This window comes from Panicum virgatum, chromosome 3K (assembly GCF_016808335.1).
Source record: "Panicum virgatum strain AP13 chromosome 3K, P.virgatum_v5, whole genome shotgun sequence".
In the NCBI taxonomy this organism is placed as follows: Eukaryota; Viridiplantae; Streptophyta; class Magnoliopsida; order Poales; family Poaceae; genus Panicum; species Panicum virgatum.
The window spans coordinates 23024091-23092354 of NC_053138.1; the positions used below are offsets into that span (position 1 = coordinate 23024091).

The window sequence follows — 68264 nt, forward strand, 5'->3', positions numbered from 1 at the left end:
CACCCTATCATCCACCCTCTTGATTAGAGAGATCAGGGGCGGAGACAAGGGCGGCGGGCAGGGGCCATGGTCCCCCCTAACGTTGGTGTAACTACACATAAAATTCCCTAATCTCATTGCTAATGTTGCTAATTAATAAGGTGTGACCCCTCCTGATTATCGGTATTAGTAAATTGGCCCCCTTTATGTTTCAATCCTGACTCCGCCCCTGAGAGAGATTAGCTATAACATAATCCTCCTTTGCGTTGGAGACCTTGGCCCTAACCTGGAGCAGGAGGAAGAGGAAGGAGAAAACAGAAAAGGACTCAAGAGACTCAACTCCCACGGGCAGGTGAGAGGGGACTTAAATACCCCAGCCGCGCCCAGACCGGTCAGACCGGTCGGAGCTGCAGAACCCTGTACACGATCTCATCTGATGGCTGAGGTTCTTTCTTCGAAACAAAGTCTTCTCCGCAATGCCGCCACGTCGATGAAGATCCTATCCGCGGTTTTGGAGGGTCCGCGAAACCCGGGTAGGTGGCCGGTTTTGAGAAAACCGTCAAAACTCCACGCGCGAGAAGATTCCCGCCTCCACGCCGTGGCCCTAAACGCCGTTCCCGCCTCGGCCTTCTGACGGCCCTAGACGCCGCCCGACGTTTGTCACCTCCTCGCCCGCAGCGAGGCACTAGACGTCGTCGACGCCCGTTCCTCTGCCAGTCCCGAAACCGACGCCCGTGCCTCCACGACTTGGTGTCTTCAACCGCCGTCCGCCAGCTTGGTTTTGTGGCGCAAACCAAGAAACCCGCCATCCGTCGCTGCTTGCGCCCTCGATCCAGGAGTGGACGCCACAGCTGCCGCCCGGCCTGAGCTCCTCCAAAGCAACTCTCCGTCGACACTCGACGCCCGTGTACCTGCCATCAAAGACCAAGCACACGATCACACCACATGGTTGACAATTCACTCATCACAGCCAGGAGTGAGTACTGCTCATTCCTCACTTTCAAAAGTATGTATATATATAAAACCACCTTCAAACCACTCTAAGAGTTAAATTTATCTGGTTTCAATATTTTGATGGCCTATATTATCCGGTTTTATTGTTGAAGCTTGAAAATCGAACTTTTATGATAGTTCGAGAATATAAATCGGACTAATACTTGTATATTTCAATCCAACAAAGATGGTCTTTTTGCGCTTGGAAAGTTGAAAACATTGGTACGATCGAGCACTTGAACTCTTGAAGGACACGAGAATGGCACTGGCCGGATCAGATTACACCGTCCCAGTAATCCTCTAGAGACCTGTAAAAGCTTGTAGGATCGGGTGCGTCACAACTCACAAACTAAAAGAAACTGTCAAGCAGATTCGGAATAGGATCTGAATAAGGTGGTACCTAGTAGGACTTACAGACAAGATGGATTGCGTTCGAGTGGCAAGCTCGTGGAGCTTGTTTTGCTGCCAAACCGTGAAGACGTGTTAGTAGGAAAGGCGTGTTCGACTTGTGCCGTGATGGTGCGTGGGTGCTGTGCGTGAGTGTGGGCCCGGTCGGGCAGTGGGTGTTGCCGAGCGGTATAAGCCGGCTTGCTGTAATGGAGAAGACATCTATGAACAATTCGGATCTGAACTCAGTGAAGGAGACCTCCTTCCCCATCACTATCCCTGTTCTATTTTGTCTATCTCGGCGATCGCCGGAGGCCACCGGCGTGACACGCTGACATGCCTGATTGATTCTAAAGAACTTCATCCTCAAATCTTCAGGATAGAGTAGACCAATCAGATATGATGAAGTTTCTCCTTGATCCTTGTTTCAATTGGTGCTCTTGGGAAGTACACTCTGCCTCACTTGAATCCCCCTGTAAGAGCGATCTGGGCAGGCATTTTCTGCAAGCTCTCTGCAACAAAGATGGCAATGGGGCTGCTCATCACGCTTGGGCCACTGTACCCAGTGAACTTAAAGGCACATTCCCCTGTAACAACAGAACCAGAAGGTCAGGAAAAATTGGCCAGTGAAATGAAAAGAAATGCTGGAACCATGTTGTACCAAGCTTACAGAAAGATGAATGCCCATTGACTGGCATAGCTTATGGAGCTTGTCTTGCTGCGAAACTGGACGGCACTCAACTTGGTTGACTGCTGGAGGCACACATGCCACATTGCCACGGCAAGCAAATCCTCTACCTTCTTACATGAAAAGTTGCTCACTTCGATCACACAAGCTTTGCCGGAGTCATATAACTTCTCCATCAAGCCCCATGTAGCAGCCTAGTAGGGATAAGGTTTTCCAGGCTAAATACAGGTCCTTCATTGTACATATTGGACCATGGATCTGTAAATAAGGTCATGCAGCACCCAAATCAGGTAGCAAATAGCATACAATTAAAGCAGTAAACAGCACATAGTTTAGCGAGAGTCATATTTTGGGATTTTTAGTTTTCTTAGATGCTTTGAAATAAACAACACTATTTGTTATACTCAATGGTACCACAAAGCTAGGTTAGAGGGAACGATAGGCACTCAAGTTGAACACATCTCATCATGGAAAAAAGTTGTCACTGTTTTTGGTATCAATTTTATGCAAAAACTAACATAAAGAAAATTCATATCTGAGAGTCCTAGTTCCATTTTTTTTCACGCATGCAACTAGTAATAGCTAACAACTGTTTCAGATCATTCACAGGATCTTTAGACAGAGTAAGAAATGAAATGAACAGCAATCCAATTAATTACCTTGGCCATAGCTTAAGCTTCCAGTGATAAATTAGGCACATGTACAGCTGAGCAGATAGCCAGTAAGGCAAACTATTATCCGGCAGACTATCAAGCATAGAAATCTACAAGGTACAAATCTAAGTAGTCAAACTGCAAATCTTCAAGGGCCATGCCAATATCCTCCTGCACATCTTCAGGTGCCTGATTACTAGGCCTGCAAAATCAAAGTTTCTGATTTCAGAACAAAGCCACTTATCCATCATTGATTCACATAAGATTTTTTTTGAATAAAATACACTGTGGGTACATGAACTTGTAGTGCTGTGTCAAATAGGTCCATAAACTTAGAAACCGGGCATCTAGCCCCTCGAACTTGCGAACCCGTTCACCCCAGGTCCAGTCCGGTTTTGCATGGCTTGCATGGCACTGTGCGCCCGCGATTTGCTACAGTAAACCCGGATTTGCTATAGTTGCCGCGGTTTTGTTTTTCCTTTTCTAATTTATTTCGGCTGAATCTTTGAAAAATCATAACTCTTCGATACAACATCGGATGAAGATGATTTTTATATGAAAATTGTAGATCTCGACGAGATCTACAATTTTCATATAAAAATCATCTTCATCCGATGTTGTATCGAAGAGTTATGATTTTTCAAAGATTCAGCCGAAATAAATTAGAAAAGGAAAAACAAAACCGCGGCAACTATAGCAAATCCGGGTTTACTGTAGCAAATCGCGGGCGCACAGTGCCATGCAAGCCATGCAAAACCGGACTGGACCTGGGGTGAACGGGTTCGCAAGTTCGAGGGGCTAGATGCCCGGTTTCTAAGTTTATGGACCTATTTGACACAGCACTACAAGTTCATGTACCCACAGTGCATTTTACTCATTTTTTGAGGGGGGGGGCGAGAGCTTCACTCATTCATTATAGGCAGTATTACAATCTTTAGCTACCAGATTCTGTAGCCAATTTGGTATCTCATCTATCCAGCATTTTTTGGGGGAAAACCGAGAGCTAGGCCTTCCTCGCGCAGTGATGGGCAAAAACAACAGAAAAGAAACTGCCTAGCTCTCGGATATCTAGCCATAAACCTCCGATAGAGTGTCGAGCCCCATCGTTGGATTCCAGCATTATCTTTAATACGAGGTTGTCCATCTCTAGTATGAGATTTCCGACGCCAACCTCCATTGCCAGCTCGATACCTTCCTTCGCCGCCATCGCTTCCGCCGTCAGTGCATCAGGCATATTTTCAAACCACCTTGCAGCAGCTGCAGCAGCCTCCTTTGGTGATCTCTGATGACGACACCAGCACTCCCAGTACAGGTTACCGCATCATACGCTGCATCCGTATTCACCTTCATCCATTCCTCTCTTGGAGGACTCCAAGTCTCTGCCTCCCGTAGTCCCGTAGTCTCACTTGTTTCCCCTTTATCTTCAAGGAAGTCAGGTTATCCAACATGTTTGAGACATGTCGTGCAGCAGCTCGCGGCTCCCAACTCCTCCGGCCATGTCTCCTAGCATTCCGTCCTGACCACAGCGCCCAAGCTCCACATATGATGGTATTGACCACTACGCACTGGCTCCGTACGTGGGGCTATCCTTCAACGGCATACTTCGCAGGACATTTTTGTAGCGGCATCTCTTTTTTTGGCACAGGTGGCCAATGACTTTTTTGCCCAGGCACATAGGTGACGGTCTAGTCTTATGATTGACAGTCATTAGTGTGTCGGGATTCTTGTCAAACTTTTATAGGTTGTGTGCCCTTCCGGCAGAGGCCGAGAAATTTTCAAGACGATGTATCACCTCGATGTATTCTTCTTGAAATAAATAAAGTTTCCCTTTTCCAAAAAAAAAATGATGGTATTGACAGAAGATGAGTTGCCTACAGCTCCATATAAAATGTTTGTAGCCCATGTATGTGGATGAATATCTGGGAGCTTGACACCAGTCAGCTTCTTCACTTCTTCCCAGAATCATAACGCCAATGGGAATTTAATTACACATGGTAAAGTGAAGAAGTGAAGACTAACCATAGCTTAGAGTGATAAACAAATCTTCATGCTTAACAAGCACATCCTCAAATAATTTCTTCAGAGCCAATCCAAACTATGAAAGAGAGAAGATTTCAATTTAATGGGAAAACTACTGACCACCTATGACCTGTGCAATGAGTCATAGGAGTTCCATCCCTTCTCTTGTGTATCTTACATATGGTTCATGCATTCATATACAGATGTTGCAAGCCAAGTTGTAGGATAAAGGTGACTTAAATATTTTGGGAGCTCAAAGTTAATGGTTAGAAACTCCCAGTTTGAGGTCTCCTTAGCTACGGTGGCAAGTGATTTCCACATTCATTAATTCATAAATAAATAAATAAAGATTGAAATGATCAAGTCATTTAAGTATTGAACAACAAAGAGAAATTGAACAAATCTATGACTTAAGAATTTTTGCAGGACTAGATAATAAACATAAGGATTGATCAGATACAACCATAGACATGAAAATTGGTGTAGTTGTTGAACATATAGAACAATGTACATTCAAAAACAAAATCATATAATGGTACAAGTTTACTGAGTCAAACAAAATCCTGAAAGTACAGTCAAAATTAATCAGCTAGGGTAAAAGTAAGCAGCATGAGCATGAAGGGAAAAATCGTGACATGAAGTGCTATAGTTTTGGTCAAATCGATGGTAGACACTGCCTTACTAATCAGTAATTACCTCCATTTGGCTGAGGTGTGCTACAGCAGAATCAAAATGCCAATATCTTGCCTGCATCAGGAAACCACCAATTTGCCAATTGCCTGCATCAGGAAACCAGCAAAAACTTGATTAAAAGAGCAAATAGGAGAGAAGCTATCGGATGACAGGTAATAAGTTTAAGAACAATAAACTTCAGCCTTGTCCTCCTGTGCCAAAAGCCTAAAACAACTCATAGGGTCCGTCCTAAAAATTATATAATCCCAAGATAAAACAAAAAGATTTGGATCACTACATACAACGCAAGGAAGCTCTGAAAAAGCACGATAAACAATATGGAGAAACTTTCTCTATATAGGGAATTCAGAGAGAACCATAGCAACCAGAAAAGCCATAACAGCAGCATAGATGGCATCGCTGACAACTCCAGGTTGCCTTGCCATGTGCTAAGGCCAACCGATGGAATCCTTGAGCCAGTGTTCAGAACAAAGGATTCAGCATTTTTTTGTCAGGAAAGAACAAGATTTGAGGATAGAGCAGGGAAAGGGATATCAAAGAAGATATGGGCAGGGTAGGTGTGGTTGTGGACTTGTGGTTGAGCCATTGGGTCCTGAAATCCTGGATGTGGATCTAGAGGTGTTTGCTCCACTAGTGTATTTCTGTACGAGTCCGACTGGTAGCCATATCACTGTATGGCACATCAGTACCTGTCACTGGTAGAGCACTTAATTGTTTTAGAACGCATCCCACCCCTAGCTGCCTCCTACCAGCAGTGTTAATGCACATTCTTTAACAGTTTATGTAGCAGTCACTGTTAATTTGTAGTGGGGTAGCCAATAACCAGAATCCATTGTTTAAAAAAACGAAAACCATTCTACAGCCCTCTAGCAGCTGGAGCCAGCCAGCTGCAAGTGCTGCAGCATTCAAATGAATGCTACTGCAGCAATTCAAATGGCGGGAAAAAAATACCGTAGAAAAATGCACACTACTGTATCTCTCAAAACTTATACACACAAATGCATAAAAGACATTGATATGCATATTAAACTCGATTGACATCAATTGTGAACAGAATTTCAGTTGTAGCGCAGCTGAAAACCACCAAACTAATCCAATAATAACAGAGGTGGTGATAACAACAAATTGAATGTTTTCCATGCATGGAACAGAATCTAAGCATTTTGCATGGACAAGCTAGTAGCACTATGGAGCATGCATGAACAGCTGAAGAGAAATGGAAGCATGATGATTGATTAAATTAGCATGGTTCATCAGTTGCGTCACCTCGTCTTGTCCAGAAGAAACATGCAAGTTCATGCTCCCATTCAATATTGACCAGGTAAAGAAAAGAAAACTGATGATATGTCAGTGTCATCGAAAAGATCGATGGGTTTGAGTAGTAAATGCCTAGCTCGCAAGCTTTCGTTCTAGCGAGAAAAATTGAAAAAAGATATGGCCAGGAACAATGGATTGATTGATGAAAGGGTATACATGGGATACACATATATCGGCAAGGAGCCCTAGGGTTTATAGAAACAGAACCAATCTAAGGGATCCTTGCCATAACCATCAATCCTACCATAATACCTAGGGCCGGCACAGCAGCCAAGGAGGCTGGTGCGGCCTGGCGCCCAAGGCCCAGAGGGCCAGCCCAAGCACAGCCCATGAAGGGGCAACTATAATCTTCTAACACGCCTCCGCAGTCGGATTGGCAGCACCGCGAACGTTTAGACTAGACCCGAACTCACTGAAGATCGAAGAAGGAAGCCCTTTGGTGAAGATGTCGGCGTATTGTGATGTGGTGGGCACATGCAAAACACGCACATCACCGAGAGCTACCTTTTCCCGGACGAAGTGGAGGTCGATCTCTATGTGCTTGGTGTGCTGATGTTGAACTGGGTTGGAAGACATGTAGACAGTGCTGATGTTGTCACAGTAGACAAGGACAGATCGTCGAAGCGGCACATGAAGCTCATGAAGAAGCTGGCGCAGCCATGACACCTCGGCAACAGCATTAGCCACAGCCCGATACTCCGCTTCAGCGCTTGATCTGGAGACAGTATTCTAGCGCTTGGAGGACCAGGAGACGAGGTTATCCCCGAAAAACACAGCATAGCCCGAGGTGGACTTGCGCGTGTCGGGACAACCAGCCCAGTCAGCATCCGAGTACCAGTGCCCGTGACAGGTAAAAGGGAGCCATTACCGACAACAATGGAGGAAGGTGTGAGACCCTGGGGTGGTACAAAACGAGACAGTGCAGATGAACAGGAAGTCATGTGAGAGGATGCACCTGTGTCGAAATATCAGTTATTGTTCTGTGGCTGATTTAGCGTGGCGGTGCTGAAGGCGGACGCGAGCGATTGCTGGTCCCATGATGGGAGACCAGCGAGGGGGTTGTAGAACCCCGGCGGAGGCGCCCACTGTCCGGCTATGATGGTGGAGGCAGCGGACGACGGAATGGCAGGCTGCTGTTGTGGCGGAGAGGTGAGCAGCGCCTGCTGCTGCTGGAGGTGCTGCTGGGGCAGGCGCGGCTGGGGAAGTGGCGGGAAAGGAGGCCTAGAGCCGGGGCACATCTGGATGGACCCGCTCCAGGGGTTCCATAAGGACGGCCAGGGCTAGCCGCCCTTGCCGCCGGAAGAGCCCGTAGCGCCGCCTTGATCGCTGGTGGAGCCGTCCTTCTTGCCGCCGCACTTGCCGCGGCGGTTCTTGGGCGCCTTGGCCGAGGCGCCCCCGGAGCCCCCACTACCCCCGTTGTTGCCCCCTGTCTGCGCCTGGACAGGGGCGGTAGGGTAGGAGGCGACGAAGGCCGTGGGGGTGGAGGACTGGTGCTTCAGGGTGAGCTCCTCCAGGAGAAGGGCATCCTTGGCCTCGAGGAATGAGGGGAACGGGTGGCTGCGGCGAAGGTGCAGACCGATGTTTCCGTACCGCTCGTTGAGGCCCCGGATGAGGTTGAGGACGAGCGTGCGATCGGTGACTGTCTCACCGAGGTCCCCGAGGTCATCCGCCATCCGCTTGAGACGCCTGCAGTAGTCGGTGATGGAGAGATCACCCTGGGTGAGGCCGCAAAACTGGGCGTCGAGGTAGAGGGCCCGAGTCTCGCGGTTGCCTAGGAATTGAGATTCGATGGCAACCCAGGCGGCGCGAGCGGTGGAGCCCCGCTAGGAGATGGTGTCGGTGTGGTCGTCGGAGATTATAGTTGGCCAACTGGGCCGAGCCCGACGGGCTGGCATGGGCCTGGCCCAAAAAAGCACAACCCTAACCAGGCCTGGCCTGTGATCCCGCGAGCCCATGCCGTGCTCGTGCCAGAGGCCGGGCCGTGCCTGGGCCGCGATCGTGGCCCGCGGCACTAGCAAGGGCACGACCCGGCCCAGCACGGGGAGGCACGGCCTCGGCCCGTTAGGCACATTAGGCCTTCTCTCATCTTCACATCGCCGCCGCTCGCATCCTCCTGTTGCGCGCTCCCTTCACGCACCGCCGCCGCTCCGCGCACCTGCCCTGCGGCGTCGCCCTCAGCCGTCGCTGTGCAGGTTGTCCCCGGCCGCCAGCCGCTACCGTCGTCCCACGCGCAGGCCGCGGCCGCAGTCATCCGTCCTCCCCTTGCTCCCCGGCCACCGCCGTCGTCGTCGCCATCGCCCCCGGCTCCCAGGCCGCCGCCATCGCCCCTCCGACCGTTGCTGCTGTGCCGTCGTGCCCAGGGGCACGGCACGGCACGCCGGCGCCCTCGTAGGGCCGTGCTTGGGCCGAGATGCCGGCACGGTGGCCCTACGCACCACGGCACGGCACGGCAGCGCCGCCGTCGCCCCTCCGACCGTTGCTGCTGTGCCGTCGTGCCCAGGGGCACGGCACGGCACGCCGGCGCCCTCGTAGGGCCGTGCTTGGGCCGGGATGCCGGCACGGTGGCCCTACGCGGCACGGCAGCGCCGCCGTGCCCCGGCATGCCGTGCTCGTGCCCGTGCCGTGCCATGTGGCCCGGTTGGCCAACTATATCGGAGATCGTGCCGAGGATCCAGGATTTGACGACGCAATCCATGCGCGCCCAATCCGGATAGATGGCAACAGGTTCGTCGAGGCAGACGTGGTCCTGGAGGGAGAATTTTCCAACGGTGAGGAGGAACTGGTCACGCCAACGAGTGTAGTTGCCGGAGGAGACGTCGAGGACGACAGAGATCGGGCTCCGGATGTTCTGCACTGCCACAGCCTGCACGTGGAGGCTGACAATGGCGGCAGCCTCGTGTAGTAGCAGGGTGTGGTGCTGGTCAGAAGGGCCGCCGCCGCCGGCGTCATCCTTCTGGTCATCGTCTTCGTCGTCGGAAGAAGGGGGCCGGCGGCTGCTAGGGCATCGCTCTCGCGTGCGACGGCGGCGGCCACCTCCTCTGCCTCAGCCATGCGATCACGCGCGGCCTGGCGCGCGGACTTGGCTGTGGCAGCGTCGGCCTCAGCCTACGCGACGCGGGCTTTGGCAGAGGCGGTGGGAGAGGTGGAAGGAGTCCTGGCCATGGGAGGGAAGGAGGGTGGGCGCAGCACGACGGGGAGTCGGCGCGCGCGCGGCCAGGGGAGGCGCGCTAGGGCAGCGGAAGGCGAGGCGGGTGAGGAACCCGGTCTCTTGATACCATGAAAGAAGATATGGCCAGGAACAATGAATTGATTGATGAAAGGGTATACATGGGGTACACATATATCGGCAAGGAACCATAGGGTTTATAGAAACAGAACCAATCTAAGGGATCCTTGCCATAACCATCAATCCTACCATAATACCTAGGGCCGGCGCAGCAGCCAAGGAGGCTGGTGCGGCCTGGCGCCCAAGGCCCAGAGGGCCAGCCCTAGCACAGCCCATGAAGGGGCAACTATAATCTTCTAACAAAATTAAACTAAATTAGGCGCATAATCCTACATGAGCTGAGGTAATTCGGTAAGGAAAAAATTGAACTGGAACAGGCTCACAAAAGTGGCTGGAAGCTCGGGATGGGCGACGAGGAGGACACCAGCCATGAGGTGGGCGACGATCGGAGGGGACGCAGCCGTGCGGGGTCGACGCCGCCTCCCTGGAGCGCCCTCCTACGGTGCTGAACGGATTCACGAGGTGCGGCTAACTCGATTTGGATCCCTCCGAGTCCGAGCACCAGCGACCTTCACGGAGGGTGGCGGCGGCGGCGGCGGCGTACGGCCAGGCGGGACCTCTCGTTTCGTGCGTTGGGGTCACAGGAGGCAGGAAGATACTGGGCCCTGGTTTGCTTGTCCAATGGGCTGGGCATACATCCAACCGAACGGCTAGGCTGCAGCATGCCGAATAATCTGCAGCAAACGGGCTAGCACGCCTAGATTGCAAGACCCTACGCGCACTACTACAAGCGGACTAGTCGAAGAAGGTCCACCAATGGCCCATCAGAGGTTCTGTCAGCCGCAGGGCTTGCCCAGAATTCCTATCTATCTTCCGATAGATTTTAGCTTCCACAATTTTCAGTATTTGAGATTCGTGCAAACAACAATAACCCTTAAATCCACCTCAAACTCTAGCTTCCTCTCTCCCCACTGTCATTGCTCATGCGTGCCCCGTGTGCTGCCCCGCACTCGCCCAGCCGCTGCACCGCCTCCATTGCCGCCCGTGCCCCACTCCGCCACTATCCGTGCCCCGCTCTGATGTCGCCGCCTGCCCTGCAGCGCTGCCCCCCCCCCCCCCCGCGCGCACCTGCGCCACCCCCGCCTCGCTGTTGGAGAAGAAGCTATCTGGTCGCCGCTCAACATTTCAAATTTAATATTTTGTGTCTCTAATTTTAACATTTCATCTACAAAATTTCAATATTTTAATCATCAAATGTTGAACCAATTTAATAAAATGTTTAATATACTTGCAGCAAAATATTAAGCCTAATTGGGCATTAAAGATGGATGGCTTATCTATCAAGGTGGAATGTGGGGGAGCGGCCCGGTCACCACCGACTGGGGTGGTGGTTTTAGGATTTTAAATTTTTAAGGTTGGGCGGTTTCCATAGCCGGCGCACATAGAAGGGGGAGGTCGGAGGCAGCAAGGGGCCCGGCGGTGGTGGGCTACTGGTGGTTCGGTAGCGAAAGCTATTCATCACGCGCTCGAATGACAGTCAAGCCGTCGCAAAAGCGCCACAGTGTCCTGTTCATCGTCCTCAGTGAGTTCCGGTCGGAGTTCGATCGGGCCCTTCAGGGTTGGGGGTTGCCGGGTCTCGTGGCCTCCGACGGCCTTAGAAGAGGGGGGAGTGAGGATAGGGAAGCCCGCGCGGCTGAGACGGGTTGCGGGTGGGGAGGGATATGCCGTGGGCCAGGCACCGGATGGAGGAGTGCGGATCTGAGCTGATTAGCGTTGGCTGCGGGCTGCCGTGGAGGTAGGGCGCCGAAAAAGCTTCTGCAATGGATATTGAACTAGTGACACGAGGATTTTCAGTCCTCTGCTCTATCAACTGAGCTATTTTGACTTTCTTTTTAGACATCTTTCTTTGCAAGAAGTTGAAGTGGTTCGGCCGGCAGCGGATATGAGGCGGCGCTTTGGTGGACGAGGCTGGATCTTAGTGGGTGGTGGCAGACGGTGGTGGCAAGAAGAAGGTCGAGACTGCAGTGGATGGGCGGCCAGGGGCGAAGGAAGACGATGTGAAGTGAGATCGGGAGCTTCTGCAACTAATCAACCCCAGTAGCGCCCCTTACGCGCGCACAGCACGAGAGAAGAGCGCGGTGAAAAGTCTGCTAGCTGTCCGTCTCTAGCAGTGGCACCATCACGATAAAACCAACATGACGCAAACGGCAAACCTCCCTTGGCGAAGGAAGATGATGCGAAGAGAGGTAGTGGCACCATCAGGATAAAACCAACACGACGCAAACCGCAAACCTCCCTTCACCTCTACCTCTGCCTGATGAATTCGTTTTGTTTCTGTGGCCTCTTGCCTGATGAATTCGTTTTGTTTTTCCTATACTTTTCTAGCATTTCCCGAGCTCTTTTTGGAAGCCACATTGCTTTTGGGGAGAGGAATTTAGTTGGATCTGGGGTTTGGAGCATGTGTGGTTTAGTGCAATTGATTGATTTAGGCCGCGCGCGCACTGCTGATCATTGCTTCTCTTCTTTTTTTTTTGGATACTTGTTTTGTTACACTGGATCTAGACGTCTAGTTGATTAGTTTGTGCCACACTGCCACGAGATCGCTGCTTCTTGTTATTTGGGGTTTGCTTGCTGCACGGGCTCTTGTAACACGATTGGATATATTGGATCGATTTCAATCTAAAAATCTTTGAACAAATGGAGAGAGAGGGGGGGGGGGGGGGAGGCAGCCGTGCCGATTTTTGCGCTGCTTGTTGGAGGTTGCGGCATCGCGTCCTGCTGTTTACTGGTTTCCTTTGTTTGATTTATTCATTCCGCCGTGCGCTATCTATGTTGTTTGCTGGGATTTCGGGTTTCTTTCCAAGGGAATCGAACAGTTTTTTTGTCCTTGTGTTTGGATCAGTGATGTGATCCATCTCTGCTGCTGCCGCTGTGTGACGGTGATCACGTATTGTTTGGGGCATAGGGTCTTGCTGTTGTGTGTCGATGAGATCAAAGGCGACACGATTTTTTCTCCCCGTGTTTTCCCGATGCTTGCCATCGTGATTTAAATTATTTATTACCGTCCTCCGATAGTCTGATTTGTTGGCTAATACTGGTTCGGCCTCCTTTGGCCGTGTTTGGATTGTGCTAGTTACACTATGGCCTTGTTTGGATTGTGCTAATTACTAGCATCCAATCTCGCATGTATGCAGTACTAAATGAAGTCTATTTGTAAAATCTTTTTAGAAATGAGTGTAATTTTTTGCGACGAATCTAATGACAGTAATTAATCAATGATTGGCTACAGTGATGCTATAACAACCATCCTCTAATCACGCAATCAAAAACTTCATTAGATTTTTTGTGAAGTAACACAAGGTTGTAGAGTTAATTTTACAAACTGCTCTCATTTCTCATTTAGTATCAGTAATTTTCGGACGCTGGCAGCCGTGCTGCACTGCTGCTACGATGGCGTCCAAGGAGAAGGACGGTGGCGGTAGGGCCGTCTGGATCGGCCCGTGCTCCCACTGCGCGTGCGTTCACGCTGAGGGGCGCAGTTGACGACTGCCGCCGCAAAGGCCGCCAAGAAGCAGGCCAAGCACTATGCTGTTAACGACAGGACCCGCCGCCGCCGCCGCCATCCGCCGGTGGCCCGGGAGGCCAGTGACGATTCTCTCCGTCTCCGGCGTCGCTTAAGCCGCACGCGTGCTCAATTTTGCCCCATATATCGTACCCACGACTTTATTTTTGTGCTGTTCCTGTGCTAGTGCGGTACTACTACTACCCACTCCACTACTAGGACTGCATTACTATGTTACCATCTGCGGGTGTGTTGACAAGGGTTGGCCGATGCATGCCCGGTCACGAGATCTTTTTGTCTGCCTTGGAACTGCATGCTATGATGCGATGCGGAACTTATCTCCTTTTATTAGAGCTACATATAAGAGCTAGCACATATATGTGAAATGTGCTGTGATCGAGAAGAAGGGCCTGATGGTACATACTCCGCCGTATGCATGCACTACTAGCATATATACTGGGTTGACGAATTGAATGAGCATGAGCAAAAACATGCATGCACTGATGATGCACCTGGACCTGCTTCCTTAATGTTAGAACCGCCCAATTTGATACTATTTTAAACGAACCGCCGATCATTATCATCTAGATAAAAGTTAACACGTGTTGGTCGGAAAGCGTGCCACGTGTTATCCCACATCTAAAGACACGAATGGCTGACACGTCATCCGTCCAAAATAACATCAAATCCGGTAGTCCCAGTATGTGCTCTAATATACGTCCAGGATACAGCATATGCACGTACCATTTACAATCAGATATATCGCCACAGAACCATAAAGAACAGTTTTACATTAACATAAATTTAACATAGGAGGGTTCAAACTAACTTCCATTACAAGCCTTGGGCTCACGAAATCCATATTAAACAGAAACTTAGAGTTTATTGAATTTACATGCTCCCACGGAGCTCAACTACGATATCAACATACTAAAATAATGATGTCTTGCTCAAGGACACCACCACAACCACAACGACCTACTTCTCCCCCGCATTTGGATCAGCGGGGTAGAAGTGGCCGAACACCACTTCCGGCTCACCTGCAACTAGGTTTAGAAAGCAACCTGAGTACAAAAGGTACTCGTAAGACTTACGTGATTAAATAAACAAGGATCATGCAATGGCTCAAGTAAAAGTTTTAAGGTTGATAGTTATTGCATAAGCATGAGCTATCTATACTATCACCTATCAGAATTAATTAAAATTACCCAAACCCCCCGTTAAATTTTAGTTTGTTAAGAGTATAACATATAATGGGTCCCAGAGATACCATGAACCATTTCCAACTGAACCGAACTTTCTACGAAGAGTTCATGGGATAATGAGCTTGCTCATAACCGAGAGCGCGTCAATTCGAATTGATTAAAACTTTACAAGGGTGTACTACTTTACCCACATGACGCGAGGACCATGCGGCTCACCCAACCGATCACATTGGGCAAGGAGGTACTCACGTCAACCGTTCCCAACAAAGCTCAGCCATTGAACTTCACACCTAGCTTACGCGGAGAGTTACTTAGATCCACCGGGGACACCCCTAAGCCTCTCTACATAGCCCCTTGGCCACGTATCTAGGACTGTACATCAATGGTCAAGTCAAAAAAGGTAATTGGCTCATCCGTACCATTATTTGAATATGTGGTAGCACGGAAAGTTGCTCAAAACCAACGTCATTCATGGACGGTCCTTAAACGGTCAAAGCAGTCTGTGCCCATGTGACTTCATTCTCTAGGCCCTACCATTCCGCTCGAACCTCGAGACTACCAGACCAACCAAACCCCAGCCAAAACAGTGCGATCAAGGATAGCCGATAAGTGTGATGCTCCAAACCATTCCTGTCTAGCGAGCACTACAAATATTCTAAGCAGAGCTAAGCATCTAGTCAAGTTAAGTGATTAACTGACTAACTAGTGACAAGAACAAGGATAACAGATTAAGGAAGGATAATGCATGCAAGTAGGTACAAAAATGCAATACATACATAATATATATAACCCCAACATTACCCAGTGAGATAACTAACTAACTCAAATTAAATAGGAGCAAGAAATCATGTTTAGTTGCTTGCCTTGGTTAGCTTCGGGCTCAGCTACGAACTGGACTCCGGGTTCAGGGTCAACGGACTCGGTGGGCTCCACGGGTTCGACCTCCGACGGTTCGGTCACTAAAATGCATAAAGTGATGTGTATGCATTAGTATGATGCGGTGATATGAAAATGACATACTATGAATGAAACATGGATACAACACTATGCAAAGGCACATGAACGCAACACAACAAACAACACTAATGCATAATGATCCCAAAGTCAAGATAAGAATTAAGAAACATGGCTTACACAGCAAGTATAAATCACAAATTAAATTGAGCATGCAGAGGACATTACAAGGAACTCATAAAAATTGGATTTGCAGTAAAATCATTTTCCTATAATTAATCATAAATATATTAATTTTCAGCTACTCTAAACAAGATAAATCATAAAAGACATGCAAACGTAAATAAAAAAATTCAAGAAAATTATCATAGATACTAGGCATGAATTCAAAGCTAACAAAACTAGTTTTACCATTTTATCACTTTCCAGAAAAAAGTTATGCAATACAACATTATGGACAGCAAGCACAAAATTGAGATAAAACCTTAATAAACATGCGAGATTCATGCAAAAAAGTTGTACCACTGGAAAGAACATTTCACAAAGAACCTAACAAAATTTAGTTTGGCATTTTTAGAGCACTACCCAGATAACTAAGCATTTATCTCACTTTTGCAATATTAAATCGTAGATAAACCTATAGCAAGATAACAAGCAAAACAACATTTTTCATGAGTAGATCTAAGCAAAAGGAAGCCATCAAAATAAGTTTCACATTTTTTTGGAGCTATACTTATATTACTATGATTTTTGTAAACTCAAACACACACAACTACAACAAGCATTTCATATTAGCTTCCACTGTTCATCTTCTACCCACACAGAACCACGCAGGCAGGCGAAGTCCGACCAGCAGGCTGCCATGTTTCAGCGCAGAGGCACAAGTAGAGGAGCACAAGGATCACATGCACGCGCACAAGGGAGGGAAGTGGCCGGCGAACCTTACCCGTGACACAGACCGCAGGGAATGGCGGCGGAGGAGGCGGCGCGACGGTGGCGATGGGGCTTCGCCGAGGGCCCTGCACGGCGAGGGGGAAGGCCTGGTGAGGGCTGTAATCGAAGGGGGAGAGGGAGGAGAAGCTCCCCAAGCGAGGAATCGGTGAGGAGCTCACCGAGGGCGGCGAATCGCGGCGGCCGGCGGAGCTCCAGGCGGCGGCAATGGAGGTAGGGAGAAGAGCTAGGGTTTGGGCAAAGGGGCCGGCCGGGCACGGTAGTTAAAGGGGAGGGGAATGAACGGCCGGTGCGGATAAGGACGCGCGCGGCATGGAGCACGAGGATGACCGGCGGCGGTGGTGATGTGCGGCGCGCAGTGATTCGTGCAACAGCGAGCATACTTTGGGGCTGTGACACTTAAGTACAGTAATTTGGAGTTAACAAACATTAGACTATGAACAATGATATACATGCATGTACGTGCATGTTGGTGTCGTTGGATTGGACTGACGAACATGCAGTCCTTTCAATCGGTACACAGGGCTTGAGGCATGGTGCACCTTGGCCAAGCATGGCATGGCTCATGCAAGCAAGCTGCGAATGCGACAACATATGCCAATAGGCCATGGTATCGTACTTTTCCTATAAAAGTTGGAAATGCGCTCATTGATCTTCATCGTTTCTTCCGTATCAAAGTTGGAAGTGCACTATCATCGAACTTCAGGTCACAGACATTATTTGATGTCTTAGACAACGAATCTGTCTTCAAAACATAGCTTATTTTGCAATTATTCCCCCTGTTCCAACTTTCAAATTATAGATCGTTTGATTTTTTTATCCCAAATTTGGTCACTCGTCTTATTCAAAAATTTATACAAAATATCACTTATTTTATTGTAACTTGCTTTATCAATACAAGTTCTTCAAAAATTACTTAAATTTTATTTACACAAAAAATTTTAATGAGTGGTCAAATTGGATATTAAAAAATCAAACGACCTATAATTTAGAACAGATAGAGTGGTTTCTATTGAATAGAGTTATCAAATCCAATAAAAACACGTACAATTCATGACAAGTGGGAGCTAGCAAAATTTCGGTAGACCAGTTTTCATTGCCCCTATAGCATGGGCCACATCGACTCTATCACAGCACAAAATAAATAGTAACCAGTTTTTTTGAAATAACAAAAAAAAAGTAACCAAATTGGAGCACAAAATAAATAGTACCAAGTAATCCTTCTGTTCATTCAAACGCAATTTCCTAGTCTAATATTCAAATCCAAAACTCGAACTTCCCGAGGAGTCCAGTATGGTATGGTAGTATAAAGTATATATGGGGCCACGGCCACTAGCTTCTTACACAACCAGAAATTGAAGTTTCAACTGGTGAGTGAACCTAGAACCCCTACCCTGTAGAAGATGGCGATCTTTGTTAGTCTACATCAAAACAATAGCTGCATTTGCCAATGCTTCATTTTAGACAATCACTTGTTCAATCAGTGATCACAAATCATGACTCCGGTTCGCATGGTCTCCATACTGTACCAGTAGGCTCATCCATCAGGGCAATGCCCTTGGTAGCAAGATTTCTCCTGATTCCGTCAGATACCTCAAACTGCTTGTTCTTTCTTGCAACATTCCTCTGCTCAATTAGCTCTTGCAGTTCTTCTTCAGTCAATCCTGCTCGCGTCAATGCTTTCTCCTTCAGTTGCTTCAGTACCTGATGGGAAGACATTTTGCTCGTTAATGATGCACTAAATATGAAGTAAACTATAAATGGAACACATGTCAAGGGGAGAATTATTCTATTTCTAGAAACGTGCAGTGGGGTATAGTACCTCTGCCAGAGAGGATGGTGGCATCAGACCAAGTATTGATAGTTTGTCTTTGAGTTCTGCTTCCAGTGCGATCAGAGCTTCAATGTGATCTGCTGGCTGTTTTTGTGATTGTTGCTGCTTCTTCTGCTGTTGCTTCTTCTTGCTTTGTTGTTCCAATTTTTTCTGCAGTTTCTGGTTGTAGAAAAGGTACAGAAGTTAAAGGAATTGATTGTGTCTCACAAGATTTCAAGAAATTTAAACCATGGAATTTGGAAGCATAAGAAACAGTAGCATAGTGATGCAACCTTCAAATCAGTCAGATTGCTGTTTATGGCCTTCAGCAGATTCATGAAGCCATCCAGAACATCTGTAGTTTTAAGGTCATCTGACATATCATCCAAGAAATTCGTATGGTGGTCTTCAATCATTTTTTGCTCCTCAGCCGGCACCGGGACAGAGATACCCTCTTCACGATATATAGCTAACACTTCCTCACAGTCATATAGAGTCTACACATAATTCAATTGTAGTGAATTGGGACATAGGGATAATAATGTTCAAATCTGATAAATCACAATCTGCTAACATTTGAAGTGAGCTCGTGTAAGTAAAATACCTGGTAAATATAATATACACGATCAGATGCGATCTCAAGTGCTTTATCAGAGTGATTCACATCAGATCTATAATGTGTGCGCATCAAGAAAAATCTTAAAGCCATAGGATGGTATAGGGCAATGATCTGAAAGAAGTCAACTGTTATAGATCTCAAGAGAAAAACCCAAAAGTTCGTAGTCATCAAGAGAACTAAAAACTAAAAGGAGCCATGTGTTCACCACTTACATCTCTGATCGTGAAAAAGTTATTATCTGATTTAGCCATCTTCTTATCATCCTTGTTAACGAAGCCATTGTGCATCCAGCACTTGACTTCGCTCTCAGGATAAGCCGCTCGGCTTTGAGCAAGCTCATTCTCATGATGAGGAAAAATCAAATCTTTACCTCCACCATGAATATCAAATACATGTCCTAAATAGTGAGCGCTCATTGCACTGCATTCAATATGCCATCCTGGTCTCCCACGGCCCCAAGGGCTATCCCAAAAAGGCTCACCCTCTTTAGCCGCCTAAAACAGTGATTAATGAGGAATTAGAAGAATGCAGCAAAGCATTGGAGTAATTAGAAATATCAATACTTAAAACTTACCTTCCATAGTGCAAAGTCTGCAGGGTTACGCTTCCTCGTATCAAAAGCAACCCTCGCACCCGCCTGATTTTGATCCAACTTTCTTCCAGACAAACTCAGATACTCGGGAAAACTATCTACTGAAAAGTAAACATCTCCTTCCATAGCATAGGCTTTCCCATTCTCCATTATCTGTCCATAAACAATGGCAACATTGCTAAGTACAGAATCATGTGGTATAAGAGCTAAAAGGACCCCATTTTGTCTGATCAATATTATATACTCAATTACTCATACATGATTGGTCAGGAATCCTAAAACATACATGATTATTCATCAGGCTAGAACTAGATATGATGTACAAAAGAATGGTTTTAATTTATGGTGGCAAATAATCTAATCATCAGTGTTGCTTTTGCTTACAACAGTTGCACAGTACCATGAACAATATAAGGAAAAACGTATTTCATCAGTTAGGATTGCAGCAATACAGTACCTTTGTTATCAACTCTATGATATGCTCAATGTGATCTGTTACGCGTGGCTCGCGAGTAGGAGGCAAGCACTGGAGCTCAGTCATATCAAGAAGAAACTCATTGATAAACCGACTACTCAAACTTGTAACAGTTTCACCACGTTCATTTGCACGCTTGATAATCTGAACAAAAAGATAGGGAAATATGCTTATCTGATTTTTGGCCAAAAGATTTTTGAGAAAGAAAGATAAAATGACATGAAGCACACTGGAATAATGAAACTACTTTCTAATCCTGGTCTCTGATCTATGAACTATGCCAACAAAAAGAACTGATATTTGCGTGAGGGAAACAGTGGCACTGTTGACAATTTCATGTTAAGAGGAAAGGACAAGATAACTAATTGAACCCAGAAACAAATTAAATTACAGATGCCACGCTGTAACAAATCAGATTATTCTCTTCCATTTTGGAACCTCAAAAGTTATCCTTCGTTTTCAACTACTACTAAAGCGTAACTGTAGAATGATGTGGACAAACTATTACCTTGTCGTCAATGTCTGTGAAATTACGAACATACTCAACTTCATACCCCAGAAATTTAAGGTACCTACATTGAATGTGAGACAGGATATAGGATAAATATATTATCAAAACGTCAGAAGCAACAATAGAGCCCAATATTATGCTTTAACTCAGTTCTAACTAAAAGCCCTTTGGCAAATGTATTAAAGCACTTAATTTATGCAGAAAATCGTAGGTATAAAATAATTCAAAACAGCATGGCATTACTACAGAATCAGTATACCACCACACTAATGTTAGCTTATCTCATATAGAAGCACTTAATTTATACTATCAGTCATAGGTTTAATTTCAAAACAGCACAGAATTACTGCAGTGTTCCAACTTACAAAGGGTCACACATTTACTGTGCTAAAATAATTCATCTAAAGAAAAGAAAAACAATGCAGCTGCATGTCAAGGGTTTCATCTGTCGCAGTAACCATCACTACATCAAACATGTATCCAGATGTAGACGTAGAGGTTATTACAAACTAATACAGTTCAAACATCGCCTGGCTCCACCTAACAAGTACCGAACATCCAAATCCATGCAAGACCAACAACCCATAAACCCCCGACACTACACAAGCAGGGGCGGAGGACCTGTTATGGCGCAGTATGGCGCGCGCCATACCTAAATCCGCTAGGGCCACTTGATATACCTTTTTTTTTTCAAATTCAGCCCGTTTGATTCCAGCCCAAGTGGTGGCAAAGGGAACCGAAGTCCTCGGCTCCTCCCGACCTCGCTCGCGAGTCGCGCCGCCCCATCTGGCCGCCGCCGCCTGTCGCGCCGCCGCCCGTCGCGCCGCCTTCAAGCTTCGATCTCCCCTTCTCCGCCGTTCCCTGCCGTCTAGCCCACCTCCCTGTCTAGGTCGCCCTGTCCCCGGCCTTCACAGCCTCGATCCGGCGCCCCGGCGCGGCGGCGCCACTGCTTGCTGGCCGCGTAGCCGCGGCCTCCCTGCTGGCCAGTCGCCCCGGCGTAGCGGCGCCACGCGGCCTCCTCGCCGGCCGGTCGCCCCGCCCCACTGGTACAACTCTAAATTCCAAACTTCCACAGTTCCACTTGTATATCCTGCATTATATGTAATTCTAATGTTTTACAACTAATGTATGATTCTCTTTGTTTGACAGCTTATTTTGGTCATTCTTATGGAGTTATTGTGTAATTTGCAAGTTTTTCTTCATTTGAGGTACTTCTCGACAATGTTCCTATTTTGAACCTTTATTTTGGTGTACTGTATGAAACCTTAGATGCTATCCACTGCCATACCTTAATTTTTTGGCGTCCTCCGCCACTGTACACAAGGGCAACTGCAACTAGATTATTTCCCAATTGCAAGCTAGTCGTGCAATCCCACGTGAGCTGAGAACTCAATCCATATTGCTCATTACATTTTTTATAGAGCACAAACAATCAGCAGAATCCCACCCCTAGTAAACGCATCGCGTTGTAACAGCAGATCCCGCCAACTGCGCATCTAGGAAGAGAAAGGGGCGCCAGATCCGAGGGGCCGGGGCCGGGGGGGGGGGGGGGGGGTTGGTTGCTACCTGTAGAGGACATCGAAGGCGACGTAGGCACGCGCGTGGCCGATGTGGCTGAAGTCGTAGGGCGTGACGCCGCAGACGTACATGGCGACCTTCCCCTCCACCAGCGGCTGGAAGGGCTCCTTCGTCTTCGTCATGGAGTTGAACAGCTCCAGCTGCGGCGGCGCCTTGGCCTCCGCCGCGGTGGCCGGCGGCGCCTCCTGTGCCTCCTCCGCTACGGTGGTGGACGGCGTCGCCTTCGGCTCCTCCGCCATGGTTGTGGGGACGGAGGGGAGAGGGCTGCACGCGCTAGACTGGAAGCCCCGGCGGCGGCCGGCGGGGCAGGCGCGGAGGGGAGCAGGGGGGAATCTGCGGCGGCTGCCTGCTGGATTGCGATGCGGCCGAGCTCGAGGGGTACTCGGGGAGTCGGGTGGAGATGGGCTCGATGGGCCAGCCCTTCGCGGCCCGTCTCACGCTTTATAGTCGGACTTCCAACATTCGCAAGGAAAGAAGTATCATCGAAACTTTTAAACGTGTCCAAGTTACCTTTTCTCCCTTAAAAAAATGAGAGTTACTTGCCTCTCAAGCAGGCCTATAACAATTCCAAAAGAAAAAAAAATATCCTTGTTTGCCAAGCTTTTGACAATTCCAACAGCTCGGATACAGGAAGATACAAATCGAAAACAAAGGTAAAAACGGATTGCTCGCAAAATTTAGTAAAGCGAGACATTTAGTGCGATATCCAAATGGAAGGGTTAAAAAATTGCTGCTGCACTTACTCATTTGCATCAAGAAAAACGACCGTCCGGAATGATCCGACCCTACTCCACCGAACTTGCGTGTAGTTTGTGTGTCGAGTAATCAACACTTGTCCGGCCGGCACCAAGTCATTCCGCGTGGTATGTATTTTCACAGGCCAAGGGCAGGCCATCTCACGGGTGAACTCGTTCCCAGGGGAAAGCCGGACGAACTAACTAATTCCGCAACTGAAACACTCGTTGCAAAGATTTAAGAGGACGAACTGCCATGGTGCATAGCGGGCGCCAAGAGACTTCATCAACTTATATTCATCATTGACTTTAAAGAGCGAGATTCTTTTTATCGCCTCTTCATTGTGTTGTTGTTTCAATTTTGTCCATCCCTTGGTTTTCGTTTTTTTTTTTGGTGCCACGGCTCTGGTAATGTGTGCACGATAATCTCTTTGAACGTTGAAGCCATAGAGAGTTTAGTGACTTTGTAGTCCTTCAAAAAATGCAATTGTGACTTTGTCACTAACACATATACATATACTGGTCTCTAGCTCCACAAAGTGATGGATTAGACACATTCAAATGGTGTATTTACGTTTACCCGCAAAAAGAAAATGTTGCGTTAGGGTAATTTGGGATTAGCCGAAGACTAAAATCGATAATCAGAGCAGAAAATTGTCAGATTCCTGCTTGTTCAAAAACTTCTCATATATATTTATGGGCTTGTTCAGTTGCACACGGTTTCATTTCGGACCCGGAATGATAGAAACAATAAGAGATATAACAAGAGACCCGGATTTATTCCGGGTCGGAAACTACTTACAATAAAATAAACTCACAATAGATACAACAAGAGATCCGGAATTAATCCATGAGTCTAGAGATGGGGAATAAATCCGAGTCTTTTGTTGTATATATTATGAGCTTATTTTGTTGCAACTAGTTTCCAACCCGGAATAAATCCAGTCCTCTTATTATATTTCTTATTGTTTCTATCATTCCCGGCCCGGAATGAAACCGTGTGTAACCGAACAAGTCCTATATCATTTTTTTTTTGAAAATAGTCCTATATCAGTTTTGAAGCCTGAAGGAATAATTCTTACCCAAACTGATTTTCGGGATAAAACGAAGGGAAGTGGGTAGGCCTTCATGGGCCGCCTGGAATGGCGCCAAGTGGGCTGTTCACGGCCCACCACAACCTTTTATGGCCGCCCCTTCGGAATTGAAATTGCAACTCCGCCCCTGCCACCCTCGTGCACAGTGTAGAACCTACCAGACCCGATCGGCGCAAAAAGCGCGCGCAAGTGGTCCCACCTCCCCCAGACTAGCCGGCTACACTACACGCGCGCGCCACCCGGCCGCGTTGGCCGCCTGCCCGCCTCCCCTCCCCACCACCAGCTCGGAACCGGCACCCTCCAGAGCCTTCCAGAACCCCGATCCAACGGCCCAGATCGGCCGCTCCCGAACGTTCTAGACCGCCACCTCCGCCATAAAACCTCCCTCCCGTCCCCTCCTTCCCTCGTCTCTCGTTCGAGAAAAAAAAGAAAGTGTTTCCCACGCGAAGCAATCTCTCCGTAATCAACCATCAGCGCTCAATCAGGTGTGCGAGGCATCTTCCGGTTCGTGTTAGGAGGAGGAGGAAGAGATGGCGAAGGGGGAGGGGGAGGGGCCGGCGATCGGGATCGACCTGGGGACGACCTACTCGTGCGTCGGCGTGTGGCAGCACGACCGCGTCGAGATCATCGCCAACGACCAGGGGAACCGCACCACGCCGTCCTACGTCGCCTTCACCGACACCGAGCGGCTCATCGGCGACGCCGCCAAGAACCAGGTCGCCATGAACCCCACCAACACCGTCTTCGGTACGTGCCAGGCGCCCCCCCCCCCCCCTTCCCTTTACTTCGAGCTTAGAACGCCAATTAGTGCTGTTTGATTCCTCAAGCTTGCGCGCGTACTCAATTTATCTAGTTGTATGCGTCGGAGGTTTCTAAGATATTTGTAGATCTGCTAGCATTTGTTTTACTGCGAGCGTTAGCTGCTCTGTTTTGTGGGAGACACGAGTAGCGTAGCAGTAACCATTGGGAAGTGATTTGTTTAGTGTGAGTAGTAGTTGCTTTGTTTGTGTTCTCTACAACATGAGTAGCATTAACCATTAGCAAGGCGGACCTATCTGTGAAATCTGTAGGTCTGAATTACATGCTGGCATGTTGCCGTTTTCGTGCAATCCTCTATTTCCGCAACTTATTAGTATAATTGCATTCAGATTTTACAATTAGATGTGCAATCTATTAGTCAGTTTCCCTTAGCTTCTGGTGTAGATGCTTCACAGCAGATGGATTGCACCGTGTGTTGTTACATTTTTTCACTAAATTTATTTCTGGAATGCTGATTAGCTTAGTAAAATTTTCCTGCTATCTTTTATTCGGTTGTAATTTCAGATTGCACTGGTGGAACCATCGTTGATTTCTGAAAGCTGAATGCTAAGTTTTTGTGCTGTGATTTGGGCGGTCCAACTGACTGTTGTGTGCCCGTCTCTTTGTATGCAGACGCGAAGCGGTTGATCGGCAGGAGGTTCTCCGACCCGTCCGTGCAGAGTGACATGAAGCTATGGCCGTTCAAGGTCGTGGCTGGCCCTGGCGACAAGCCGATGATCGTGGTCAACTACAAGGGCGAGGAGAAGCAGTTCTCTGCTGAGGAGATCTCCTCCATGGTGCTGACCAAGATGAAGGAGATCGCTGAGGCATACCTCGGCTCCACCATCAAGAACGCCGTGGTCACCGTGCCTGCCTACTTCAACGACTCCCAGAGGCAGGCCACCAAGGACGCCGGCGTCATCTCCGGCCTCAACGTGATGCGCATCATCAACGAGCCCACCGCCGCGGCCATCGCCTACGGGCTCGACAAGAAGGCCAGCAGCTCCGGCGAGAAGAACGTGCTCATCTTCGACCTCGGCGGCGGCACCTTCGATGTGTCTCTGCTGACCATCGAGGAGGGCATCTTCGAGGTCAAGGCCACCGCCGGTGACACCCATCTGGGTGGCGAGGACTTCGACAACCGCATGGTGAACCACTTCGTCCAGGAGTTCAAGCGCAAGCACAAGAAGGACATCAGCGGCAACCCGCGCGCGCTGCGGCGTCTGCGGACGGCCTGCGAGCGCGCCAAGCGCACGCTGTCGTCCACCGCGCAGACCACCATCGAGATCGACTCGCTGTACGAGGGCATCGACTTCTACACCACCATCACCCGCGCCCGGTTCGAGGAGCTCAACATGGACCTCTTCCGCAAGTGCATGGAGCCCGTGGAGAAGTGCCTCCGCGACGCCAAGATGGACAAGAGCACCGTGCACGACGTCGTGCTCGTGGGCGGCTCCACCCGCATCCCGAAAGTGCAGCAGCTGCTCCAGGACTTCTTCAACGGCAAGGAGCTGTGCAAGAGCATCAACCCCGACGAGGCCGTGGCGTATGGCGCCGCTGTCCAGGCAGCCATCCTCAGCGGCGAGGGCAACGAGAAGGTGCAGGACCTGCTCCTGCTCGACGTCACGCCACTGTCCCTCGGTCTGGAGACCGCCGGCGGCGTCATGACCGTGCTGATCCCGCGCAACACCACCATCCCCACCAAGAAGGAGCAGGTCTTCTCCACCTACTCGGACAACCAGCCAGGCGTGCTGATCCAGGTGTACGAGGGCGAGCGCGCCAGGACCAAGGACAACAACCTCCTGGGCAAGTTCGAGCTGTCGGGTATCCCGCCGGCGCCCCGCGGCGTGCCCCAGATCACCGTGTGCTTCGACATCGACGCCAACGGCATCCTGAACGTGTCGGCCGAGGACAAAACGACGGGGCAGAAGAACAAGATCACCATCACCAACGACAAGGGGCGGCTGAGCAAGGAGGAGATCGAGAAGATGGTGCAGGAGGCGGAGAAGTACAAGGCGGAGGACGAGGAGCACAAGAAGAAGGTGGACGCCAAGAACGCGCTGGAGAACTACGCCTACAACATGCGCAACACCATCAAGGACGACAAGATCGCCTCCAAGCTGGGCGCCGACGACAAGAAGCGCATCGAGGAGGCCATCGACGGCGCCATCAGCTGGCTCGACAGCAACCAGCTCGCGGAGGCCGACGAGTTCGAGGACAAGATGAAGGAGCTGGAGGGCATCTGCAACCCCATCATCGCCAAGATGTACCAGGGCGCCGGCGCGGACATGGGCGGCGCAGCGGGCATGGACGAGGACGTGCCGGCCGGCGGCAGCGGCGGCGCTGGCCCCAAGATCGAGGAGGTCGACTAAACCGGCTGCTTCATCCATGGATGGGGTCCGTGCTACGTGATGCTTCCACCTGTGTTGCGCCGCTCGTGTCGGTTGGGTAGCTGTCGTTTGGTCATGTTATCGTGGTAGGGTATGTTTAGTCGTGGAAGCAGGAGAGACATTTGGAGGTTCATGTTTAAAAACTTGCTGCTGAGCCCTGCTCAGCCTTTGGATATGCGGTGAAATGATGCTTTCTTTACTGTTTCTCTTCTGCTCTGATCGATTTTTGCGATGTTTTCTTGCTACCTCCGGGTGGGTTTTTTTTTTGGCTTACAATATTCAGATGGGTTCAGACCCATTGAGGAGATTCTGCAAGAGTTCATAGCAATGTTCTCAGGCCCTCTGCCGGGGAATATTGTGGACGCCATGACGGCCCTCTTCGGTCTCGACGACGACGACGACGACATCCTCACCAACGCCCTCATCGAGCACGCGGGGGAGGCGGCAGACGACCTGCAGCAGGACAGCGGGCCGGCTTGCACCTAACACGGCCATGGGGTCTGTGCTCAGCGAGAACTAGTTTCTCATGTATCAGCTACTGCGTTTCCTTCCGTCACTTATGAACCATCTGCCCTGCTGGCTGCGACCTTCGGGCAAAGACGCCGAGCGACCCTGCTGGCTGCGACCTTCGGGAGCTCAACTTAGGCGAGTACCTTATGCTGACATTCTGCTGGCGTTTTCCTTAGAAAACATTCTAAGAACGCAACGATGCGGCTGCCATACCACGGGTTTCATCCGCCTACGCGCACGACCATTTTTACATGGCAGCAAATGACTTCGACATGCTGTGTTGGAACGTACGAGGGCTAAACTCAGCGAAGAGATGCCTGGCAGTCCACGAGATGATTGCATCCACCACCTGCCACATCGCTTGTCTCCAAGAAACAAAACTACAAAGCTTAGATAGTACTCTGGCGAGGTTCCTCGGAGCTTACAAGCTTAACCAGTTCACTTTTAAACCGGCGCAAGGCACAAAGGGTGGCATCCTCATTCTTTGGGATGACAGCACTCTTGACCTGCAAAATATTCAGATTCAGCGCTACTCCATCACGGCCACCGTCACGGTGCGCTACAACGCTGCTTCCTTCATGCTCACAACTATCTACGGTCCTTCGCGTCGGGCGGAAAAAGAAAACTTCTTGCAACATTTAAGGCAAATCAAACCTACGCCATGCACCAAATGGGTAGTTATGGGAGATTTTAACATCATCTACAAAGCAAGAGATAAAAATAACAGAAACCTCAATTTGCGGCTAATGAGGCTTTTTCGTTCAGCACTTAACTACTGCGAGCTTAATGAAATACACCTGCAAAATCGGAAATATACATGGAGTAACGAGCGCCGGCACCCAACCCTCGTTCGTCTCGACAGATTCTTCTGCAACGAAGAGTGGGATACAACCTTCGACGATCACGTACTCCATGCGCTTTCCTCGGGACACTCAGACCACTGCCCGCTACTCCTAGCACATGCTACCGGACCGAGACGGCCTTCGCCTTTTAAATTTGAAAATTTCTGGGTCAAACTGCCGAGGTTCCAAGAGGTGGTGCAGAAGGCTTGGTCGCAACAAACACCGCATACCGAGCCTTTCCACAGATTAGGCCACAAGCTTTTTACAACGGCAAGGGCCTTAAGGGATTGGAGTAGAAATCTAATTTCAGATGCCAGGCTCAAGCTTCACATGGCCCAAGAAGTCATACTTAGATTCGACATCGCACAAGAGAGTAGGAGCCTTTCGGACGCTGAATATCATTTAAGGGCCAACCTCAAGAAACGAATCCTGGGCTGGGCAGCAATTGAAAAGGCAAGAAGAAGGCAGAGCTCAAGAGTAACTTACCTTAGAGAGGGGGATGCAAACACGAAATTCTTTCACCTAAAGGCAAATGCGAGACGGCGCAAAAACTTTATCCAGCGCCTAAAAAATGGACCAGGCTGGGCGGTATCCCACCAAGACAAGCAAACGATCGTTGTCGATCATTTCTCAAATGCGATGGCGTGCCCGCACGAAAGAACTAGAGACTTCAATTGGGATGCGCTCCAGCTTCAAAATCCAGACCTTACATCTCTAGTTGACCCGTTCTCTGAGCTAGAGATCCTGCACGCCATTAAGCAATTACCATCGGACAAGGCGCCGGGACCGGATGGTTTCACCGGGAACTTCTTCAAAAGCTGTTGGCACATCATTAAGCAGGATGTGGTCGCGGCAGTTAACTCCTTCCATAGCCTGCGATGTGCCGACTTAAACCTACTGAACAAGGCCAACATCATACTGATTCCAAAAAAGGAGGGCGCAGAAAGTATACAGGACTTCCGGCCAATTAGCCTCATCCATGCTGTTGCAAAAATTATCAGCAAATTGCTTGCGCTTAGGCTGGCACCGTTTCTGAATGAGTTAGTTGCCCCCTGTCAAAGTGCTTTCATAAAAGGTCGTGCTATTCATGACAACTTCCTTTACGTGCGAAACATTGCGAGAAGATTTCACCGCCACAAAATACCTGCCCTACTCTTGAAGCTAGACGTGTCCAAAGCCTTCGACTCTGTTCGATGGGACTACCTGTTGGATCTCCTTCAAAGGAGAGGTTTTCCTTCGCACTGGAGGAATTGGATTGCAGCAATACTAACGTCTTCGACGTCCAAAATCCTGCTAAATGGGATCCCCTCCGAGGCCATTCAGCACGGTCGCGGACTGCGCCAAGGGGACCCGCTATCACCCTTACTTTTCATCCTGGCAATCGACCCGCTACAACGCCTACTCTCTGTGGCAACTGATCGAGGTCTGCTTAGCAAATTGGGTGGACGCATGATGCGGTTCAGAGTTTCCATGTATGCAGACGATGCGGTGATTTTTATCAGACCCAACAGGAATGATGTTCAGAACCTCAGGAAAATTTTGCATTTGTTCGGAGAAACAACAGGGTTGACAACAAATTTCCAGAAAACAAGTGTCACCCCAATTAGCTGCAACAATATCAACCTTGATGATGTGCTGGCAGACCTGCCTATGGCAAGAGCAACTTTCCCATTAAAATATCTTGGTCTACCACTATCAATCAGACGGCTAAAGAAAATCGACTTCCTCCCACTACTTGAGAAGTCATTGGGTAGGATTTCGGGCTGGCACGGCAGACATCTTACCCAGGCGGGCCGCATATGTCTCACCAAGTCAGTCCTCTCTTCGCAGCCAGTGTACCTACTAACAGCCATCAGAACAACTAAGAAAACTCTGGAAGATCTTGACAGAGTCAGGAAGCGCTTCTTGTGGGCAGGGGATGAGGCCCTGACGGGAGGCAAATGCAAGGTCAACTGGATCCGTACTTGCCTGCCAAAAGAGAATGGTGGCCTCGGCATTCTTAATCTGGAATGCTTCGCAAGGGCACTACGGCTTCGTTGGCTTTGGCATGAATGGGTATCGCCACAAAAACCTTGGGTTGGGACAGAAACTCCATGCGACACTACGGACAGACTACTTTTTGCCGCCTGCACACAAATCACAATTGGCAATGGAAGGAGGACAAGCTTCTGGAGCTCTGGATGGATAGGTGGATGCAGACCAAGAGATGTAGCGCCAAACCTCTTCAGTATATCAAATTGCAAACGGAAAACAGTAGCGGAGGCACTAGCAGGAAACACGTGGATCAGGGACATACATAGTAATAGTCACCTAACCACTACTCACCTCTTAGAGTTTTGTAAGCTATGGGAGCAAGTGCGGAATGTACGACTATTGCCTGATCTTGAAGACCAAATCCACTGGAAATTCACGCCCTCAGGAACATACACAACTGCGTCAGCCTACAAAGCGCAGTTCATTGGTTGCACCAAGGCAGCGATGTCAAACACAATCTGGAGGACTTGGGCACCGCCAAAATGCAAATCTTTCACCTGGCTCATCACTCAAAACCGTGTGTGGACTTCCGATAGGCTGGCAACGAGGGGATGGCCACACTCGCCTTCATGCCCCCTCTGCAGGAGAGTCATAGAATCGGCACACCATCTGCTCTCTGAATGCAGATATACCAAAAAGATCTGGCAGCTCGCTGCGGAGTGGATCGGCTATCCACAGCTCAAGCCAAACAGGTGGAGACCGAGCGACAGTGCGCTCTCTTGGTGGCTAAACATCAGTACCACGGCGGCTGTGCCAAAGAAGGCCGTACGGAGCCTAACCATGCTAATCAGTTGGGAGGTCTGGAAGGAGAGAAACAATAGAGTCTTTAATCAAAAGGAAACGCCACCAACTAGGTTATTGGAGAAAGTAAAGGCGGAAGCAACATTTTGGGCAAGAGCAGGAGCAAAGAATTTAGCTTCTTTAATACCGCAAGTGTAATTTTTGTTACCGGTCCTCCGGTTTGTACTCTTCTTCTCTATCAATGAAATAGGCACACTCTCGTGCCCGTTCGTTCAAAAAAAAAATATTCAGATGGGGAAAGTAGATTGTTTTCTTCAGAGCGACATCTGCAGCTCCAAGTCTCATTTTGTTGTGAAAGAAGAATGGCTTCGATTATTTTTCCTAAGTCTGATTTTGTTGTGAAAGAAGAACGGTTGTTTTTGTTAACACACTGCTCGACCATATTTACAGTGGCGTTTGCTTCCTTGCCTTACTTCTGATTTAGGACAGGTGCGGGGGCTAGACATGCATCATGGAGATGGCGATTATGGCCATAGTTTTGATCGTGGCAGCATCGCCCGTACAGTCATCTCGCCATCTTTGATTCCCCCCTCCTCTATTTTTATCATCGAATTAATCATCGATTGAATATAGCTAGATGTGTCGTGCTGATGATCAACACATCTTATTGAAGCGGGTCGTCATGCTGTCGAGGTCGGAGACTCATGCGTATGGGCCTCATGAAGAGAAGCTACAATACAACAACACTCGAAGAAACTAAGGTGAAGCTTATATTCTGTGTCCTTATGGAATGTGAGGGGGAGCCGAAAAATTGCTACTGCTACATGAACAAGAAGCCCAAGCCGTTGTTCTACGACACGTAGAGTTTGTACAGGGCCGCGTGCCCACATTGCAATCCCAAATGCCCGCCCTAGCTTGTGTGTGTGTGTCGCTTCAACGATCCAATCAACCATCTGTGATATGGTTACAGTAATAAGCTACCTCCCGGGTGTTTTTTTTAGACATTCAGACAGGGGGAGGTAGCTTGTTTTCTTCATGCTAGAATGGCTTCGATTATTTTTCCCAAGTCTGATTTTGTGGTGAAAGAAGAACGGTTGTGTTTGTAAACACACTGCTCGACCATATTTACAGTGGCGTTGCTTCCTTTGCCTTATTCCCTCGACGGAAATGATGCTCCCTTGGTACAGTAGTTCAGTTGTTTGTTCTGATGGTTCAAAAAGATTTTGTTCTGTTCTGCGTTTGATCGATCTGTGCGTGATATCCGGAAATTGTCGTTCGCAAAATACACTATCCTGAAGATGCAAAGCCCGTTCACGATCACATGGCAGATTTCCGGTTCAGAGATGATGAGCCAAAGCTAAGCTGAAGCCATTGCTGTCAGGAGAGCAGCTTCCTTTGCCTTACAGTTATTGTCGCAATGTAGCCTTTCAAACAGACGAACTGTTATGTCAAATTTTGCCAAATTAAGCCGAGCCCCATAGTTCGGGGACGATTTTGGCTATTTTGCCAACTGTTATGCAACAAAAAAAAAACCTAAGGAGCCTGATAGATTTCATAGAGTTAGTTCAGGAGGCTAGAAACTAAACTGAAGATCCTGCTGTACCATTTGTGCATGTCAGGAGATGGTGTAATGATGCAGCTCAACTTTTAGCTATCTGATCAGTTCGACGATGTAGCCTGGTTTAGTAAGATTTTGGGTTAAAATCTTCTGCTGCTCCCTGGAGCCAGTCCCTGGTACTCTTCCTGATCAGGCTAGTGGAGTCTCTGTCCGGCAGTGCTACCGTCGAACACGTGCGATTGTTATGTCTCTGTACTCTTCCCGATGCTGGAGGTCCCTGTTTTTTTTGTTCCGTCATCACACCAAGATCAGGAAACCACGAGACATAACAATGCGCAAGGTTTTCAAGGCGACGTCTAGGCGTCCAGGCGGGAAAAAAACCCGAGCGTCCGCGTCGCTTTTCCATTCCTCGCCTTGCCGCCGTCCGCCCGGCGCTCTGCAGCTGCGCTCGCCGTCCGCCCGGCGCTCGCCGAGCCGCAACCCCCGCCCGCCGCCTAGCCGTGGTCGCGCCCGCGCCCGCCGATGCGGCCGCCTGGCACCAGGCACCAGCGAGCTCAGCGCCTGAGCCGCGCCGTGCTCGGCCACTCGCCGTCTGCCCGCGGAGGTGGAGGAGGCAGGGGTGGGCAGCGGCGGAGGTGGAGGAGGGCGGCGGTAGGTGAGGAGGCAGAGGCGGGCGCACGCGGATGCGGCCGCCTGGCACTAGGCACCAGCGAGCTCAGCGCCTGAGCCACGCCGTGCTCGGCCGCTCGCCGTCTGCCCACGAAGGTGGAGGAGGGAGGGGTGGGCAGCGGCGGAGGTGGAGGAGGGCGGCGGCAACGGGTGAGGAGGCAGAGGCAAGCTGGCGGCAACGGTGCGGCTGGAGGAGTCGGGGAGGAGGAAGAGGTGGGGATGGGAACCGGTAGAGGTTAGGGTTAGGATAAGTAGTGGGGAGTTTGGGCTACCTTGTTGGGCTGATTTAATAGGCTTCTTTTCACCGGGCTGATTTAATAGGCTTCTTTTCACCTTTAGGCCTACTAGTTCTCTCCTTTTCCTTTTCTTTTACAAGTGACTATCTAAATCTGCTAGTAGTTCTCTCCTTTTCCTTTTCTTTTACAAGTGACTATCTAAATCTGCTAGGTTAAAATCTAAACGAGGAAGTAATTAAGTCGTTGCCTTGCCTCGCGCCTTAACCGCCTAGGCGTCCGAGCAGGGGCCCATCACCTCGCCTTACCGCTTTAAAAACCTTGACAATGCGATACCACGAAAGAGAACAAGAACGCATAAGGTATTGTAAACCACAGCAAAGGAAAGACAAACCATAGATGCATTCAAAGTTGGATAAAAAACTCATGGGGTGGTTCAACACATAACTAACAACACAATGTTTTGCTGGCAGGTACTTTGACAAGTCTATTAGGTTCTACAGGTAGGGGAAACCGACACAGGACAATGTTGCCGCCAGCTTCACGTACTTGAGATGCTCTATTTCTTCTTATCAGTGTGGGTACCAGCAGATCTGCACATCCAAACAGAAATTTAGATTAGAGAGAATTAAAAGTTAGCTTGGAGAAAAAAATATCTATTAAATTATCAAGATAATGCTTCAGAAAATATAACAAGTATACACAAGCCAGGTTAGAAGACTGCCTGACAAGACTGTAATAACAAGGCAACAAAATGCTTCAAGTATACAAAGTCAAATTAACCAAGACAAAATATCCAGCATAAGGTACAAAAACTTATTATGACATGGATAATCCAGCAGTTCAAACACTTTTTACTTAAAAAATTATATGTATAAATGAACTGTCTGACAAGACTGTAATAACACGAGACAAAATGTTTCAAGCATACAAAGTCAAATTAACCAAGACATAATATCCAGCATCTGGTAGAAAAACTCATTATGACATGGATAACCCAGCAGTTCACAACACTTTTTACTTACAGGATTATATGTATAAATTAATTAGTATTTCGAAATCATCTAGTGGAGCTGAGCAGATCATTAAAAAATACAAAACACAATGCCGTACAGAACAATAAAGTTTCAGGTTTACACACCTCATCTTCCTGAGGACATTGGCCATCTCCTCTCTCTTCTTCTTTGCCCTCTTGTGAGTTCCGAGCTTTCTTTTAGCAACCTTCAGAGCACGCTTGTCCTTGCCAACCTTCAGAAGCTCAGTGATACGCTTCTCATAAGGAGCGAACCCAGCAACCTCCCTGATCAGGCCCCTGACCATGGTCACCCGCTTCGTTGCTTTCTGCAAATCATCATATGAACTTGTGTGAGGATAAAAGACAAATAAATTCCAAGTCAAAAGAATATGTAAATCTAACCAATACAACAAGACACTGCTAACATATTAGTGTTATTTCCTTGTGCAGATGCAAGACAAAAATAAATCAACATTTCTCAATGCTAGGCACATTTCAGCAAATCAGGAAGTACACACTACAAACTCTAAAGTTCTTTCCATGGCACAGATATAATAAAAAAACACTAGGGGGGTACCGACCTTAACTTCATATTAAAAGAATCCTTTATGGACAATTTTTTTACTAACAAAATCTAACAGAGAAGGCAAAAACCTGTGGAACTACAATTTCCCTAATATTAATATTAGCAATCAACGCAAAACACAAACGAGAGCTCCATGTTGGTATTGAAGATCTGTAACATTGTATTCTCAAAATGGTGGAAATTGAAGTTCAGCTAAAGACTAACGGCCTAGAATGGTAAAATAGCCTCTCAGGCTCATCAATACAACTATCAACACGATCCAATGCTCAAACACACGTGCTAGACATCCGTATCCAAGCAAAGCTTCTACAGCACAATCGACTAGTAAAATCCATTCAGCATGCTAAACCCAAAGATCCAAGGCCTAATCACAGCACCACTATCAAAGCCAACCACCAGCACGTCGCTAAGAAAGGTGAGAGTCGGCTTACCCCTTTGCGGTGGGACGGGCGCAGCGGCAGCTCGCGCTTGGTGACGACATGGCCCTTGTTGATGCCCACGAAGAGGCCGGACTTGGGCTGCGGCGGCGCCATGAGGACCAACCCTTTCCTGCGCACGCACAAACGAAGGGAGAGATCAGCTTGAGCGGAAGCGGGAGGCGAGGGTTTCAGATCGGCGTCGGCGGCGGCGGCGGCGGCGGGGCGCGGAGGGGGCTTACCTTACCTGGAGAAGTGAACCGGCGGCTACCGAGGCGAAACCCTAGCCGAGGGGAGGGATTATATAGGCGGCGGCGCGGAGGTGGCCTCGCGAGAGGTGAGAAATGGGCTGTTCTGGGCTGAGGTGAGATTTAATTGGAAATGGACTCTTTTTTTTGCTGTTGGGCCTTTTATGTTACCTGCCTTTTTTTTGTTACGAGGACTGGAGTTGGGCTCATGTGGGCCGTTCTGAGTCTCATTTTGTTTTCATGATTTCCTCTGTAGGAGTTTGACTGTAGGGCTGGACCAGCTACTCTGCAATGACTTCACAGACAGACAGGGAGCTTGGCAAGTGATAGGCGTGCGTGAGCACGGGCGAACGGCACAACCATGCACTTGCATGGTAAGTCGCACCGATCTCAGTTACGAATTTGCGACCAGCAGAACAGAGTGCGTGACAATTCCTGGTTTCTTCAAGAACTTTGATTGGAAACTTGTCGCTTTTGTTGACAAGAACGCTGCGTTTCTGAGCTTGCGCTTGCGGAAATTATCATTCAGAGGCAACAAGTGAAAAGGGGTCCAGAGGCTGTAATGATATCCCCCACCTGCATGGATACGGATTACGGTTCGGCTACACGTATGCGCGGACCCTCCGCGGGCTCCATTAATGGCGCCCCCCATCCAGCTCGCTCGATCGGATTTTAACCTGCGCCAGAACAATTACCGTACGCATGGAGCTCCCCCGCGCGCCTACGTTTTGACCTACTGCAATCCCCATAGCACGTGACGTGCTCGCCGCCCGTACGAGCTCTCGTCATCCGTAACCTTCACCCCTGTGCGTGCCACGTGGTACTGTTGTCGTCAACTCGTAACAGATTTTCTCTGGCTGATGAGCTAGCTGGTCGCGAGCAGGGGCGGAGACAAGGGGGGGGCGGGCAGGGGCCAGGCCCCCCCCCCCTAACGTTGCTGCAACTCCACATAAAACCCCCTAATCTCATTGCTAATATTGCTCATTAACAAGGTGTGGCCCCCCCCTATCTAAATTGCCCCCCCATGTTTCAATCCTGGCTCCGCCCCTGGTCGCGAGTGCTGCCCGCGGTTACTGTCTCTTCACTGCACCATCGCAACGCAGGTCTAGACGATGATCCAGCTGCAGCTGCAGGCCCTCTCGTCGCCGTTACTGCAGCACCCAACAGTGGCCGCTGGCCACAGTGGCAAGGTGTGTGGTACGTGAGAGTGGGAACAAGCACGGAGCGAGAGCGACGACGGATCAGAAGACGTTCGGGCGAGCGGGGTCGTTCGTTTCCCAGCCTCGAGCACAAACAGATGAACCGTTCCGTTTTATTTTTTTTTCTTAGCGCGCGAGGCGAGAGACAAACGAATCTGCGGCCGCGTCACCGGAGGCACATGCCCGTGGCCAGGATGTGTGCGTTCGAGCTGGCGCACGCCGCGACCGACAAAACACGGGTCCAACTGACCAACGCACACAGCTCCTTCCAGGCTTCCACGAGCGGCCCTCCCCTATCGGGAAAGGGCTCTTCGGTCTTCCGTGTTCCGTCCTTCCGGCGCCGCGACGACATGGGCCCCGGGGCCCAGCTCACCCCACCCCGCGGCCACGCCGGCGGCGAGCCGCTAGGAAACACCTCGTTCATTAGGGCATCACGGGGCGGATGCTTCCATAGTTCCATGTGCCCCTCGCGCCCCCCTGATGTTAACATAGCATGGACATCTATCGCCGCACCGGACTCGGGCTCAAACTCGAGCTGTCCTCGGAAGCCTTTGCGCTGCGTGCGAAAGCTGGGGAGGTCGGAGGGGCCTCGCCTCGAGCCCCCCATGTGGCCGGGCTCTTATCTTGCCGTGGATGTCCCCGGCGGTGAGGGTATGCAGGGATCGTCTCGTCCAGATGCCAGCGCGGCAGGGAGGTCCAGCACCAGCCACCAGGGCAGCCGTCAACCGACCGAGAGAGAGAGAGAGAGAGAGAGGTGTGCCCGTTTCACCTCGGGCCGGAAAATCAACAGTTGCTTCCTCGGCATGAAGTCGCATCCCGCCCAATCATCCGAACCTGACGGCCGCTCGCAGGTAACCGGAGGACGCGCGGTGGAGGCCGTGGACCACTCATCCCTGGGGACGCTGCTTTCGCTTCACAGTGGAAGCCCGGCAAGGTGACCGCAAAGTTCCAGGGGAGGGGGCTCTTCCCCTTCCCTCGCCGTGAAAAATGCGAGGAGAAATCCCATCACCATTCTTGGTTCACCCACACCGGCCTTCCAATCCGATCGGCGGTGGCCCAATGATGAGCATGGCGGCTAATGATGGAGACGCTCATACGCGGCAGCCGCAGAACGGCAGAAAACTTTTCACCGCGGGCCGCCTGCGCGCACGGGGAGGAGCCGGAATTCCTGCCGGCCCGGGCCGTGACGTGGCGCTGGCAACATGAAGCAGACACACGCGGGCGGGTGGCAGCCAGGGTTTTATTTCCCGATCCGTAACCGGTAACCGCCGGGATCCGGTTCCGGTTTACCGGACCGATTTGATCGGTTACCGGTCGGAACCGGTTGAATTCAAATTCAAATAAATTCAAAAACTCCCGTGCAACCGGTTCCGACCGGTTTACCAGCCGGTTTTACCGGTTTACCGGTCGGTTTTACCGGTTTGAATTCAAATCCAAATTCAAAAACTCCCGGGCAATCGGTTTACCGACCGGTTTGACCGGTTAACTGGCCGGTTTGACCGATTTACCGGCAGGTTTGACTGGTGGGCCTTAATGGGCCGGCTCATTTTTTTTCTTTTTCTTTTTTGATTTAATTTTAAATCCTCGCAAATTATACTAAATGAATAAATTTTTGAAAAAATTTGATACCATTAGATTCATCGCAACTTGAAGTATTTTTAGAAATTTTTCATTTTTTGAATTTAAATTTTGAATTTTGACCGATTAGGTACCGGCCGGAACCGGAATCAGTCCGGACCGGTTCCCACCTGTAACCGGTCCAACCGGACCGGTTCCCACCGGTAAGGTTAACCATGGTGGCAGCGCGCCTCGCCCTCGCGTACGTCCGGCGACTTGACGCGACGCGGGCGGGGAAGGCGATCGAATCTAGCCGGGGGCGCGCTGACGCCTGCAAGCCTGACGCCCGCGTCCCCACCCCCGCCCTCCGCCAGCTCACTGCCAGCCACCCACCACCACCCCCACTCCCCTCACCGCCCGGTGAGCGCGACGCCTCCTCCTACCACCCCCAAAGCGAATCCACACGGACACCGCAAAACGGAATGGGAAAATTGGCCGGAGGACATCCTTCAAATGTGGCATTTGCTCTGAACCACTAAAAAAATTTCTCTTTGCTTGGAGACACCCTTCAATCAATTTATTTGCCACAAGACACTGAAGGTCATTGTTTATTCAGATTAACTGTGAATGAACGCGAAATGTCTAAATTACCCCTGCTGCTGCACACCTATCCCGATCCCCATCCCAGCGCCATCCATCTGCCTCACGCTTCCACTCCAGTGGCCGCTCCTCTCCTCCCAGCGGCTTGCTCCGGCGACCGCCCCTCCTGTTGGCTGCCCGCCGCTGCAGAGCCTCCTGCGAGTGCCTCCTGCAGGGTCTGCTAGCGCCGCCGGCCAGCACTGCGCGGGGGCGTCGGGGCGGCCTGCGTGTGGGCGTGGGGGGCCTCGCTGCGCGCGCGACTGGGCGCGTGGAGGCCCCTCGCGGCGCGCGCGACTGAGGCGTGTGGAGGGCTGGAGGCCCCTCGCGGCGGGCGAGCCTGGGCCCGTGGAGGCCCCTCGCGGCACGCGTGATCCGGCGATTTCAGACATAATTGATAGAAGATGGAGACCCCTCGATTCCTCAGTGACATTTTCCCGCAGGATCAAGCCGATCTTTCTTGGATTCCTAATGGGTAAGTGCTCTGTCATTTGTCCCCTAGAGTTAATGCTAACTATGGGTTTCAATTTGGTAAATAAACTGCTCCGATTTGTGCCATTGTTCTGTAGGATGGATGTCAATTCGTCCTACAGACTTGCAATGAATATGTTTATGATTCTGACGCACCACCACTTGCTCCTCCAAAGCCAAAGAGAAAGAGAGTCAAGAAAAAAGTCACTTACAACTGACTTGCACCCCCAATTGTAAGCTTTCAACTCAGATTTTGAATATTTCATAACTTGCTCCTATCTTACCACTGACTTGCACTCTAAAAAACTTACAGTGCTACACCACCTAGACCAATCACTTCTATACAAACAACCAGCCCTATGACAAGAAGGTACAAGTATAATGGATACATTTTGGGGTGAAACAATTTATTCCTTCCAGTTTGTACGTCATGTCAATTCCTTATATCTCCTCCATGCGATATGACAAGGAGATTGCTGGAAGTAGAACCATTTACACCAACTAGAGCTATTAGTTATGTGCAAACTCCTAGCCCTGTGACAAGAAGGTACAGTTCCTCCAATTTTTATGCCTTACTTGCTATCTATATGCAATTGACATATTTTTATTACTATTTACAGTCGTAAGAGGGTGTTGGAACTTGAAGGATATATAGAACCTGTTGCATGTCTTGCTCTTTCTCCAGTTGCTGGCACGCCGAAGGGAAGGGTAAAGAAGTTGAAGGTAGTTAGGTCTAAGATGAATTAATCTTTGTAGTGTGCTATTCAGTTATGACTATGTAATGGTAGAGTACTTGATGGTCAAGCGTGGCTGGAGAAGGTTATTTTGTGACCTGTTCTATTCTGCTGTTAAAATATGCCATATGTGGCTAAAACATGTAAGTTTAGTGACCTGTTTGGTGAAATATGGTGTGTTTGAAGGGGTAAGGGTAAGTCTGTCCAGAAATTGTGTTTATGACCTCTTTGGGCTAGAAATGATATTATATGAGTTATAATGTCCTGTGGCAAATTACCATGGTTGTAGAGTGTTTTCTGGCAAAGGGATCTTTTTTTAGTGGCTACCGGCAAAGACCACGTTTGAATGGTGTCCTCCAGCCAATTTACCCAAACGGAATTGGAGCAGCAAAGCAATGCGATGCGATGCAGGACGAGCATGGGCTCGGAATCAGAGAAATGGAATGGAATTGATTGGATTTTTACATGGCGGAGCTATTATTTCTTCTTTTCCCACCTTAAAAGGATGCTGCATTTCTTTTTTTGTTTTTGCAGCTCAATCATCTTCTTCTTGAATCTTCACCTCCCCCTCCCCCCTCTCCCAGTGTACAGATTCTAGCAAACCCCAAATCGAAAAAAAAGAAAACAAAAGCAAGAGCGAGGCAAAAAATTGAGCAGAAGAGGAATACGGCAATGGGCTAGCGGCCGGCCGGATCTCATACCAGGCGTAGCGGGAGTAGGACTAGGTACACCAATGCTATACACCGCCACCCGGTTCGTGCCCGCGCCGGCGCCGACGCCGTGTCGTAGTCCTGCCCGCCGCCGCCGCGGAGCGCGGGCGGGGAGGAGAGCTTCGTGGGCGGCGTCCGCGCGCTCTCGGCGGCCTCTGGGGCTGCCGCGGCCGGCGGGGGCGAGGACGCGGCGGCCGGCGGGGGCGAGGACGCGGCGGCCGGCGGGGGCGAGGACGCGGCGGCCGTGGCGGCGACGACGGAGGAGGAGTCGGCGCCGCCGGGTACCTCGGTGCGGGTGAACATCTCCTTGGGGAGGAGCACCTTGGAGACGGCGAAGACGGCGACGGGGTTCTGGTCGAAGACGGTCCGCGTGATGGTCGCCTGCACGACGCCGGTGTCGATGGCGACGGAGCCGTTGGCGCGGGTGATGTTGAGGGTGAAGCGGCCGGCGTTGCTGAACTCGGTGGCGAGCGTGGGCTGGACGGGGTTCACGATCGACTCCAGGGACCCCAGCGGGTAGTAGGAGTGGAGCACGTGGAAGCGGAGCACCACGGCCTTGCGCTCGGCGGGGAGGGACTGGAGGCGGTCGCCAGAGGGGAGCCCCGCGAAGGCGTCGTCGGTGGGGGCGAACACCGTGATCCCCGCGCCGCGCTCGTCGGCCTCGAACTCGCCCGCCACGCCGGACGCCTCCAGCATGGACGCGGCGACGTTGAAGGCGCGCGCGTCGGCGAGGACGCGGGTGATGTTGACGGCCGCGGGCGGGCGGGTCTCGGACGCGGCGAGGTCGAACCCGGAGGGCACGATGAGGCCGTCCACCGCCAGCACGCTCAGGTTGTACGGCACCGCGGTGATGGCGCCGAGCACGGTGGCGTTCGACCCCGGGAGCGGCGCCGGGGACCGGACGACCGCGAGCGCGGCGCGGCCCGCGGCGGTGACGTTGACGGCGCCGAGGTCCGCCGGGGCGCGGCCCGTGGTCTGGAACAGCGTCGTCACCAGCTTCCCGGAGGCCGGCAGCCGGCGGAGATCGGCGGGGGCGAGGTACTCGAGGAGGACGTGGTACCGGAGCACGTCCGCGAGGTCGGCGCCCGACGCGGCCGCGAACGCCGACGGCGACTGCGGGAGGTTGCCGTTCGGCACGGCGAGCAGCGTCAGCGACGACCGCCCCGCGAGCTCGGCCAGCACGGGGCTGGACGCCAGCAGCCGCGTGAAGTCGGCGAGGTCCGGGAACGCCGAGAGCACGCCCGTCACGTTGACCGCGACGGCCCCCGGCCGGCGCGCCGCAGCCTCCGCCGCGGCGGCGGCGGCGGCGGCGAGCAGCGCGATAGCCGCCGCGAGGTGTACGAGGCGGGAGACGGGAGGGATCTGTCCCCGCATCTCGCCGCCAGTGGAGCTGAACGGAGCAGCTCGAGGGCGGGAGTGAAGAGCGAGCGGGGGTGGTGAAGGCGTGAAGCTCGAGATGCGTGGGGTGGTGAGCGGAAGGAAAGAATATTTTATTTAGTTTTTTTTTGCCAGTTCGGCGCCCTTTTTTTCTCTAGAAAAAATCGTGGAAAGTTTTTGCCTATTTTATCCGGGATATTTGGGGCTCGTTGGCGAAGGTTTCTGTGCTGTGCTGTGCCGCCAGCCAGCGCGTTGCGTGAAAATTAGGGCGTGATTGGATGGCTGGGCGTCCCCAGTCTACCTGCATCTACGAACCAGGCTCTCCCCCCACCGGCCAGCTGCATGCAACAAACGTTTGATTGGTTGTATGCATCGGCACATACAGGTTCCTCGAGGCCGGTGTTTGGTTGCCCTCTTATGCTTCGTTTTGTGTGCATATTACCTTTCAACCAGAGCATCCGTTGCATCGGCCGGGCCTGGCTCGCCAGATACGCTCCATTTCCACGTTCCTGGCGAGCCTGGCTTGAGTTGTACGGCTGCATGACCGGAACCTGCTCAAACAACTCAAAACTGCATCCGCTAAGAGCAAGTATTACGGCCGGCGAAGAGGCCGGCGAAATCCAACGTGTATGAGAGAGAAAACATGAGAGAGAAGAGAACCGGCGTTTCGCGACACGCCGGCACTGTAGCGGGCGAAATGCACTGTAGCAGATGTTCTCCCAGTTGAAAACGTCCACGTTGCTGCTGGGCATTCAATATCGGTGGCGCGCTGGTCGAAGCCAGATGACATGGCGTCCTCCCCGCCCGCAGCAGGCGAAATCCATAAGACTTGCTCTAAGCCTGGCCAACGAAGATGCAGTTAACCAAACAGCCCCTTAACGGCGGTGGGGGCCGGCTCGGGTGGGTGGCTTGGTCTGTAGCGGCAGCGCGGGCAAGGCTGGCCAGCTCTAGCGCAGCAATGCACAGCGCGCCGCGGTTCCTGATATGATAACTTGCTATTCTCTGTTGATGCCCCAACAGTTCTTGTTTTGGAATAAACAGACGTACTATAATTTGATCAAGTATCATCAAACCTAGAATTTGATCTGACGTATCAGTTACACGCCATAATTTGATCTGAATGCAGATGCATAACCAAGCTCATCAAACCTAGTGCTTGCCGGTGTTTCTTTTTCTAATGACTCAGTGTTGCATCGACTTGTCTCAGAGGTAATGAAAATGGCCCAACAGTTGCCTGGGCATGCGTGTTCTATGTTTTCTTGTTTTGAAAGAAAATCACCCAATTGGTGTGGCTCATCAGTGTCGCAGGAGGGATAAAAGTGAAGGTATGGCGGAAGACTTCAAGCAATCACTTGCCCCTCTTGCAGCTAAATCACTACCTTTCTCTATTGTTTAGATCACCAGAGTTCAATCAAATCCATAGTAGCAATAATTAGAAATGAACAGGAACGCTTGTGGACTAAGAGCATTGGGCTGTGGTGGAAAAAAACAAAAGTATGGCAACCTTGCCTTGCTACTCCACCACTTGTGTGGCTTCACTCCTCCGGACATGTGTGGCGCTGTAATAAAAAGTTCTTTTTCTCTCTCCAACACAAAATGAACGAAATAAGAGGAGAAAATTAAACCGGTAGAGCCAGAAATTGTGGCTCTCCTCCAGCTCCGGCTCCTGCGCGCTACAGTGGAGAAGCTGGAGCTGAACATAGCTGCACGGAACGGGGCCTAATTCCGATCGAACATTTTAGGCAACATCAATTGCATGCTTCGAGCTGTGTAACCCAGTTTGAGGAAATAGGCGCTTGTTTCCAAACCGTAACAAAGTTTTTCTTAGCAAGGTATGGTTCAGGGTGGCGAGGGGAGCTATATAGCAGCAGCAATCTGGCACGATGGTAGTATGGTACCATAGTAGTGACGGTCGATGGACGGACGTCAAGCCGGAGGACACTGGTAGAGAGCTGAAGGTCATCAAGGGCAGCCACAGCGTGCAAAATCAAATTCGATGCTCGGAATAACACGTCACAGCCGATGCTTTGTTTTAGTTTCACCCGAAGTGCAGGATGTCTATTTTTGACCCATAAACAAACAACATGAGAATCATTTTATGCAGGAACGAAGTATATTAAATATCTCTTTGTTCTGTCATCTCATCACCTCTCTCCTAGTCCTGTCCTCAAGTGTTTCACTTCCTAAGGAAGCATCGATGCATGTACGACCTATGCTACAATCTTCGATGCTTGCATTATATCTTGCAGTGTGCAGGCATCGACATTGAGGTTTAGATGGAAATGTGCTTTGGAGCATCGGAATTTCAAGGTGCTTAACAAGTACAGCAACGATAAGTGACGAACGAGGTGGGTAGCAATGAGGCTGCCACAGAGCTACCCTAGCCCATAGCGGCAAGAAATAAAGGTCATGTTTGGAACCGCGACTGCGCTGGTTTTTCGCGAAAAAAGCAAATTAAACCCGCCAAACGCTTTGTGTTGGACGCACGTTTTCTGGCATGCAACAACAGATCGTGGGATTTGAACTGAGCGACGGAAAATCGCAGAAGCAAGCTCCGAGCCGCGTTACGCTTATAAGCACCGCATTTTAAACGCGGTCCCAAACAAGGCCAAAGTGGCACTGGTGGACGAGACTACGAGACGATAGGTTGGTGGAACTTTTGAAGGGAGAAGACGGGAGCCGAGAGCCAATGTTTGCTTGTGACCTCGAAGAAGAGACAAAGAGGGGAAAGAAGAGATTTTTAAGCGATCGCGGGGAATAAAATCACATTGGAGCTGCAAGCTTGATAGAGGAAAAAAAAAGAGCTGACGGGGCGCAGTGCCACGCGGATGTTATGTAGGGGACCAATTATCGAATCGAATGATAGATAAGGGTTATACAGTGACATGGCATATGAGATTTTTCCAATCGTTCTCGCAAAAATTCCAGTGACAGGGCGAGCCCGGGCCATGTGGGTCTCGCTGACAGGCAGGCGTGTTGGTCAGGTCACTTCGCTCCTGCACGAGAATGGTTAGCATACTGTTAGGATAACTAAAACAGGACAGTACTTCGATCCCAACAGTGCCTATTACCTCAATGCTGCACAAGGACATGGGAAGTGGAAACACACTCTTTTTTTAAGGGGGAAAAGTCTGTTTTTCAACCCTGAACTATCACGCTAGTCCGATTTTGGCCCTTGAGCTACGAAACCGGACATCCTACACCTCCAACTAACGAAACCGTCTGAAAAACAACCCTGGCTCATGTAACAACCTGCCCGGATACTCCGGCCGTAGGCCCGGATACTCCGGACATGGAGTTTCTAGTTCATGTAAATTGGTCATCTGGGTCCCACAAATATAATAAACACACACACTCTCTCCCTCACAGCTCACTCTCCCTCACGTTCACTCTCTCCCTTTCACTCCCTCATGAACTCTCCCTCTCCCTCATAAGCTCTCCCCCTCCATGAGGCCCTAGGGTGCAAATCCCCCATCTAAACGTGATTTCAAAGCCAAGGAAGATTCAAATCGGGTGGGGAACCTTCCTCCCCACGAGTTCCTCCCAAGGGTGCCTTGGATTTCAAGTTCCTCATTCAAGAAAAAGCTCATCCTAGGTATTCAACTTGTGCCGCCCCGATCTATGTTTCTAGGAGGTTCTAAGTGATTTCTTTTGGTCAATCAACTCCATATGCATCCTTCAACTAGGATTCAAGAGGGTTTCAAATTTGGTGGGGTTGTTTTGTCACAATCGAAATTTCAGTTTTTGGGGCGAAAATGCTGTCAAGCTCGGAGACTCCGGGTATAAGCCCGGAAACTCCGGGTTTTGAACACTCCGGGCGAAACTCCGGGTATAGGCCCGGAAACTCCGGATTTGGGAGTCCGGATACTCTGAGAAGGTGCCCGGATACTCCGGAAAATGTTGTCCCGGATATTCCGGGTATATTCCCGGATACTCCGGATTTTTGGTCTCGAATTTGAACGGTGGTGAATGTAAAACTAGGTTTATTAGCTTTATATTCCATGCTCGGTAGGATAGAACTATAAAGTGTGTTGTTTGACAATTTTTACATGTAATTTTAATGGTGCTAGATAAAATGTTTTTATAGTTTATAAATGCATAGTTGGAGTTAGGAGAATTCTAAAAATACAAAACTAGTTGGGTTAACTTTGTGTAGACTCATGTAAGGTTTAAGTAACCTCCGCCAGTGTAGTTGTTTATAGTTAGACATTATCGACCTTGCGCTTGTATTGCTCTACTTTTTATTGCATTATCCATGCATTCATACATATGCATCGTTGCACCTCACTTAGGACGCTAGATGTACGACGTGTGGATGTGAAGCCCGCGGTGTGGAGTTGAACCACAAGACGGTGTTTGGCGGATATCTCCAGAAGAAGGAAGGACCCTAAGAAGCAACCGAAGACCCGGCCCAAGGTCGGAAGGGCCCAAGGCCTTGATAGCTTTAACACTAACTTAGTGTTACCCTCAGGCAAGCCCCGGTGCATGTCCTATTATTTTAAATTATAATTCACTATGTATATGTTTTATCTATTACTTGTGCATTACGTATTAGGGATTGATTGGAACCCTAGCTGCATAATCCCTAGGTTTCCTTGAGTTTACTAATAAGTCTAAGTCGATAGCGGTGCTAGGCTAAATAAGTCCGGTAGAAGTCGGGTGGCTTCATGTCACTCGCGAGACACAGGAAAACTTTAGAAGCCGAGTAATTGACGGTTACTCGCGAGATACATTATTATCTTTGTACATCAGTATTGTGGAAGTGGTTTGAAATGGTTATGGAGATGTGAGACCGGGCGGGGATGATGGTATTAGGTTTGGCAGCAGGACAGGGTTCCTGGGTGTCTTAGGCTCTTAGCCCCGTCTGTGTCGATTAAGGACCGGTGGGTGTGGCAGTGCTGATCGGGGATTGAATTGTACTAACCGCATGCCGGGAGTAGGAGGTAGTCGAAACCGGTAAGCCGAGTACTGCCTTGCTTCGAAAGTACAGGAACCCGCACCCAACTCCTGGGGCGAGTCGAGTAGTCGCGGAGAATTGGGATGCATATGTTTACTTTTGGTGGTCTCACGTTGAGCTCGGCTGATCATATGTCATTGGGCTGGTTCCTGTAGTTCGAGGCGGGGAGGGGAATGGTTGGCATGTATAGTCCGACGGGGCAAATACGTGCCGTGTTGGTTAGGTCCACCTTGCAAGGTTAAATCGAATCGATTCGCCGTGTCTCGCGGATATGAGGGCCTTGGTCTCTTTGTCACACCGTAGCGAATGAGTTAGGGTATTAGAGATATAAAAATGGGTATAAATTCTGAATCTTAATTGGATGCTCCACATGCGTGTGTAGATAGGCAAACATTAGTGAGAGTCTAGCTATATAAAATATGCGGCTAAAACATTGAAAGCAAGGATACACCTCTAGTTGCTATTTCTGCAAATAAACACCAGCCAAAGCCTTGCATGTCTAGTTATGTGGGCTAAGATATACCCACTGGTCGGGTAAGTCTTGCTGAGTATTAGTTGCTCAGGGTTTGTTGTTTACCCTATTTCAGGTATAGGAGCTAACTAGGTTTCACATCGGTGGGCTCGATGTGGCGCCTTGTCTTCACGTCTCGGTAGTCCTCGACTTATTTAGTTGGTTTCATTTATTCTCTAGTAAAAAAAAAGAGCTTTGTAAGTTAGATTCTTCTCCGCTGCTATCTTTTCTTTTGTAAAGTCTAAGTTTAAAGCAGTTTTGTAAAAGCCTTGGTATTATTTACTATTTTTGTAAGTTTTTATCGTGCTGGTACCTTCTGTGCTCGCCTTCGTGCGAGACTTCTGGTGTGTTTCGATCGGCCTGTGGGTTGGAAACAGCATGTCAAGTTACACTTAATTAAGTTAATGCGTCAAATGATGGCGGTTACGCTTAATTAAGCGTTTTAACTCGGCGGGTCTGTCACAGCTCAGCCAAAGGCGGTTTTGTTACAGTAAAATTTTCGAATTTCTGGAATTTCACACCTCTCTCAATTAAATAATAAAGAAAGCATAGTTAATATTATCTAAAAATCATGATATTTTTTTGTGAGGTAGATCAAAAGATAAGGAATATATTTTGGCTAGATGTGCTACAATAGACATAAAGGAATTTGAATTATAAAATTTTAAAAATAGGTAGAATTCAAAATTCCTTGAATTTTTAGGTCAGCTAAACCTATGATAAAAATGCATTAAAAATATGATAATTCATAATTTTTTATTTAGTTTAGTTAGGCACTTTTTATTGGCCCAAGTTCTATAGAAAATTCATAAATTAAAATTTGAGGAATCAAATTTGATTCAAATTTGAGCATTGCGAAGGAATTCAAAAACTTTCATAAAAACTTGGGCCAATAAAAAATATCTTATTAAACTAAATAAAAAATTATGAATTATCATATTTTTATTTCATTTTTATCAAAGGTTTAGCTAACCAAAAAATTCAAGAAATTTTGAATTCTACCCATTTTTAAAATTTTATAATTCAAATTTCATTATGTTTAATGTATCACATCTAGCCAAAATAAATTCCTTGTCTTTTTATCTACCTCCCAAAAAAATATCATGATTTTTAGACAATATTAACTATGCTTTCTTTCTTATTTAATTGAGAGAGGTGTGAAATTCCAGAAATTCGAAAATGTTACTGTAGCAAAACCGTCCTCAAAACAGCTTGCTACAGTGCTCGAGGGGGTGATTCGGACGGTTTTGCCAGTTCGAGGGCCTAGGTTACCCGGTTTCGTAGTAGGAGGTTGAAAAACGGACTTTTTGACTAGTTCGAGGTTGTAAAATAGACTTATCCCTTTTTAAAAGACCAGGGAGTCATGTAAGATTTTAGACGTCTACGACACCTGATGGAAATCGTGGAAGGTTTTAGACGTCTACAGCACCCGGTGGAAAATCGTGTGGGTCGAGCGACACACTCACTCTTAACCGGCCGCTCCACCACCTGGAGCACAGACCGTCCGAGCTACGGCGTAGCTCGGTTCCCGTCTCTCTCTCTCTGCTATGCCTACTGTGTGAGGGTTGATTACTGGCGCATCCTATACAAGTACGATCAATTTTTGGAAAAGAGGAGCTTTGCCATAAACTGCTTCGTTCTCATTGGATGCGGTGACAACAGCAAACAAAGTGGACTAATGATTATTCCTAGTCAGCTAGAGCTAGGAATCAAAATCAAGGATAACAAGAAAATCTCTGCTTCTTCTTTGGATGAGAGCGTTGTGACTACATAGCACATCCAAGAGTTCATCCGTCATAAAAGCAGCACGTACAACAGTTAGAAAGCAGCCGTTTGTGTGAGAACACATGAGCAAAATCAGCTGACATGGCCATCATTAAATGAGAAAAGAGTGTGTTGCCGTCTACTATCTCTACTGCCCTGGCCCGTGCTCCCATACAAAACAACACCAACTAGAGGAGACATTAAATATCACAGACAATAAAATAGTCAACCCATTTGTAAAGTTGTCAGTATGTCTCAAACAAACAATAGCTGTCTAAACTATTGTACATGCCCTAACAATGTTCCTAAGGACCGTGTTAAAATCAAATCATGCACCAGAACAACCAATCATCAAGATAAAAAGAAACCTACATGGCCACGTGGGAGACAATGACGGGAACTTGGTTATCCCAAAACTTGTATTTGCAGTAGACAAGGATATACGCCATGCTCATGCGGCCACGCCTACTTAAAATCATTATGTCTATGCCCTACCGAATGGACACTATTTTAAAGTATCCTCAAGTATAAATTTCCAAGTTTCTCAAACAAATGCCACATATTGCACATTGCAGGGTCATCCGGTAAAGTTTACCAAATAAGTTATTTGCTTGACAGGAGAATGGAGCAACAAAATTCAAATCTATTTTCCCATATTGTATTAGAAAATGCGCAGGCTATCAACCAACTTTAGTAAAGTTTGTTGCATAATTCTACAAATCTGCAATACATAGTAATAATATCCAATGTGATTATGCCAAATAAGGCCTGAGGCCACATGGTCAATGACACCATCAATGTTATTTCCTACGGAGCAAAAACTTACCCCCTCCCCGTCCTCCCCAACCCACCCACCCACCCACACCCAAACCAGAAAAGGAAAAAAAAAAAAGGTGCCCAGCAACATGTGAGAAGCAAGTTCTCACTCAATTGTACAAATTCACTAATGCACGACTAGTAAAAAAAATGCTAAGTGTAAACCTCCTGGGACCTAACGTAAACTTGATTTCAATTGCCATTTTTCCTTCATAAATTGTTTGGGCTAATGGGTTCCTTTAAGATGGGTGAAGTAAAACTGCCAAATTTGGAAACAGAGATTTTTAGTTACCTGTCCCGTACTCATTAGCTTTCTTCCACTGAGTGAGAAGGTGTTGCCTCCATCCCACATTAACGCTCCACGATGATCAAAGCTTGCAGTGCTGCTGCTGCTGCAGTTAATGTTGTGCCTAAAACAGAATAAAATCAGAAATAATAGCACTTGAGCAAAGGATTGATGTACCTTACCTGAAGGCCACTCTCAGATGCTTGATCATCATAACCACAATTAAAAAAATCACCAATAAGCAGCTTCTGAGGACATACTGCAAATTAGCAGATAACTTTCATCTATAATGACAAAGCAAGAATCAAGTGCCATTTGGCACCTTCCATTGTTATAATTGTGAATACAAGTGTCAGAGACAGATACAACACTGAGGAACTAGCTACAAGAATACAAGCAGACTACTGGAGCAATCCCATTTGTTTTAGCAATATGATAAAGAAATTTACAATGTCCGTCTTCCATTCAAAATTTGTACATGATGACAGACTGCTAATGAACCATGTACAAGAACAATACTACCCTAAGCTGTGTGATACTTCATTAACAATGGATAGTAGCCTAATGGTGTTAGATCTGCTGTTGAGGTTTACAGTCAGTCGGTGTATTGTCAGAATCTAGGAGAATAAATTGATGTTCAATGCTGTGTCAAGTATGCTTTGCATATGAAGAAATGACGGGCCGCAAAGCACATGAAGAATGATCAAAAACTGAATACCGAAAATAATAGGGTTAGTCTATGGAATTGCAATTATGAAGTACTATCTACTGTGTTTGTGTTTTGAGTGTTCTGTTCTGTTCAGGTGGCACATGCAGTCAGGACATGGAAAGGTATATATAGATTCGTTTGGTCTTTTCATTTCAACTCCTTTGGTATCACTGTGTGCTCTCATATTAAGCAAGTGCCTTTTCAATGACTTCCACCTGTACATAAATAGAAATTGCGATTTTAGTGACCGAATGTGAGTTTCAGTGCTTAGGACCCAAACTAAAGCAAAACAACACCATGGGCATAGAGTATCATCATACCCGATACGTGAGTTATCAAAGAGTATGGCAAGCCTTCTTTTGTCTGGTTTAATTGTTTTTGAATGCCCACCATACAAGTATCTCCTGTGACCCATAAGGAAATGTGGAAAATTTCCACCTTGTGTGGTCACAAACACTTCACTTTGGGCACAAACACTATAGTCAATAGCAGCCATCCTTGACGAGAAATTCTGGCAATAATGCGTCATTTCAGAACAATGAACGTACAGAAATACAGAACAAGAAAATTTAGCTAATCCTATAATCCCTACCTTGAATGGAGCAAGTTCCTCTTCTGATGCCAGAGTCTCTTTTGTCTGTAGGAGAGGAAACATTTCAAGAAGAGGAGCCATGTTCTTCTTTGCTCTGTAAATCTTTCCAGACGCCAAAAAGATTGCAGTCTTATTGCTGAAACCCATTCCACGAAGCATCAACCCAACCTATCATAACATAAGCATCTAAATCCTCAAGACATTCTGCTGTAATCCTAAATGAATCTGTCTTAAACTGAGTAGAAGACATGAACAGAGCATAGAGCAGCAAAATGTGCTTGAAAACAAATTTCTGAAATGTCATTAACAGCAGTTCAGCTTCTGATATTACATACTGGCATACCTCCAAAGGTGTAAGAGGACATTTCCCATTCATTCTGATCACTCCAGGCCTTATTACCCGTCCTCTCTTAGTAAACTTCCCTCTCCAACCTATTTCTCTGGCCACATCCATTTCCTTCTTCTCCTCATCACCACCGTCATAAACACAACATGAGAAGGCAACCATATCCTGTAAAATAATAATTACAGATGCCACAATTATTTCAGAACACTGGCAGCATATTAATATATTATGCATCAAGAATTAAATGCACGATGCTGTATCCCTGGTTCCCAAATATTATAAGCATCAAGGTTCAGAAAAGAGATCCAACCTCCTCAAAACGAAGATGCACTGAGATATATTTTCCATCGCTTTCAAAACTTTTCTCTCTCATTCGATAAACTAAGGTTTCAGACAAAGACACAATTGGCTTAGAGAATTTTAAGGCTTCAAAATTTGCCAAGCATCTTAGCCGTTGAACAGCAGGAGGTGCATCAAATGAGAGTCGGTTGGCAAAAGGAGAAATCCTGATGAATCTGCACTATAGAGCATAGCATCAGAAATAATCGCATCATAATTGAACTGAGCACCTCATGATACTTAACAATGTAGAAACGACATTTCCATTTGGATGCAATCAGCTGTACTCCTACCTAAATAGCAGTGCTCTTGTAAACAGGGAAATGATTTCACCAATGATGGCGTCTATTTGCATAATTAAAAATATTTGTAAATGTAAAAGGGAGTTTCAGCAATTCAATGTTCCTTGAAACTTGGCGTCCCACAAGCCACAGGCCACAGAATGATGGCAAAGAAATGAAAGAACTGATCAAGTCTAGGATAAATTTAACAGGATACAGTTGAAGAGAAACTCCGAGCAACATTAATGATTTTTAATATAGGATGCCCTACATGAATTAACTACTATAATAGCGAGAGTAACATATAGGTTGCAGTGGTTACAGATACAGAGGTTCATACCTGGGGTACTAGCCGTGCATCTCTAAATTATTCAGTAAATGATAGTAATCAGATTGTTTGAGTAAAAAAATGATAGTAACCGGATAAAGAGGTTCTGTTAACTATTATTTTTTAGATCGAGGTTGCATTAACAACAAAAGCTATAAAGTTTGGATTGGTAAACTCATATGGAAGGTAAGCAGCTGATGACAGGATATAGAATGAACTCATAAATAACCCTAATAATAAAGCACTACATAGTCACGATCAACATAGCAATTGTAAATTCAAGAAACAATAACTGAACTGTATTTAAACTCACCTTTCTTCAATTAATTTTGGAAGAACAACATCTTTGTAATATTGAATACGCGCCCAAGCCTTTATCTTGAAATTGAAAACATTGCTGAGATTGTGACCAAACCGCTCCATTATAAAGTCAGGAATCTTGTCAACTACTTGAACATCATTTTTTAGATGTTGTACAAAGTGATCTTTATCATAGATATCACTGAATTTGCTGTATCCAAAATGAAATGTCAGTTGTTGATACAATTTACAAGTTTAGTACTGATAGGTTTAGTACTGATAGGTGGTCTTTTCAAACAAGGATTATGGTGTGATATTCATGCAGTCAGTAACTAGCAACAGAGTGCAAAGCAACTTCAGATCGACATGATTTTGAGCATTGTGCAGGGAGATAGAACAATATTTCTGGTTGCTTCTAGAACTAATGAAGATGAGTAACTCCCTAAGGCTTACTTAACATTATAATATAACAAAAAACAACATTTAAAATGAACATATAGAGATTATAGCGAACCATTTTACCTAGGATCCCTCCAAATGCTATGGAAATGGAAATTAGGGATGATAAGAGTAGCATTCAGAAAACCAGCGATGGCAACTGCATTGCATATCTGAAAAAAAAAGAAATAGAAGTATTAGTTATTAACTCAAGATATTTTAAATAATTTATTGCAAAATATAACTTGTAACAGGAACTACTGAAGTAAGGCGACTACCGATGTCCTTTGTTGATTTAAACCACCATTTGCCTCAATATATATGTAGCCATTTGATTCAGGTAAACCTAACAGAAGTTACAGAATAAGTTATGAGTGAGAGAGATAGAGAGACATACAAGGGGAATATGCAAGATTTCTAAACGCAATTCCCTCCAGTCACAAATGAAAAAGGAGATGTTTCTGCCTTTACATATAATGGCAATTTCATTAACTACTAAGTTGTAGCATGACCCGAAAAAAGTTTTGAAATGTTATACTATTAGGGTAAATTTTATGAGGTATTTACTAATATTGTTTCTATTTATCCAAATAACCTATCCTATGCAAAATTAATATGGATCCTCTACACATTGACCTTAATAAAAGAAACAATTGAGGTAGTAAGTAGTAACACATCTGATTCTTCCCAGTGTGATCTTAATAAAACCCAAATCATAGAAGGAAAAAAATATTCTTATCTTAGGACGATGGTCAGTTAACCACCAATAAACACTTGCAAGAATCATAGCCCTTATATGTGCTGCTTGTAAGGTTTATGATAAACTCATTACAGTGGAGCATAATAAGCAGTACCAGATGTTTGCAGTTTAATTGTAATAATATGACTGCGCACGACAGAAGGCCATTTGCTAAACCCTAAACATAAGACCACATAAAAAACTTTTGGAGCGATTCAATACAAGAAGGTTTTTCTTTCACAAATCTGAATATTTAAAGGTTTTACAATCTACCCATCAGAGAAGGAACAAAGTAATTTGAATTACATCAAAGAAACATTATTAGTACCCTAAAAGAAGACATATTAGAAGGAACAAACAGCATTGGAAATTACAAACGCACAAAATTTGCACATCTGATGTATCATATTTAGTCAAAAGTCAAGACAAATGGAAGACCAGCAAGAAAATGGAATACCATTTGTCCCATTTTTTATGCAGGGCCGCCATGTGCCGCCTTTGTAAGTGTGCCTCCATACAGTTGCTAGCTAGAAAAATACGACAATGTGAGAACAGCAATCATACAAATTAGGAGGTGGAAAATTATGCTGATGACCCCCCACCCCCACCAAAAGAAAAGATAATAAAATAAAGAAGACACGCACGAGCGTGCGCGCACACACACTCAACACCACTCACAAGAAGAAAAATGGAAAAAAAACATGCAACAGAACAAGACCATTATTTATTTCATTCCTGGGCATTACCTTGCCATGCAGTTAGGATCGTTTGCAGAATGTTGTAATGAAATATGTAAATAGATGCACATATATACTTGGCATTTATTCCAATGTTCTTATTCTTATTCCACTTGACATAAGAAAAGGGAAGGCATGTGATGGATTTGATGTTTTCTAAATTCAATCACTTGGTCCACTCATCCATACTTTTCAGATCAAGTGAATTTCATTTGTTTTGTACGTGAAACCACAATATACATTGTTTCATTTGAGGACATAATAAACAGATGTTACAGGGACTTGCAGGTGATATGAGTAAATAATGGTGAAGATGACAGAAAAAGTGACGTAGAACACTTAAACACAAGAAATGCAGTTGAAGTTTGCTTGTTGTGTTGTTAGTGGAGCCTCTTCATCACGAGAGTATCATGTTTGGATTCAGGCGTCACATTATTCTCCTTTTGTAGTATCCAATCATGCGTGTGAATGCTACTTTTTTTATTAGGAGCAACAATATTCTCCATGACAAGGAGGGCAAATGAAATCAGCATCGCTTATGAGAGCTAATTTGATAAATAGTTAAATACAGAAACTACATCATTTCTATTTCAAAGAAAAGGACAGAATAGCACATACGCCTGTATTGCTCTAGTTTGACTAAACTAACTCATGATCTTACAAGGTAACAAGGATCCATAATATTCTACGACGCCTGATAACCTGAACCAAGTTTGACAAGATTAGGGAAACTGGTTGTTCCTGTCACCCCGAGAGGCTGTACGAATAACACAAACAAGTAAACAACCACACAAACCCCAAGTGTCAAGCATATCTTCACTGTCATTCCATACTATTGGACAAAGAGCAGGTTCCAATTGGAATTGATCAACACAATTTAAAATAATCAAACTGTTACCAGTCACTAGCTACGCGCACAGCACACCATGTCAGCTCGACTAACACATATGCAGAAGCATTGCACATTTGCACACAAAGTCCAACCCTACGCAGTTAATGATCAGTAGGGCCAAACGTTTGCACCAAACTGCGAGCCCCACAAACAAAATTGAGACGCGGCCAGCGAACGTGTAAAGAGGAGGGAAGGACTGACCGCGTCGGTAGAGTTGTCGGCGTCCATGTCGGCGCGGAGCCGCGCGTACAGCTGCGGGCTGCGGTACACCGACCCGGGCGGGCGGCGCGCGATGATCCGCGGCACGGCGTCGAGCGGGAGCGAGCCCATGTACAGCAGCATCGCGGCGACGTAGAGCAGCGGCGCGAAGAGGAACACCGCCTGCCTCCGCAGCAGCGCCGCAAGCACCCCCCTGGCGGCCCTCCGCGCCACGCCGCCGCCCCGCCCGACCCCCGTCCGCGCCGCCGCCGCCGCCGAAGCCGCGGTCCCCGGGGCGCCCCTCGCCGAGCCTCCCCCCTTCGTCGGTGCCCGGCTTCTCCCGCCGGCGCCGCTCCCCGCCGGCGCCGAGGACGACGACGGCGGAGGCGGGGACGGCGCGCCCGCCGCGCCGCCGAAGCTCCCCAGGCGGCTGTACGCGTGCCCCGGCATTGGGTCGGGCCCCCCCCTTCGGAGATAGGTTTAAGGCCTCCCCCGCGCGCGATCGCTGCCGCCCGCGCCGCGCCGCGCAATGAGGGGCGGGACGAGGAGGAGGTGGTGGCGCGTGTGCAGGCGAGCGAGCGAGCGGGGAGGAGGGAGTGCGCGGCGCGTGACCGTGACCGACCCCGCGCGAGGTGGCGAGGTGGCGTCTCGGTACGAGTCGGGGTCTCGTGGTCGTTTGGCTTGGGCTTTCAAAAAGCGCTTGGGTTTTTGCCGTTTGACGCGGGCGCTAGCTGATGCTGCTGATGGAGAAATTGATCTTGACGGTGATACGACGATCACGTGACGTGCTGTGCCGATGGAACCAACCGAACGTACGGCGAAATTCAGGGGCCTTGATAGGAGAAGCCGTGGACTTTAAGTAGGAGGAGGTACGTGAATTATGGTGCGCGCTTTGTGGCATCGTGAACTTCTGCATGGCCATAAACTTTTGGCATTCATTTGGTTGACTTTTTAAAAAAATTGGCATGACTCAAATTGGCAACGTGAACATGGCCCACATTTTGGTTGTGCCAATTCCCTCTTTTGGTAATTGTATTTTGGTATCAAACAAATTGATGTTCAAAATTTTGGCCGTCTCTTAACCAATTTTTGTTTTCCCACATTTTGGCAAATAAATTTGGCACACCTATGATTTTGTAGAACAAATTTTGGAACACAACCAATCAGGCTGTACATTTCAGGATGGAGGGAGTCGTAGCAGGTGAAAGTTAAGGAAGGTTCATGTCAACATCACGGGGCTTTGTTTGTGTTGCAGTATGTGCTTCATGTGCCTTGGCTACTCTAGAAGTTTAGTATCTATGGATGAAATTCTTTTTTTTTCTTAAACGGCATCACATCAAAGGATGTGGGCGCTAGTGCACTACACTGAAGGAAAGGATTGATGTTTTCTTCGTGTCTCAAGCTGCCTCTCTGCATAAAAACTCAAAGGTGAGTTACTGGTTTCGTAATAAACGGTGCTACCACAAGTGGGTACTACCTGCGTGCTCTTTCTACGGTTTTCTCGATGGCGGAATCAAGATTGCAGGGCATGCTGACGGCTTGAAATGAAACTATACAACGGACACAAGTAGTTCTAGAAACGCAAGATCTATGATCACAAATTAATAGCTGACCTCGTGCAAAAAAAGCTGATATACTCCCTCCGTCCCAGAATATAAGCATTTGTTGACTTTTGCTGATCACGTTTGACCATTCGTCTTATTTAAAAAATGTATGAAAATATAAAAAACAATTATGATATACTTAAAATATATACGAATAGTAAGACAAATTGATTAGTTAGCAACAAGAAGCCCGTCTAGCTCACGTAGAGCGCAAGGCTCTTAACCTTGTGGTCGTGGGTTCGAACCTCACGGTGGGCGTTTTTTTTTTCAATTTTTATCTTTCCTTTTTGAAATTACTATAGATGGAAGATAGACATACATGTTCATTCAAGTCTAGCTCAGTCGGTAGAGTGCAAAGCTTACCTTGTGGTCGTGGGTTCGAGCCCCACAGTGGGCGTTATTTTTCAATTTTTATCTTTCCTTTTTAAAATCACTGTAGATGGAAGATGGATATACATGTTCATTCAACTGTCAGTCAGCGCTGTGAAAATGTACTAGATGAGCAAAATTGACGCGCTTCAAAATTCATATAAATTGTTCAGCTCGTGAACCTTCAGTACCCTTGTAAAGAATTAAAGGCAATGCACAAGAAGACATTCCCAAGCTTTATGGTTGCAGGCTTGTAACTTATGGGAAGTTCCGTGCAGAGAAAAATTCAGAAATCCCTCTCATAAGTTCGACAACAAAGAGGAGCGGCAGATATTCCCAAACCTCATCATACTCGTGGTTGCATCCTACGGAAATTTCATCACAGAGTGCTTAAAAAAAGAAGAAGAAAACGTTCATCAAAGAGAGCATTTCAGAAAAAAGTTCATCACAGAGAGCATTTCAGAAACATGTTCTCGTAGTATTCAGCAACAAAGAGGAGCAACTCATTGCTCCATGTAAAGTGGCAGCACAACTCCTATGTTTAGCTGTTCAACTACAATTCTACAGATACGCTGAAAGGCGAAAGGTACATGGTCTCGAATCTCGATAAGAGAAGCAGCAGGATATTGCCTAGTCACCAAATGCAAGACTAAACTAACTTTACCAGCAGCACAAGTTACAGTTCAAATGTTCAATGTCCATTTTGTTAATCATTTTTAAGGAAAAACTCCATGCTGTTACTCCATTACTTTGGAACATCAATTTTAGCCATCATTTGAAGATTCCAGAGGTCGTCTTTCTAAGGATGTCTTGGATCTACAAGTCCAAAATGACCAAGAAAGCCAAAAGCCGTTACAGGTGACAAAAGAGCACACCATAAGAAGTCAGATGCATGCATAAGCAATGAGCACAAAAATCACCTGTTTTGATGAGAGGCCTGTGTTTTCCAAATCCGCAAGCTGGACAATCAAATTGTGTAAGAAGGTCATTTTCAACATCTAGGTTCTTTTTTCATTTTTTCTTTGAAAATATAACATCTGGATTGTTTCAAAGTCTACAAAATCTTACAGTTTTGAATGGTGTTGGTGACTCCTCCCGTAATTCAAGGATATATTCTGCTCTCCTCGCGCCAATTCCCTAACAAACAAGCAGGGAAGTTAGTCATAGGAAAAGGATGAAACAACAGTGGTTAAAATGCTTAAGATGAAAGGATCATACTTTCAATTGCTGTAACTCTTCCCTGCATTCATAGGTAAAAGAAGAAACTTAGAAATAAAGACTGGCAAAAACTTAATATTTATTGAGACATAAATCAGTCTAAGCACAGAAAGTTCACGTATCATACTAGATTAACAAGCTAACAGTCAGAGTTTCTTTGATGAGAAAACTATAAAGAATGGCAGGATTCCTGCTGAAGTGTCATAATGAGAAGAAATGTAGCTTGGCCTCTCATTCAAACCAACACCTAGGAGAGCAAATTACTGGACCTAAAAACTAGGAAATTGCATAAGCACCCCAAAATGTCTGGCCATGTTTGCAAAGGACCTTAGTTAATTTGTGGTGTTCACTCCCCACAAGTCCACAACTGACATGTCCATGTTGACTTGTAAAGATTGAAACAGGACCATGAGCATAGAAGAGAGAGACAGAGTCAATCATCATGTGGGCTATATGATGGTGTCTATTTATTATGTTAATGTTTTTTTGCATAAATTATGGCCTTTTTAGAACCAGGGAATTTTATGCAATTTAGATCATTGCCCCCCCCCCCCTCCTCCTCCTCTCTCGTCAGTTAAGTAACAGCATCAGCCATGCTATGGACAACAGTTTTTCAACAATAAGTAAAGTCAAGAGCATGTAAGAATCTCGAATGCTGGGGTGCCAACAAGAAGGCTGTAGAATTGCACTTACTTGTTTGCAACATTTAAGAAGTCAAGGTACTGCTGGACAAAAGCTTCCTGAAAAGTTGTAAGATCGTTTGCTAAATGTTAAACTGTAGCAAATTGCTCGTCTATGGAATGAGAAGGGTAACCATACAAACCTTTATGTTAGACCCTAGCGCATTGAATTTATCCAGTGGCGTTGCACTAGGAATCTTCTCAATTTTAGATGTTTCTATTGGAGTTTGGGGTTCCATGACATTATCAGATATTTGCTGGTTCGCAGGCACCACATTGGAAGAAATTGGTGAAAGAGCTTTCCTGAGAGAAGCTTCATGCTTTTCTTTGCATTGAGTTACTGAAGGAAGCACTGCTGCATAAGGTATTACACATCAGAATCACACATGAAACCACAAGTAAAAAATCTCAGAGTTTGCTGCGAGTAAATTACAAGTAGCTTTTGTATTTTTAGTGATTACAGATAGTCTTTGTTCATTATGTAATCACTATTTCACACAAATACAATGCACTCCTGCAGTTTTGTAAAGTACCTTTCTTTGGTGTATTTACTTCATTTTGCATGTGCTCTCCTGGTATTTTTTCACTGGGTACATGGACTTCTGGATCGAAAAGAATCCTGCAGCAGAAGATATAGAAATAAGAAGTTAAGAATTATGTATGGTTCCATGTAGTATTTAAAGGGGAAATGGTCAGAAATACTAACTTCTTGATTTTACCACCATCTTGATCCATTGCCTTAGATCTACAAGAGATTCTGGAAGATGGTGGTTGCTTCATATGGCTCATAGAAAATGAAGTCTTGATGGGAATTGGGGAAAGAAGACCATCCATTCTTTGGATGCTCTTTGTTTTCCCCTTTGATTCCAACCATGCTCGCAATTTTGCCTCCATATCAACCTTGACCTTGGGGGTTTCTTGCTTGCTTGCTGAACTTGTAAAATTCCCAATGTGGCATGAACGAGCAGCCAGACTTACAGTATTGACTGACTCCTGGTATTCTGCAGGATTCTGAAACAACAAGAAGTTACAATTAGCTCAGTACTACAAGATCAAACATCCATTGGGCAAAGGTATGGAAAAGTCACCAGGCATGCTATCATCACAGCACGACTACTGCCTCCTAGAGAATCTTGTAGTATGCGGGTCAATTTGCTCTCTCTATAGGGTATGCGGAGCTCATTCTTGTTTAGAGCTGAAATTACATTGGACAATGCAAACAATGACTGGTTGATCTTAGCACTTTCTTGAAGGCGGATCCCCTCATTGAAAGTCCTTCTATTGTCCTCGCTGCCTAGAAACGACAATCACGCACAACATTAAATTAGAAGGATAAAGCTTAAGCATGTGTGGCTCAATCCAGAGACACGTACCTGCCAAGTCAATCAGGTTAATCCTCCCTTTCACAACATCAGCTCTGACCCTGAGAGAGAGCACAGCATGGCTCCGACTAGAAGCGTCATTCAGTCCAGTGTGGGCAACTTTTCTTCTCTGCACGCCTATGGAATAGAGCTCCTGGAATTCCTCCATAGATCGCACAGGGACCTTGAACCATCAACGGACAAAAATAAGATATCTCCTGGAATTCCAACAAACACATTCAACAATCACCAACTAGTATCACATTACCCAGCTCAAGCCCTTCAGCTGCATGTTACCATCTTTGTCATCCAAGGCCATGATCTCCTTTGCTTTGGGCTCCAGCAGGTCATAGCACCGCTCCATGTACACCTCATAGTAAGATATCTCCACAGAGCACCACGTGCCGGTGCAAAGTGCCAGTACTGTTGAAGCTGCCAAGGGTATGAGCCCGGGAAAATCCTCGGTGCCCTGCGTAACAGCCACTCAGCCAGGTTTCAGTAACAGGTTTTTTGGCCAATAGAGTCATTTCGTCAAACAAATTGCAGTCAAGAGAATAGCAGGCACCTGCATCGTGTATGTCTTTCCGCTGCCAGTTGCCCCGTAGGCGAAGACAGTGGCGTTGGCCCCCTCGAATATGCCCGGGATCACTGTGCTGACCTCCCGATCAAATATCTGGCTGATGCTGTCCTCTGGACCGAAGAATGCATCCAGCTTATAATGCTCGCTCCGGCTGCATAAATGGATCAGTACAGCAACTAAACACCATGAAACAAGCTAGAAGGCTCTCCGCTGAATTAGCAATCAGTTCGCTTGCAGAGGACCATGAAACAAAAGCTAGAAGGCTCTCCACTGAATTAACAATCACTAAGTAGCGGAATGACAACTTGCAGGTTTTTCCTGGAGCACACAATGCTAAAATGAATTTTCCCTTAGTACTTCACTAATTTCTGGCAATTTTGCTTAATTGGGTACCAAACGTGATAATCTGAGATCAGCGCAGGAACTACTCCCAAGGGCTCCAACTCGTACGCTGATGATGGGCGCCGGGGAGGCGTACCTGGTGTGCTGGTCCTTGAGCTGGACGGTGACCTCGCCGCCGGGGTGGCTGCCGAGGAGGGAGACGCAGGGCGCCGCCGCAGAGGTGGCCTCCGACGGTAGGAACGGGCGCACGCGCAGCACGACGCGCACCGGCTGCGAAGAGGGCGCGGCGGATCCAGCGGGTGTTGAGGCGGCCGCCATCGGAGAGAGGATCACGGCGGGGGTTGCGCGAGCGGCGAGGCGGCTGGAGCTCGAATTAGTTTTTCCGGAGTCGGGGCGTGGCGTGGGTGTGGTGCGACGAGACGAGCGGTGGGGAATTTGGGGATTGGGGAGGACGGCGACCGTTGGGGCCGGGGACCGGGAGGCGGTTCGAATTTGAACGTGGGAGGCGGTGCGAAGTTTTTTTTTTTTTTGCCCCGAAAGATCGGTGCCATGCGAAGTGGATCAGGTGGAATTGAATCATTGATGAATGTTGACAGACGGTCGCCACCTCGGATTCCCTGACATTTTATCAAGCCATGTCCAATGCCAAGTGTTAGACTATCTACACTGGTTCTTCTCGATATTTATATTCTTTAAAAGAATATTTTTATTTTGATAATCAATATTCTCTCCTTTATATCTAATTTTTCTGTACCATTCATTTTCTAAATCTCTACTGTATAATAATTATTTAGGCAGAATCCACGTGTCAAATATTTTTTCTCTATTTTTACCACCCGGACCCTCCCTCCCTCCCTCTCTCTATCTCTCCGCCGCTACTGCTCCCTCACTGCCCCCTCCTCCCTGCGCCCTCCACCGGCCTGGTAGGCCTCCGCCTCCTCGAGCTCGAGCAGCGCGGCGGCGGCGGAGGCGGAGGCGGAGGCTCGCGCGGCACTCTGGGACGGAGCAGCTCGCGGCAGGCACGCGGTGGCCGGAGGCCGCGACGGGGTGGAGGGCCAGCGGGCACGGCGCGCGCGCAGCCATCCTCCTCTCCGTCCCGGCCCCGGTGGCGCGCGGCCGTCCTCCCTCCCTCCCTCCGTCCACGCCATCCTCTCTCTCCCCACCCTCTCCCTTTCCTCTCCTCCACGGCGCGAGCTGGGCGGCGACAAACGCACGCTGGGGAAGAGCGGCGCGCACGGCCGCGGAGGCGTGGCGGCGCGCTGCGACGCCCCTGCTCCGGCTCGAGCTCGCCTCGCCGCGGCCCTGGTGCTGCTCGAGCTCGCCGAGGCAGCGGCGCCCCTGATGCTGCTCGAGCTCGCGGCCGCCGGCCCTTCCCCTGCTCCCATGCTCCATCTGGCGCGCCGCGCACGAGCCCTTCCCCTCTCGCCTCTTCGCTGCTCTCCGGCGGCGTCTGAGGCGCAGGACCGCGCAAGTCGGAACGCGGAGGCGGACCGGATTTCACTTCCCCGTGACGGCGCGGATTCCGCCTCCCTGTAGGGTGGTTGACAATGGCGGACGGGGGCAGGATACGGTATTGCTCTAGACATAGGGAAACGGGAGGATACTGGATGGTAGGGTAAGTTTTAGAGTACGCCGCTGCAGGCGTTTTTACTGTATTTTCTTACTCCAGTAATGTTTACAGTCTCCCGGTGTGGATGGCCTTAGAAATGCCCTGTCTGGCTGGGAGTCCCACCATGGCAGAGTGTTAGAAATGGGATGATTGGTAGAATTGAAGAAGAACTTGAGCTAGTGATTTTTTTAATGCCAAGTTCTCTAAGAAACATTATCTTTACGATTGCCAAGCTTTTTATATAGTTTTTCTTTCTGGACTCTTTTCCCTTTTATAAAACACCATGTTCAGTTTCTACTTTTTACTTCTTCCGTACCAAAAAAAACAAGTGAAAATCTTATACAGATTATAAGGGGCATAATGACCATGCAGGCAGCCTCCACCATCCCCGTCAACTATGCTGCCGTCGTGACGATAAGAGCAAGTTTAATAGATTTCACCGGTAGTTGGCTCGGACGCGCGTGGGATGGTGGTGGGCCCGCTGCCAGCTCGCTGCTCAGCCAATGGCAAGATGCGCAGCGTGTCTCCGCCAGCGTTTTGCTCCCCGCCCGCTCGACTCTCTCTCATCTGCCACGCAAGCTCCCCGCCGGCTCCCCGCCAACTATTATACCTGCTCTAAAAACCCGCACCTCAGTCGGACCACGTGGGGGCGCCTGGGGTGGAGGGTGCGCTAGGGCCGGTGGTAGTGGCAGTTGTCGTGGTTGGGCAATGCCCTGGCCTCTCCGGCTCCCGTCGTCGCCGCTCGGCTTTGACGCCCCTGCCGCCACCTCGATAGACCCGCAACCACACGAGGCACCAAGGGTAGAGAGCGCGCCGGACCAGCTTCCGGAAGGGCACCTTCCGCACGGGGTAGGGGGGAGGGGATGCCGTAGCCGCCGTGCGCCAGCATGCCTGGGGGTGGGGGCTGGGTCTCAGGGTCTGGGCTTTGGGAGGTCGGGACGAGAAGGGAGGGGATGAAGATGGGAGCAAGCTGCCAACATACGCCCAGCAAGTATTTTAGTAGTTTGCAGTAGGTATTTTTGTCAAATAGTAAAAATATTTTCAGTACTTTTCTATAGGAAAGTATATCAATTACTACAAGCATTTCGGTACTTTCCCCGTAGGCAAATACAAAATTTTGCTTAAGAGGTTTCAAAAGATTGCTAGACTCTGATTATTCAATTCTTGTGCTGACATTAGGACAAGCAGTCTTCTTGTCCATGAAGTTGCAGTTTTTGGATCATATATTTTGTGATGAATCTTATGCAATTTTGCTCTTGATAGTCCTGTTTTCTAATAGGGAAATTTGCATGCAAAAAAGGCTATTGTACTAGTATTTTCTGGCTTTGTTTTTTCTTTCGCGATCGTGCCTTAAGAAGCTGGCTTTGTTGTTTTCTAGCAGTGAAACAACGGATGCTGCTGGGCACCGAGCTCTGCCTATGATAGGTTTTTTACGCTTGATGAAAAAGAAACTAGTACTTTCCCGGAGGAGAAAAATGGACCGTAGCTAATAAATCTACTTGCCAAAAAGAGGTGGCAGTGCGACCATATTCACTGGTGCATTTCGTTGTGCATGTCATAATAGCCATCGTCCCCTGTCCACATTGGAGCAACATCATCAATCCATTACTTCGAATCTGCAAGCTCCGGTACGCTCGGCGACATAGGTGCTGTTGCAGTACGTTTTTTTCCTAGCCCAGATGTCATGGCGGGGCGGCGGGCCGGGGTGGTGCCTGGGCACCTGGCAGACAGTAACCGCTGTAGTTTTGTACATGCACGTTGGTTTAGCGATTCAACAGACTGCGTACCCTTCATAAGTGGATGTATGCAGCATTGATTGGATACGATCCCTGAAAAGCTGAGAGCCTGAATGCACACACGGCCGCTTGCTCGCTTAGACGATTGAGAAGTCAAGTCAAGATGGCATGATCTCTCTCTTTTTTTTTGAAAAGATAAGATGGGCTGATGGACCAGAAGATGTAAGCTTTAGAGCATCTCCAGCAATAATTTTTATTCCTGACCCCTACTTAGTAATTAGGGGCTGTTTCTATTTTCTGGGGCTATATTTTTTATCATCAATTCCAGCAACAACCTCTATGACTCAACCACTATCTTTATTATGACATGTAGGGACCACCGGTCAGTCTCTCATCCATCCTTTCCATTATGACATGTGGAGCCGGTAGTCGATCCTATCCCTGCTCTTCTCTTTCTCCATCCTCTCGGTTGCAGACATTGCCGTGGAGTGGCTGCGGGGCGCGCGGCTGCAGTGGGGCATCAGGGACGTGCTCTTCGGGAAGGCGGCACTGGAGGACATGGAGCGCGGCCGTCCTGTCCCTCGGCGCCTCGGCGGCAGCGCGAAGGAGCAGAAACGAAGAGCGGCTGACCCATCCCTCGCCGGCGGCGCTGAGGAGAGGGGCGGCACCGCTGGCCCGACCCGCGGCGACGGCGCGTGGAGGAGCAGAAACGGCGCGCGGCTGGCCCGTCCCTCGCCGGCGGCGCCGAGGAGCAGGAGTGGCGCTATTGGCCCGGCCCGTTCTCTCTCTCTCCCCCACTCGTTTCTTGCTCCTCCCTGTACCCTGCTCGATCCAATCCCAGGCAGCAGCAGGCATGGGGCGGCGGCAGCCACGTAGCAGCAGCACGCGCGGATGCGGCGGCGGCGGCGATCGGCGCGCGCGCATGCAGGGATGCGGACAGGAGGAGTGGAGCGCACGCGTGGAGGGAAAGTAGAAGGCAGTTGTTGGTGGGACCCACAGTTAGAGGGCTCCCTAGAGAGATTTGGAGGCCTCCTTATTTTAGGGGCTTAAGTAGAGGGCGGTTGGAGTTAGATTTTTAGACCTCACCCTCTAAATTTGGAGCAGGGGCCTAAATAGAGGGTCTGTTGGAGTTGCTCTACCCTACACAGGGTTTTTTTTCCCGACCGGTCTGATGAAACCGCCGCCGTCCGGTTCCGGTAAACTGGTCCGGTTTGACCGGAAACCGGTAAAACCCGGTCAAATTCAAATTTCATTTAGTTCAATCGGTATCCACCGGTTAGCCGACCGGTTTGGCCGGTAAACCGGTCCGATTTGAGTGGTAACCGGCCGGTTTGAGTGGTAACCGGTCCGTTGAACAAAAAAACTGACGGTTTTAAAGTGGTTCCTCGGTGTGAAATAAATAAAATTTTTGGCATGAGCTATGCACATATTAATGTAAAAGACCACACCAAAGCAACAATTTATAATTATGTATACAAATATAATAGTAATAAGCGTGCATACAAATACCATAATCATAATTGTGCATACAAATAGCCGGCCCATTTTTTTTCTTTTTTGGTTTAACTTCAAATGCCCGCAAAGTATACTAAATAAATGAATATTTAAATTTTTTTGACACCATTAGATTCGTCGCAACTTCAAGTATTTTTAGGAATTTTTTTGGGATTTTTTCATTTTTTGAATTCAAATTTGAATTTTGAATTAGGGCGGTTTGCAACCGGTCGGTACTGGAACAGTCCGGACCAGTTACACCGGTAACCGA

The 68264-nt window shown here is 48.1% G+C and overlaps 7 protein-coding genes and 2 long non-coding RNA genes across 19 annotated transcripts; 2 read left to right on the forward strand and 7 right to left on the reverse strand.

Annotated features, from left to right (window-relative positions):
- Positions 1-833: 833 nt before the first annotated feature.
- LOC120698446 lies at positions 834-8653 on the reverse strand. Of its 7 annotated transcripts, none has more exons than XR_005684848.1 (7): positions 5416-8634; positions 4720-4795; positions 2707-2902; positions 2030-2305; positions 1387-1946; positions 1137-1289; positions 834-890 (listed from the first exon to the last, which is right to left on the reverse strand). It is a non-coding gene; the product is annotated as an uncharacterized LOC120698446 (long non-coding RNA). The 7 variants fall into 7 exon arrangements; XR_005684846.1 differs by having other exon boundaries at positions 1137-1280; positions 1373-1946; XR_005684847.1 differs by having other exon boundaries at positions 1137-1280; positions 5416-8633.
- Positions 8654-15579: 6926 nt separating this feature from the next.
- On the reverse strand, positions 15580-17025 carry LOC120701338. Its single transcript, XR_005686050.1, has 3 exons — positions 16789-17025; positions 16623-16695; positions 15580-15681 (listed from the first exon to the last, which is right to left on the reverse strand). It is a non-coding gene; the product is annotated as an uncharacterized LOC120701338 (long non-coding RNA).
- Positions 17026-17807: 782 nt separating this feature from the next.
- On the reverse strand, positions 17808-22619 carry LOC120698447 (cysteine--tRNA ligase CPS1, chloroplastic/mitochondrial-like). Of its 2 annotated transcripts, XM_039982066.1 has the most exons (10): positions 22398-22618; positions 22204-22367; positions 20635-20698; positions 20109-20270; positions 19634-19804; positions 19272-19553; positions 19045-19170; positions 18734-18937; positions 18450-18620; positions 17808-18331 (listed from the first exon to the last, which is right to left on the reverse strand). In XM_039982066.1, the coding sequence occupies exons 1-10, from the start codon at positions 22452-22454 to the stop codon at positions 18122-18124; spliced, it is 1611 nt and encodes a 536-aa protein (XP_039838000.1). In that variant the 5' UTR covers positions 22455-22618; the 3' UTR covers positions 17808-18121. The 2 variants fall into 2 exon arrangements, with proteins under 2 accessions (XP_039838000.1, XP_039837999.1); XM_039982065.1 differs by having other exon boundaries at positions 22204-22619.
- Positions 22620-24437: 1818 nt separating this feature from the next.
- LOC120698448 (heat shock 70 kDa protein 4) lies at positions 24438-27437 on the forward strand. Its single transcript, XM_039982067.1, has 2 exons — positions 24438-24790; positions 25475-27437. Exons 1-2 carry the CDS (start codon positions 24574-24576, stop codon positions 27211-27213), a joined length of 1956 nt encoding a protein of 651 aa, XP_039838001.1. The 5' UTR covers positions 24438-24573; the 3' UTR covers positions 27214-27437.
- Positions 27438-34198: 6761 nt separating this feature from the next.
- Positions 34199-36202, reverse strand: LOC120698449 (60S ribosomal protein L36-3-like). Of its 2 annotated transcripts, none has more exons than XM_039982068.1 (4): positions 36078-36202; positions 35851-35968; positions 34960-35159; positions 34199-34411 (listed from the first exon to the last, which is right to left on the reverse strand). In XM_039982068.1, exons 2-4 carry the CDS (start codon positions 35950-35952, stop codon positions 34378-34380), a joined length of 336 nt encoding a protein of 111 aa, XP_039838002.1. In that variant the 5' UTR covers positions 35953-35968; positions 36078-36202; the 3' UTR covers positions 34199-34377. The 2 variants fall into 2 exon arrangements, with proteins under 2 accessions (XP_039838002.1, XP_039838003.1); XM_039982069.1 differs by having other exon boundaries at positions 36083-36126.
- A 3258-nt stretch (positions 36203-39460) lies between these two features.
- On the forward strand, positions 39461-40954 carry LOC120698452. 2 transcript variants are annotated; one of them, XM_039982071.1, is made up of 5 exons: positions 39468-39950; positions 40045-40179; positions 40260-40316; positions 40419-40493; positions 40567-40954. In XM_039982071.1, the coding sequence occupies exons 1-5, from the start codon at positions 39880-39882 to the stop codon at positions 40691-40693; spliced, it is 465 nt and encodes a 154-aa protein (XP_039838005.1). In that variant the 5' UTR covers positions 39468-39879; the 3' UTR covers positions 40694-40954. The 2 variants fall into 2 exon arrangements, with proteins under 2 accessions (XP_039838006.1, XP_039838005.1); XM_039982072.1 differs by lacking the exon at positions 40419-40493 and having other exon boundaries at positions 39461-39950.
- Positions 40955-41086: 132 nt separating this feature from the next.
- Positions 41087-42859, reverse strand: LOC120698451 (fasciclin-like arabinogalactan protein 4). Its single transcript, XM_039982070.1, has one exon. The coding sequence runs from the start codon at positions 42762-42764 to the stop codon at positions 41376-41378; it is 1389 nt and encodes a 462-aa protein (XP_039838004.1). The 5' UTR covers positions 42765-42859; the 3' UTR covers positions 41087-41375.
- An 8542-nt stretch (positions 42860-51401) lies between these two features.
- Positions 51402-57605, reverse strand: LOC120698453 (protein ESMERALDA 1-like). Its single transcript, XM_039982073.1, has 10 exons — positions 57004-57605; positions 55631-55700; positions 54713-54780; positions 54519-54607; positions 54010-54207; positions 53059-53263; positions 52746-52913; positions 52403-52570; positions 52131-52321; positions 51402-52025 (listed from the first exon to the last, which is right to left on the reverse strand). The coding sequence occupies exons 1-10, from the start codon at positions 57448-57450 to the stop codon at positions 51863-51865; spliced, it is 1767 nt and encodes a 588-aa protein (XP_039838007.1). The 5' UTR covers positions 57451-57605; the 3' UTR covers positions 51402-51862.
- Positions 57606-59385: 1780 nt separating this feature from the next.
- On the reverse strand, positions 59386-63612 carry LOC120698454 (kinesin-like protein KIN-10C). 2 transcript variants are annotated; one of them, XM_039982075.1, is made up of 13 exons: positions 63291-63612; positions 62798-62963; positions 62501-62701; positions 62245-62416; positions 61960-62165; positions 61578-61882; positions 61405-61490; positions 61015-61223; positions 60885-60931; positions 60192-60213; positions 60042-60110; positions 59894-59932; positions 59386-59789 (listed from the first exon to the last, which is right to left on the reverse strand). In XM_039982075.1, the coding sequence occupies exons 1-13, from the start codon at positions 63470-63472 to the stop codon at positions 59745-59747; spliced, it is 1749 nt and encodes a 582-aa protein (XP_039838009.1). In that variant the 5' UTR covers positions 63473-63612; the 3' UTR covers positions 59386-59744. The 2 variants fall into 2 exon arrangements, with proteins under 2 accessions (XP_039838009.1, XP_039838008.1); XM_039982074.1 differs by having other exon boundaries at positions 61015-61226; positions 63291-63611.
- Between the last annotated feature and the right edge of the window lie 4652 nt (positions 63613-68264).

Bases quoted from the DNA above. Each gene is read 5' to 3' on its own strand.
- LOC120698454 (XM_039982074.1), bottom strand. From the start codon at position 63,472: ATGGCGGCCGCCTCAACACCCGCTGGATCCGCCGCGCCCTCTTCGCAG. The intron at 60,932-61,014 runs GTTTGTATGGTT...ACAACTTTTCAG, and splicing joins CGCTAGGGTCTAACATAAAG to GAAGCTTTTGTCCAGCAGTA. The intron at 60,214-60,884 runs GTAAGTGCAATT...CTATGAATGCAG, and splicing joins TTCTTAAATGTTGCAAACAA to GGAAGAGTTACAGCAATTGA.
- LOC120698453 (XM_039982073.1), bottom strand. From the start codon at position 57,450: ATGCCGGGGCACGCGTACAGCCGCCTGGGGAGCTTCGGCGGCGCGGCG. The intron at 52,914-53,058 runs GTTGGATCTCTT...ATTATTTTACAG, and splicing joins TGCATCTTCGTTTTGAGGAG to GATATGGTTGCCTTCTCATG. The intron at 52,026-52,130 runs GTATGATGATAC...ATTTATGTACAG, and splicing joins TTTGATAACTCACGTATCGG to GTGGAAGTCATTGAAAAGGC.
- LOC120698447 (XM_039982065.1), bottom strand. From the start codon at position 22,454: ATGGCGGAGGAGCCGAAGGCGACGCCGTCCACCACCGTAGCGGAGGAG. The intron at 19,554-19,633 runs GTAAGTTTTAAG...TCACTGTTTTAG, and splicing joins CAGACTTTGCACTATGGAAG to GCGGCTAAAGAGGGTGAGCC. The intron at 18,938-19,044 runs GTATTTTACTTA...AATTATGTGTAG, and splicing joins GTGTATATTATATTTACCAG to ACTCTATATGACTGTGAGGA.
- LOC120698451 (XM_039982070.1), bottom strand. From the start codon at position 42,764: ATGCGGGGACAGATCCCTCCCGTCTCCCGCCTCGTACACCTCGCGGCG.
- LOC120698448 (XM_039982067.1), top strand. From the start codon at position 24,574: ATGGCGAAGGGGGAGGGGGAGGGGCCGGCGATCGGGATCGACCTGGGG. The intron at 24,791-25,474 runs GTACGTGCCAGG...CTTTGTATGCAG, and splicing joins CCCCACCAACACCGTCTTCG to ACGCGAAGCGGTTGATCGGC.
- LOC120698449 (XM_039982068.1), bottom strand. From the start codon at position 35,952: ATGGCGCCGCCGCAGCCCAAGTCCGGCCTCTTCGTGGGCATCAACAAG. The intron at 35,160-35,850 runs GTAAGCCGACTC...GATGATTTGCAG, and splicing joins GCCCGTCCCACCGCAAAGGG to AAAGCAACGAAGCGGGTGAC. The intron at 34,412-34,959 runs GTGTGTAAACCT...TTGGATGTGCAG, and splicing joins AATGTCCTCAGGAAGATGAG to ATCTGCTGGTACCCACACTG.
- LOC120698452 (XM_039982071.1), top strand. From the start codon at position 39,880: ATGGAGACCCCTCGATTCCTCAGTGACATTTTCCCGCAGGATCAAGCC. The intron at 40,180-40,259 runs GTAAGCTTTCAA...AAAAACTTACAG, and splicing joins ACTGACTTGCACCCCCAATT to TGCTACACCACCTAGACCAA. The intron at 40,494-40,566 runs GTACAGTTCCTC...TACTATTTACAG, and splicing joins CCTAGCCCTGTGACAAGAAG to TCGTAAGAGGGTGTTGGAAC.